The 72,089-nt window shown below is 42.3% G+C and overlaps 1 long non-coding RNA gene across 1 annotated transcript; it reads right to left on the bottom strand.

Annotated features, from left to right (window-relative positions):
* Positions 1 to 5,585: 5,585 nt before the first annotated feature.
* On the bottom strand, positions 5,586 to 58,840 carry LOC117356707. Its single transcript, XR_004538700.1, has 3 exons — positions 58,763 to 58,840; positions 22,219 to 22,312; positions 5,586 to 5,938 (listed from the first exon to the last, which is right to left on the bottom strand). It is a non-coding gene; the product is annotated as an uncharacterized LOC117356707 (long non-coding RNA).
* Positions 58,841 to 72,089: the final 13,249 nt, after the last annotated feature.

The raw sequence follows: 72,089 nt of genomic DNA on the forward strand, positions 1-72,089 counted from the left end.
CACTGTTCAAAAAGAAATGCATTTGTTTCTTTTTCTCTGGGGTTGTTCTGCATGCAGAGTCTTGCATCTTAGGGTTTGTTTGTATATATTAGTACTTTTAGTTTTTGGTCCCGTATTTGCATAGGGGTTATCTGTGTTCTGGTAAGAATGAATGTTGAGAAGCATACAATGTGCTTTGTGTAGTTTAATTTTGTGGTTAACCATAATGTGTTGTTAATAAGATTATAGTGTGTGTGTATACGAAAATTGAATGGAAGTTTCAAGTTTATTAATTTTAATATACCGACCATCGACGGACACCTGGCCGATTTACAATGCTAAAAATAAAAGGTTAAAATTAAATTATTATAAGGGGAGGGGAAGTGTGAACATTAAATAGACAAATTACAAGTATGAACGTGAGCTTGAGGGTAAAGGGGGAAAAGAGAGTTAATAATTACATCATTAAAAAAAACCAACAATAAATTAAAAGGAGAGGAAGAGAGGGGGAGGATATAACATCAGGAAAGAGAGTCGCTTCATAAAAGCAGTTCATGTTTAGTTTGCTAGCTCTTGGAGAAGAAACATTTAAATGCTATGATATGCGTCTTTGAATAAAAATGTTTTTAGTTTAATCCTGAATTTGTCAAGTGAATTTTCAAGGTGGAGTTGAAGTGGCATGGTGTTCCATAAAGTAGGGGCTACAACAGAGAAATTAGTTTTCCTAGTGTAATAGAATTCTTTGATGGAAGGTATGGTCAGTAGATTCTGATCAGCCGATCTAAGAGTCCAGGAAGGGTAAGAAGGAATGAGTTTATCGAGAAAAAAGATGGGAAACACGAAAGTTTGATTTTGTAGACCAGCCTTAAAGTTTTATAAGTAATGCGGTGGGTAATGGGTAACCAGTGGGCTTCTTGCAGAAGAGGAGTGGCATGATCATATTTTCCAATCTTATAGATAAATTTAATTGCCGTGTTTTGAATGAGCTGCAGATGACGTAGTTCTTTTTGGGTGATTCCATTATATAGAGAGTTACAGTAATCTAAATGAGAAATGGCCAGTGAGTGAATGAGGGTTGTAATTGCATCAGTTTCAAGAATTGAGTTTAGGGAACGAATGAGCCAAAGTTTGTGAAAACAGGCTTTTACAACAGAGCTTATTTGGTCATGAAAGGTTAAATCTTTGTCTAGAATAACTCCGATCAATTTTATTTTATTTTATTTTTTTTTTATAAATTTATTAATTGTTACAACATAACAAAATCAAGCAATTTACAAAGCATACAAAAAAATACTTCAAATCAAGATATATATTCAAGTCCACATTATTAAGGGCTGGCTGGCTAATCTTATTGCTGACTTTAAATTCAAAAACATAAGAAAGAACTAAAGCATCAGTTATCTAATAACTCTACAGTCAGACAAATAATTTCATTTCATTTCATTCCTTCTCAGCTTCTGCACTAGTAACAGGCAATAAATCCAACTTAGGTTTATCTAAAAGAAAATTTTCTAAATGAACTGGATCCAAAAATATATATCTAGTATTCTGATAAGTCACCAAACATTTATAGGGAAATTTAAGAAAAAAAGAAGCACCCACAGCTAAGGTTCTCCCCTTGAGCTGTAGGAATTGCTTCCTCCTGTATTGAGTTTGTCTTGAGACATCTGGAAAAATATTTATCTGTTGACCACAAAACAAGGCATTTTTGTTCAGAAAATAGAGTTTAAGAATATCTTGTTTTTCTAATTCAGTCATAAAAGTGACTAATAATGTTGCTCTCTTAGCTATATAATCTTTTGATGATTCTAAATATTGGGAAATATTTAAACTATCAGGTGACACTATTTGATCTTCCCCCCCCCCCCCCCCCCTTCTTCTGATACTTTTTTGGAACTATTTGGTAAATAATAAAGATTATCTGGAGAAAACTTTTCTAAGCCAGTATAAGAAAGTACCTCTTTAAAATACATTTTTAAAAGTTCCAAAGGAGAAAGAAAATGAGATATAGGAAAATTCAGAAATCTGAGGTTCCTAGATCTCATAGCGTTTTCCATTTTTTCCAACTGGAGATGTAGTAGAGTATTATCCTTAACATGAGATACAGCAGCAGATTGCATTGCAGATACAGATATTTCTACTTTCTCCAATTTCTTTCCCATAACTGCTAATTGAGAATCATGCTCAGCCACTTTATTAGTTATTTCTGATGAAAATTGACAAAGTTGAACTACTGTGCCTTGTAATGAGTTCTCAATTCTATTTACAACAGTCCAGACATCTTGTATCAATTTTATTTTTGATTCTATTTTTATTGGACAAGATTTAATGAAGATTTGGCTGTTTATCATTTCATTGTTTCTGATTGGGAAGGGTATACCACAGGATTTATTGATGTTAAGGGAAAGTCTGTTTATGTGAAGCCAGTCACTAATTTTATCTAGTTTGGTGTTAATTTCTTGTTGTTAATTTGTATAGTGTTACAATTAGTACTATTATGGGGTGGGGTCTGGAGCAGAGATTGGGTGGAGATGGGCAGGGTCTGGCCCATGACTTAGCCCAGTGTTCTTCAACCGCTGGTCTACAGACTGGTGCCGATTCACAAAATAATTATTTTATTTCTGCCAGTCCATAAGTGTCAAAAGGTTGAAGAACACAGCTTTAGTGCATCCCGTGTTAGGCCTTTTTTTTAGCAATCCAATATTTTTTACTAAATGAACTGAACAAAGGCATTAATTGATATAATCTAAACACTTTCAAACTGTAGCACTCTGCTGAGCCAGGGTATTTGCTGTCATAGTCAAGAAGAAAATCTTGCTTTTTTAAATGTTAGAATGTAAGGATTAGATAGCAATGACAGGTAATAATACAGCTTGTATGGGAGCTCTGTGTGTGTGTTTGGGGTGTGTGTGTGGGGGGGGGTTACAGCAGTAGTGAAAACAAAGAGTGTTAATTAGTGAAAAAGCAGTATGTAAAATGTGATACTGTGACTTATAATAGAGACCTTTCTGGAAACGTCAATCGCTCCTCCTAAACTTACTTGCTCCACTTCATCACTGACGCTGAAACCGTGGATTGAAGACAAAGTTTTATTTTATTTTTCTTTCCAGCTTATGATTTATCTTTAATCTTATCTATTGTTTTGCCTTTTGTCTTTGTTTTGTTCTATTTCTATCATTTAAATTTCTCCAGAATTCTACTGTTCAACGGCTCCCCCTTCTGCTTCTATTCCTTTCTCTCCTCTTTTCTACCTTCCAAAGTATTTAGATCATTGCTGTCTTGTTAAAATGTTTATTTTATTTTTCCTCTAACTCTACTTTTCACTTCTCTATTACCCTCCAGGTACTTTAGTTAGATTGTGAGCCTTCGGGACAGTAAGGGAATTTTTCAAGTACCTTTCTTATTTCTAATCTTAATGTATATTTTCTGTAAACCGCTTAGAACCTAACGGATGTAGCGGTATATAAGAAATAAATTACATTACATTACATTACCTTGGGATCTGGACTTTTGACTAAATCTTCAAACTAAGGAACTTATGAAGTCAAGTTAACAGTTCAAATATTTTTATTAATTTTATAAGATAAATAAACAAAGTATACAAATATTAACTAAACCATAAAACAATCCAACTGTTCAAATCATGAATAATATTTTTTTTTAAATCATTAATAATGTATGAAATAATACAACCAGAAATCTCATGTCAGATGTATATGGCAAGGCCAGTACACACATTATCGGTGGAGGATATACATGCGAGCTTGTAAGAGAACTCCCAACGAGCATCACACATTAAATTAAGAGGAGGTAATCAATATATACCTTATGCAATATACTCTGAAATACTATTTGTCAACGGTCTAAATCACAATAAGACTGAACAGGGCTCCAGATTATAAGAAATGAGCTAGTGGAATGATGTTTTTCTGCAATTACACTTTCGAATTTGGTAGCAATACATACTGTGTTCCACCATACCATGAATTCTACTTTGGATAAGTTATTCCAGCCGTTAGTTAGGCCACTGCTTGCCCTGTATTAGTAGCATGGAATATTGCTACACCTTGGGTTTTGGCCAGGTACTAGTGATCTGCATTGGCCACCGTGAGAATGGGCTACTGGGCTTGATGGACCATTGGTCTAACCCAGTAAGGATATTCTTATGTTCATTTTTTAATGTATTACATATGCATTAGTATTTATTGCAGTTTAGTAAAAGGATACCAAAATAATTATTCCCACCCACCCCTTTTACAAAACCATAGCACAGTTTTAGCACCAGCCACGGTGGTAACAGCTCCAGTGCTTATAGTGAGCATCAAAGATGTTACCGCCACAACCGGCGCTAAAAACCACGTTATGATTTTGTAAAAAGGGGAAGGGGGGTATATTTGTAATTATATTATATTTTGTTAATTTTTTCCTGGAACTCAGCTTGGGCTACCACACATAGACATATTGATAACAGTGACCAAATAGAGTAAGGGCTCCTTTTATTAAGCTGCGGTAGCATTTTTAGCACACGCTGAAGATTAGCGCGCACTAACCCCCTTGCTATGCGGAAAAAATAATTCCAGCTCTATGGAAGCATTAGCGTCTAGCGTGTGTGGCATTGTACTGCACGCTAAGCGCACGCTAAAACCACTAGCGCAGCTTAGCAAAAGGAGCCCTAAATGTTTGGAATGGGTAAGCCTGAGGGCAGTTTCCACATTTCAAACTACATCCTTAAAATAATTTCTTTCATTGTCCTGAAATTGCCTTGTGTTTTACAGCTCTGCCTCTCCTAGGTTCTTTGCCTGCCTTATTGCAAACAGTCTAGAATTTTATTCCCTTCACCAAAACATTACTGATTGTCCCAAGGTATTTAATTGACTTCTCTTGTGTTTTGAGTCCTTGCCTGGATTTTTTATTATTATTATGTCTTCCAGACTGCTTGTCTCTAATATGAACCTGTTCAGTTCAGTACTCAATTACTTCACCCAGTATTTCTATGCGCTCCCTTTATTTCGAAGCTCTTCTATAAAATTCTGGAGCTCCCTCTAGTGTCAATCCTGTGTATTATCATTTGATACATTGACCAACATATCACAGCCACCTTTTAATCCTAGGATGCTGTAGATGAATTTACCCCCTCCCCTTTGACAAAACTACAAAAGCGTGTTTTTTAGCGCCAGCTGGTGCGATAAATACTCTGCTCCTGATGCTCAGATGTACTCCAGATGTGGACGGAGCTTGTCGGGGCTTTCTAAAACCCAGACAAACTGCTGGGTTTTGGAAGGACATGTCTTGGGTTTTCCCAGATGACTGGTAACCCTAAACCTGGGGAACTGGGTTCAATTCACATTGAGGCTCCTTGTGACCCTGGGCAATTCACTTAACTCTCTATTGCCCCAGGTACAAAAACTTAGATGGTGAGCCCTCTAAGGACAAAATACCTGCATAAACTGCAATAAATGTGAACCACTTTGGTTGTAACACGGAAAAGCAGTATATCAAATCCATGACCCTATACCCTTTATAAAAAAAAATCTATCTGTAACTCATTAATATCTTTGGCTGAGACTAGGATTTATTGAGAAAGTATTTTGAATCACTAGTGCCTAGATCATGATGACTTACAATCAGTCTATGCCGGATCATTTTTCAATTCATAGCAGTTTATCACCTTATAAGATGTACATTGCAGCTAGAATCTTAAGTACTCATCAGGAAATTTAAGCGCCTATTATCCATCAACTCCATTACAACATATACTCACAAGCCCACCAGCTTATGTTACTTTCAGTTCTTTTATTCAGTTTATTTATAATTGCCTCTTCTGTTCCTCTGCCAAAAAGCAATTACACTGCATGGATATGAATGCCCAGGAAGATTGAAGACCGCTGTAATAGGAATAAGTCAATCTACACGATCTCTCTCTCTTGTGCTTGCCCGCACATCATCAATGCTGCCTTTCCTATGGAATATGAAATAAAGAGGAGGTTATATGGATTTTTCACTGCTAAATCAAATAAATCAGTTATTCACAACTACCAGAGGAATATATATAAAAGAAGAGGTCTGACACTTTGCGACAAAGCAACATAAAAAAACTGTTACTGGATTATTAAACTGATTGAAGCAGTTTTGGAGACTAGGTAACATTAGAAACATAGAAGCATGATAGCAGATAAAGTCCAAATGGCCCATCTAGTCTGCCCATCCGCAGTAACCATTATCTCTTTGCTCCAATCTTCAGAAAGAAACTACACACATGCATTTTACTTTGAAAATTTACTTGAGTGGAAATGTACAAGGGGTGTTCAATAATTTATCTACCTTAGTAGAAAAGAAAAGAATTTTCAAAAAAAATTTGTTTTATAGTTCAATGTAGTCCAGAGCATCACATCTTCCGTGATATCTTCGATACTTGCAAACCATTGTCCACGGAGAGATTTCTTCAAAACTCAGAACAGGAGATAATCCGAGGGAGCCTGGTCAGGACTGTAGGGTGGATGATTCAGCTGCTGTAAGTTTCAAGTTTATTAGGTTTTTTATATACCGCCTATCAAGGATAAAAGGCTTTATATGACTATCACAAGAAAAATAAATATGTATCACTGAGGTGAAGAGGAGGGGATTCCATCTGGCGGAGCTCATGCCTTTAAGAGGTCGCTGGCCCAAATAGTGAAAGTCTCTTCACTGGAGGAAATGGGTAAATGAAAAAAAAGTGTCTTCTCAAAGGAAACAGGCCAGGGGTTATTTTCCAGAACATACTTCTAGGCGTTAGGCATTGCATTTTACAAAATGGTTATGCTGGGGCAAGAGTGAGTGAGCCCTGCTCCTACTCACCTTACAGGGGAGTCTCACTGGGGGGAGATGTAGGTCTTTTTGGTGAATTCAAGTTAGTTTCAAGTTTAATAATTGTTTTGATTAATCGCTTAATCGTATTTCAAAGCGATGAACAAATTAAAATTACAATTTCTGGGTAGTAATACAAAACAGAACAATACATATTAACTTACAATATTAAAAAAAATTACGATTACAAACTTAAAAACACAAGGAAAGGGGGGAGATGAAATACAAATCATTATAGGAGAGTAGAACAAAAAAGGAAAAATACAAAATGAATAACATTATGGTGAGATTTTTGAAAGGGTGTGGCTTGCCGAAAGAGCATTATTGATTTCACCTTTTTTAGCTGTTGAGTTGTTGCTAAACTGGTGAGACTGGACTCATTTGGAACACTGGTCTTGACCTAGGGGCCGCTGCATGAGCGGACAGCTGGGCAGAATGGACCATTGGTCTTACCTAGCAGCGGTAATTCTTATGTTCTTATGACATGTACGCTGATGTAGTCATGAAGAAGCAGCACACCTGCTGTGAGTATTCCTCATCTTTTCTCCTTGATTGACTTCCATAAAACGATCATTGTGTTGGCGTAACTCTTCCCGGTTATAGTTTTCATGTGTGGCATGAACTCCAGAAGCAAAAGTCCATCATCCTAGAAGACAGTTACTATGACTTTGCCTGCAGATTTTTCTGTCATGAACTTTTTTTGGGGTGGGTGACGACTTGTATTTCTACTGCATTGACTCCATTTTGGACTCAGGATCACTGTGATAGACCCAAGTCTCATCTCCAGTCACCAAACAATGAAACAAATTCATTGGTCTTCACAGAGCATCTCCAAGTTCTCCTGACAGCACTGGAGCCTCGTGACCTTCTGACATGGTGTCAGCATTCTTGGAACTTATCTTGCACTAACCTTGGCCATACCCTACTTTTCATGAATTATTTTCCAAACTGTACCTGCCGAGATGCACATTTCTTCAGCTATTCGGGAAACCTTAATTCATCTGTCTGACAAAATTAAATCCTCAATTTTCTTGCACATTTCTATGGAAGTTGCTTACACAGGCCATCCAGTGTGAGGGTCATCTTCAATGGATTCTCTACTCCACTTAAACTGCTTGTTCCAAAATTTTACTTTGTAGGATAATGGGGCAGACTCACCATAAACTGCTGTCATACATTCAAGGATCTCCTTTGGCTTTTTCCCTTCTATCATAAGAAATTTTATCACTAGATAGTACTCCAAATCTAGCAGTTTCTTACTTGAGTCTCATGAGGACTCTCTTCACATCCTGTCTCTTGGAATGTTAGACTTGCACTGAGCAGCAACTGTGCATGAGTAACCTTGAGACATGTCACAGCATGCACAAACTGAAGAACATAAGAATAGCCTTATTAGATCAGACCAACGGTCCATTCAGCCCAGCAGCCCATTCTCTCAGTGGCCAATTCAGGTCACTAAAGAGTAGCAACATTCTATGCTACTTTAATTATTGAATGCTCCTCATACCTTAAAGTGTAATATAGCATTACATAGCTATAATTTGGGTTACGAGGGGCCATTGAAAAGTTCTCAGCCCACCCAAGAAGAGAATGATGTAGAGCTATGTGACTTCTTGGTTGGTTTGAGAACTTTTCAATGGCTCCTCATATAAATCTGTTTTATAGTTTACATATCAAACTACTTAGTAGTTATCTATTCCACTAAGAAAGACATCACACTACAAACTATTTCATAAACTACTAAAACTTACTAAACTAAACTACTAAAAACTTACCTATTCAGCAAACACAACCCTTAATATTCCGTTCACCCCACATAACACTTACCCCACCCCTGCCCCCTTCCTCCTTCACCAGACCCTCCCTTCCACACTCTCTACTTCCCTTATCTAATTCGACCAAACCTGCAATTTCTGTTACACTGATGTAAATCTTCCCCTCATTGCAGACAGTTGTAAATCGCTGTAATTTCACTGCTGACTACTGTAAATCATTGTAATTTATCGTAAATCTGCTTGTTGCTGTAAATCTGCTTCTAATTTTGTTGTAAATCTGCTTGTCAATGCAGATCATTTACTAATTAATGTAAACCGCCTAGAACTCACTGGGTATGGCGGTATATAAGAATAAAGAATAATAATAATAATAAACTCTTTAAAGCAGGGGTGTCCAACCTTTTGGCTTCCCTGGGCCGCATTGGCCAAAAAAAATTTTCAGGGGCCGCGCAAACGCTGCAGCAAAACAGAGGAGGGAGCCGGCAAGACAGTAAAAACCCGGAGGCAGCAGAGGAAAACACTGCATCGCTCTCGACCGAGGCCGCACAAAATACTTAATGGGGCCGCAGGTTGGATACCCCCGCTTTAAAGCAATTCTGTTCCAGAAATTTGATCTATTTAAAGAGTAAAAGTAATATGATTTGTTCACATATTGTTAAGGTCCTAGGTATTCCTGGCTCTTCTTTTTGTTACAAAAACAACAACAAAGGAGACCAGATGGTGCGCAATAAACAGTCTCGACACGATCATGTTTCAGCCCAAAAGGGCCTGCCTCAGGAGTCTTGGTATTGAGTGATAAAACCAATGACGTGTCAATCCAAATGTCCAAATATTGCAATAAAAACACTGAAAAAAACCAAACTGATGGCTGACAACAATTGCAGCGAATACCTCATAGGAATAAAACTGAAATGCATAGAAAAAATAAGAACATAAGAATTGCCGCTGCTGGGTCAGACCAGTGGTCCATCGTGCCCAGCAGTCCGCTCATTAGGCGACCTTTGGTCAAAGCCCAGTATTCTAACTGAGACTAGCTTTACCTGCATACATTCTGGTTCAGCAGGAACTTGTCTAACTTTATCTTGAATCCCTGGAGGGTGTTTTCCCCTATAACAACCTCCGGAAGAGCGTTCCAGTTTTCCACCACTCTCTGGGTGAAGAATAACTTCCTTACGTTTGTACGGAATAGATCCCCTTTTAACTTTAGAGAGTGCTCTCTTGTTCTCTCTACCTTGGAGAGGGTGAACAACCTGTCTATTCCCTTCATTATCTTCAATGTTTCTATCATGTCCCCTCTCAGTCTCCTCTTTTCAAGGGAGTTCCTCCAGCCCCTTAACCATTTTAGTCGCTCTTTTCTAGACCCTTTCAAGTAGTACTGTGTCCTTCTTCATGTACGGCGACCAGTTCTGGATGCAGTATTCCAGGTGAGGGCGTACCATGGCCCAGTACAGCGGCATGATAAACTACTCCTATCTGTTCGTGATCCCCTTTTTAATCATTCCTAGCATTCTGTTTGTGATCCCCTTTTTAATCATTCCCAGCATTCTGTTCACCCTTTTCGCCGCACATTTCCAATGGGGCTTATTCTCCACCTTCCTAAAGTATATAAGTTAAAAGTGCATTAAAATTATTTAATTAAATTTAATGTGCATTAAATAACTCATGCTGAATTATTTTCAGTAGGCCCCATTTACTTATAATGTACTTGTACATTATAAAGTATTTTATACTGTTCTTAACTATTGTTTTATCATGTACAAGGTTCATCTCTAGGATGGACTACTGCAATTCCATATTCAATGGAATTGCCACAAGAGACCTAAAGCGCTTCCAGCGGGTACAGAACTCAGCAATCCGCCTCCTGTACAACCTCAACATCCACTATCCCATCACACCAGCACTCCACGCAGCCCACTTTATTCCTTTCCTCCCATTTTTCTTTTTTATATTGCAAACATCTTAGCAGCACCATTGTATGATGAGGTGATATTATCAAGCCTTAGAAAATAAATAAATAACAATCGATCCCAAATTTCTCAGACCTACATCGTACATCTGGGATTTAACATTTTCAGAGATAGAAACTAGCACAGCTTTACAATAAATGAAACAAAAACCACTTTAACAGTGAAAACACAGTAAAATGCAATACAATAGAATGCTGATGAGTTGGATAGACTTTTCTAGAATTAAGAGCTCAGTTTTATAACGAGAAATCTGGCACCATTAATATATCACATGAAAAACATGAATTACAGGCAGCATTTCCAAGAGGGCTGGCATTATTTGGCAGAATGGGAATAATGTTGTAAAGTGGTAGCAAGCCAGGTCATTTTGGAAGCATACAGTGAACCATCATAGAACAGCTGCTGTCTGGCCGAGAGTAAATTAATCGTCAGATGTCATTGCTCTTCTCTGAGTAAATACATTTCATAGTTATATTAAACAAAGGCTTTATCTTAATAGCCCTACAATACAGTAATTAAATTGGACATTGACCCAATCAAAAAACGCCCTTCCCAGTTCAATGTCCCTTAATAATGCAACTGTTCTGTGGATAATAAAACTAAGAAGACAATAGCCAGTAAATTATGCATCCTCTGCAACTCTATCTCAACAGTTAAGAACCACAGTATCATGCACTAAATTTTAATTATACAGGAAGAATGTGCATACATTGGTTATAACGTTTGAACTCTGTTCCTTTTTATTCCCCCTTTTTTTTTAACTTTAAATTTGCTTGCTGATCTAGAGCCTGACTTTGTGGTTGCCTGTCAATGTCTCAGGATTAACCCCCAAATTCTATGGGCTAGATTCACTAAGCAAACCGATCATGTACCGATCGGTTTGCGAGCCCTTTGTGACCAAATTTCCCTCCTGCACTATTCACTAAGGCCTTTAGCAATCCGATCCCAATCCTCCCATGCAAATTAGTAAAACCCCATGCAAAATAGCCAAGCGATTGATTCACTAATAATTGTTTGGCTATTTTGAGTCGGGTTTTCTCCAGACTGGACTATTGCAATTCCATCTTCATATGCCTAACGAAGAAAAACCTCCACAGACTCCAGCGGATCCAAAATGCCGCGGCCAAGCTTATCTTCGCAAAAAGTAAATTTGATTACGTCTCACCACTCCTTTCCAAGCTTCACTGGCTTCCGATAATTTCCAGAGTCCACTTCAAATGCATCTGCCTAACTTTCAAGATCCTCCATGGCATCCTTCCTCCATTAATCCCACTGTCCTGGAATTCCTCGAATCTTAGTACCACCAGACCTACCCAAAAATCAAAATTATCCTTCCCCTCATTAAAAGGCATTTCCCACCCAGGAAAACTGGGGACTTCCCTCCTCTTCAGATTCACCAAGCTCTGGAATAACCTTACCTCCCCTCTTCGGAACCTGAGTGCTCTCCAACCCTTCCGCAAACATCTTAAAACCTGGCTTTTCTCAAAAACTTAATCACTCCCTCCTCATCTGACATCCCAGCTCTTTAACATTCCTCTTTCCTCCGATCTTCATCTAACCCCCTTCCTTGTAGTTCCTTTCTCTTCACAATCCCCGTAAACCGTGCCGAGCTCTATGACCATGGAGATGGCGCGGTATACAAACCTAAGATTTAGTTTAGTTTTACTACTAACAAACCTGACTGCTGCAGACCTGCCTGTCTTTTTTATTCATTTTTTTCCATGACACAGGAAAAGTCCTCCTGCTCCTGCTTTCCGGCCAGCTGCCGCCCAATACGGCCTTAGGCCCCGCCCTGGCGCATCATCTGATGCACGGGGAGAGGCCTATGGCACTGATTCGCTAAGGCGCCTCGGGATCCTCCCTTTGGAGGGGCCTGGGGTACTTCAACCAATCAGGGACTTCATTAGGGGGAGTGAATGCCATGCTGCATACATGCAGCATTTTTTTTTTTAACACTGATGGCAGGAAGAAGTTGGCATCCCTCCTGCTTTTTTCTCGGGGGGGGGAGCGCGGCAGAGCAGGGCAGGCAGGTGAGATCGGGGCTTGGGGGGTGTCGGGCAGGGCTGGTGTGTCGGGGCGGTGCCTGATCTCTCTTCCCTGCTCGCCGGACTCTCCTGCTCTCTGCCACCGTTCTCCGCAGTGCAGGCCCGCTTTAAAACCATGGGCTTGCACTGCAGGGAACGGCGGCAGAGAGCAGGAGACCGGGAGCAGGCAAGAGAGATCTGGGCTGAGCCCTGACAGCAGTGACAGGAGGCTGCTTCTCCTATCACTACTGTCAGGGTGTGCGCATGAGCGGGGATCGCTCTGGCCATGGGTAGGGAGTGTGTTAATGATCATCCCCATTTGCATGCCGGCCTTTACTAAATTTGTCGGCCGGCATGCAAATGATAACGGATCATGCACAGTTTGGAGGTTTAGTGAATCCTGGCCTATAAATGTGCACCCAGTTATGTAATACAATAGTTACGCGAGTAATATAATTAGCTAATTGGTGCTAAATTGACCCTTAATTGGAGATAAGTACTAATTGGTGCTAATTAGCAGATGCCCACTAAACTGAGCACGTATTCTGTAAATCAAGCGCCTAACTTCTCTTGTGCAATTCCAAAGGGGGTGTGGCCAAGGGAACGGCATGGGTGGATCCTGCATATTCCCAGGATTTAGGCACAGTTATAAAATATTTCAATTTCCACACCTGACGGGCAGGTGCAAATGCTCATGCTTAAAGTTAGGTGTAAAAATAAATAAATCTAGTATTCTATAAAGGCAGTTCCTCACAGAGCTGCCATTATAGAGTTCACACTTAGCATGCATCATCTCCGCACCTAACTTTGGGCACCATGTACTAAATCTACCCATTTATGTACAGGTTATGGTAGTTTCCACCAGGATGGCAAACCAGGAAATGTTTGCTGAAGCAAAATGGAAAGTATAGTGGGGGGAGGGGGGGTTTGCAGCCACCATACTTGACATTTGATTTCCCCTAAGCACACACTCACTTGGCAAACATTCAAGTTACACAGCGCTGTATTAATCAACTGGACTTTCACATTAATTAATTAAATTGAAGCTCAGACAAACAATAAAAATAATAATAATAACTTTATTTTTGTATACCGCCATACCCAGAAGAGTTCTAGGCGGTTCACAACAATTAAACAGAGTTACAAGCAGTTCAATACCAAATTGTTCAAAGTTGCGAACTACGAAGTAGAAGTAGGGGAGAGTAGGTTGGGGGGGGTAGTTCGGTTGGGGGGGAAGAGGTTTTGGTAGATAAAGAAGGGGCATTAAGGGTCCTGGTCTTGGAAGAGATGGTTTTGAGTGATTTTCTAAAGCCGAGGTAGTTGGGGGCCTTGAGGACCATTTGGGCTAGCCATGGGTTTAGCTTAGCAGCCTGAAAGGCAAAGGTTTTGTCAAGGAATTTTTTTGAGTGACATAGTTTTAGGGAGGGGAAGGCAAAAAGTTGAATTCTGCAGACGTTCTTGATGGTGTGATTCAGGGTGAAGTGAAGGGTGATATAGCTTGGAGATAAACCAAATACTGTTTTGTAGCAAAAGCAGGCGAATTTGAATAGGATTCTGGATTCGAATGGTAGCCAGTGGAGTTTGTGGTAGAAAGGGGTGATGTGTTCCCATTTATTCAGGCCGAATATAAGGCAGACAGCGGTGTTCTGGATCATTATGAGTCTCCTGATGGTTTTCTTTGTGGAGCTCAAGTAAATGATATTGCAGTAGTCCAGTATGCTGAGGATGGAGGATTGTACTAGCAGGCGGAATGAAGTGTCATCAAAATATTTTTTTATGGTGCGGAGTTTCCAGAGCACCGAGATACTTTTTCTGACTGTGATATCAGTGTGTTTCGCGAGGGATAGATGTTTGTCCAGTGTGACTCCCAATATTTTTAAGGTTTGTTTGAGAGGGAAGATGGATCCTTTTACTTGAATTGTGGTATCATTGATTTTGTCTTTGGGGGTTGCTAGGAAGAATTTTGTTTTGTCCGGGTTTAGTTTTATTCTGTAGGATAGCATCCAGTGTTCTATCTGATTGAGTATGCTTGCAAAGGAAGTGAGGAGCTCTGGCGTGAAACTGGTTAGTGGGATGACTATAGTGATGTCATGTGCGTAAATAAAGAATTTGAGCTTGAGGCTTTGCAGGAGGTTTCCTAGGGAGGTGAGGTAGACATTGAACAGGGTGGGGGGACAGGGGGAGCCCTGTGGCACACCACAGGAGTTTTCCCAGTTGTATGAGAAAGTGTCGCTCTTAAATACCCTGTATGATCTGTTCCGTAGGAACCCATGGAACCAGTTGAGGACCTGGCCGGAGATGCTGATGTAGGCAAGGCAGTCTAGGAGAATTTTATGGACGACTAGGTCGAAAGCACTACTCAGGTCAAGTTGTAAAATCAGGGCACTTGAGCCCTGGCTAAAGAGTGTGTGTAGGTGATCTAGGAGAGAGGCTATGATGGTTTCGGTGCTGTGGTCGGAGTGAAAGCCTGATTGATTGTCATTTAGGATATTGAATTTTTCTAGATATGTGGTAAGTTCGGCGTTTACCACCCCTTCTGCTATTTTGGTGAATAGCGGGATGCTTGCGATCGGTCTGTAATTAGACGGGGCGTTGGGTGGTTCTTTCGTGTTTTTTATGATTGGAGTTATCGAAATGTGGCCCTGTTCTGCTGGGAAATTACCAGTGGATAGTAGGAGGTTTACCCATGCCAACATATTGGCTTTAAAGTGGATTGGAGCCGTTTTCATAATGTTAGGGGAGCAGGTATCCAGTCTACAGAAGGAGTTAGAGTATTTGTTGAAGTCGATAGTTGTGAATTGGTTCCAGCTTAGGTCTGTTCTGGACCCTGGGTCTGGTTTGTACTTGTCTATGTTTTGAAGAATTGGAAAGTCCCCGTGGGGATTGGCTGGGGCTATTATCAATGATCTTAGTTTCTGTATCTTGGAGTTAAAGAAGTCTGCTAGGGTGTTAGCGGTTAATGTGGGTTCTTCATCACGGTTGTCAGTGAGTGTCTCGAGGTTGTAGAGGACGTTGACCAGTTTAAAGAGGTTACTACTGTTAGTTGTAACATTTCCAATTTTGTGGGCATAGAAATTTTTTCTTTTGTCCTTGGTGAGGTTTTTGTAGTTTTTTAGTTTGAGTCTCCATGTTGCTCTGTGTTCCTGGGCTCCAGATTTAATCCATTGTCTTTCTGATTTTCTAAGGTCCCTCTTTGCCTGTAGTAGCTCCTGGTTTGGAGATCTAATTCTGCGGGTTTTTAAGGGGGCTATTTCGTTTAGAATATTTGTGCTGTCTTTGATCCAGGAGATACAGTATCACCTAGAGAGGTTCTAAAGTATCTTGACCCACAGACCTCAGAAATGCCTAGGAGTATGTTCAATTATCTTTAGAGAACATACAGACCAAAAACGGCACCCATAGTCGTCATAGGTCACTATAATATTATTTAAGTTTTTAAGTTTTTTTATTTGGTAACTTATATAGATATTTTAGATATCAAAAGTATTCATCTTTAGCTTTCATCTACGCGGGTGGGGGTAGGCACTCCGACATAGACTATGTTTCGCCCCAACGGGCTGTATCAAGGAATCCCCCTGCAATAATAACGTTAGAGTAAAATTATTTAGCGTTATAATAGTTCTAAAACAATAGATATAAGAAACATTCTACAATACCTTATATCCAGCGACTCATGCTTCCCGCTATAGAATTTTAGATCAGGAAAACATGGCCGCGGCATTTGAAGCTATAAATAGCTATGTTCGTTTTTAACGTGGTGACGTACATCTAGCGTCAGACACACCTCCTGTCCAATTTGCCCACTATATCTCAATCAAGTTGAAAAAAACTCATTCAAATTAGAGAAAACCACTCAAGTTCAGCATTAAGTCCCAAAGGAATAACAGTATTTAATCTGTAGATCCACTTCTGTTCTTTAAAATTTAATTTTTCTTTGATGTTTCCACCCTCCCACCCTTTGATCACCTGATCTATGACCCGCCATTTCATATCTGTAATTTTATGTTTTTTATCCCTCCAATGCTGGACAAGGGGAGCCTCTAAATTCCCTGTATTTATTCTAGATTTATGCTCAGTTAAACGGATATTAATTTTCCTGCTTGTCCGTCCAATATAGAGCCAATTTGATCCAGGAGGTCATGAGTTGGTCCATTTCTTCGTTTTGTTTTGAGATAGATTCATAGTGGGACCAGAATTCGACCGGGTCAATCTTACCTCTAGTGGTATGAGTTTTGGTGTTTCTAGTTTTTCTGTTTTTGGTGTTTTTTTGTTGGCAGTGGATGGAGAAGCTGCATAGTTTGTGGTCGGACCATAGGGAGTCTGTTTCCAGTAGAATTTGGGGGTGGTTGGTTCTTTGGTGGAGAATGTCAACAGGTCTAACTGGTGTCCTCCTTGGTGGGTTACAATGGGCGGGGGTTTGAAGTAGCCTAGTTGCGAGATTAGTAACCAGAAGTCAGATATATCTGGAAGGTCTGTTTGCTCTAGGTGGATGTTGATGTCTCCGCATAAAAGGTTGTATGGACTTGCTAAAGAGTTGGATAGTAAAAATTCTGCAAAGTCCTCCTTGGCTAAGGCCCATTTTTGGGGGGGATGTAGAACAGCGTGATTGTTAGGGAGGAGGCTAAGGACTTTGAAGTTAGTGAGGTGGCTAATATTTCTAGGTTGGGGGAAGATTTGGTGTTAAGTGTGGTGTAGTTTAGATGGTCTTTGAAGATTATTGCTAGGCCTCCTCCCCTTCCCCAGGTTCTGGCTAGGGACAGAATCTTGAAGCCTGGGGGAGACAGTCTTTGATAATAATATCTGTGTCTGATAGCAGCCAGGTTTCAGCAAGTAGAACAAAGTCAGGATTGGTTTCAGTCAGCCAGTCTTTAATCAGAATGGATTTGTTTCTCATCGATCTTATGTTTAGGTAGAAACCTTGAAGGTTCTGGTAGTTAGTGAGGTCAATTGGGGAGTAGTGGGAGTAGGCTAGTTTTTTCAGTGATCTTTGTTTTTTCATGCGAAACTTGGTCCAAGCTGAATAATAAAACCCACACAGGCTTAAAGTCTGATATAATCAAAGACTCCTCTTACATTCGGGGGAGCACAGTAAAAAACTCAACAACAACTTTGAGGAAAAACCTATACTCAAAACCCGAAGGTGAACTGAACATAGTTTGTAGAATAAAAAACAAGTACTTAGCTTTGAGCATAAAGTCTCTCTCTCTGTCGGTTGAAGCTGAAAATACACGCTGCCAATTTAGGAGCACTTAAACAGCACTCGCTGAAATTGCCAGGAAGCAGTAGAAATCCAGTCAGTAAATAAGTCCAGTAGCATTAAACAAAATCACCCTTTTAATGATTGTTTATTGCTGCGGTAGAGGTTTCTATCGTGGGCCAGCGAGGTAAATGCTCCAATGTTCATAGAAATTCTGTGAGCTTCAGAGAATTTACCTCACCAGAATGATTAAGGGCATGGAAAACCTTCCATATGCTGAGAGGCTGGAGAAGCTGGGGCTCTTCTCCCTGGAAAAGCGGAGACTTAGAGGGGATATTCTATTAAATCTATTCCACTACAAATGGAAACTAAAATAAAACTACTAGGTGTCATCTTTGATAGAGATCTTGCTTTCCATGACCATATTAGTTCGGTCGTAAAAATCTGCTTCTTTAAACTTCGCATCATTCGATCACTAATTTCTATCCTAGATACCGACTCAATTAATATTCTGATTCATTCCTTAGTTATTTCCCATTTAGATTATTGTTATTCTCTTCTCAACGGTCTCCCCCAAAAAGAATTACGACATCTACAATTAATACAAAATACTGCAATAAAACTTATTTACAAAATAGGTAAATTCGAGCAGGTCACTCCTCTTCTAAAAGAGGCTCATTGGCTCCCTATCACCCACCGCATCACCTATAAAATCATCTTACTCTCCTTTAAAATCAAACTCTCTCACCAACCCTCATTTCTTGATAAACTCCTCATACCACAATGTTCCCCTCGCACTCTAAGATCAACTGACCAAAAACTTCTCTTCATTCCTTCCCTAAAAGACTTTTATTACACCCGGAAAACAAACTTTGCAGTAACTGCTCCTACATTATGGAACTCTCTGCCACAACAGCTCCGCGACGAACAACAATTAGTCAAATTCAAGACTAGCCTAAAGACTTTCTTATTTTGGGACGCATTCGACGGTACTTAGAATCTCCATTTTTTTTTTCTCTCTTTTTCTTTTATTACTTCCTTTTTTCTTTAAGCAAGTATTTGCTTTAACAAAGCGCCCTTACCCTTTACGTTTTATCCCCACCCCACTTTCTCCTTCTCTTCTAAATTATGTAACTTTTCCCCTTCCTTCCCTTTTACCCTCACCTTCTAGTTTGTCTAGTCTTTGTCATCTATGTTCACTCTATTTTTTTTATTATCAAACAACATAATAAACTAAATTTCCAGAAAAAATATACCACAATCACAATTCAATTTGAAAATAAAGATAAATAATTGAAGTAATAATAATCTAGTTGATCACACACTAGTCCTCCATGTATTGGATCCAAGATTTAAAGAGTAGAACAAATATAAATCAAATAAATTAAAAGGAAATGCATATCTTACTACAGTGCGGGGGGCTAACCTTCCATGGGCGCTGTTATTCCTTTCTCAAGACGTTTCGCTGAGAGAAAACTAATCAGTTGAGACGGCTCTATAAAAATATACTTCAAAGATAAGTATCTAACCACACATTTACATGGATATCTCAGAAAGAAAATACCCCCTATTTGAGTCACTTCAGGTTTTAGAAGTAGAAATTCTTTTCTTCTCTTTTGAGTCTCTCTAGAGACATCAGGAAAAATCTGAATATAATGTCCCAGGAAGTCTTTGGACCTATTTTTAAAGAAAAGTTTCAGTATCCAATCCTTGTCTGGAGCCAAAGCCACAGACATCAAGAGAGTGGCTGGAACAGCCAATTCTCTATCCGATTGTTCCAGAATTGCGGAAATGTCCAATGATCTATCCCGGGATTCCTCAATCTTTCCTTCTTCTTTGGATTGGGGTTTGGCAGGAAGATAGTACACTCTTGTAAGAGGAGGTAAGGAGCTTTCAGGAATTTCCAATATTTCCAAAAAATACCTTTTCACCATTTCTCTGGGAGAAATTGACAAGATCTTTGGAAAATTTATAAATCTCAAATTGTTAATTCGACCATTATTCTCCTGAGCTTCCAGCTTTCTCCTGAGTATTATATTATCTTTAACCAGCAAATCTTGATTTTGTTTTAAAGTTATTAGCTCCTTACTTGAATTTTGTGACTCTGTTTTTAATTGAGATATATCCTGTTTTAACATTTTTATTTCTTCTTTTTGTTCTTTTAATTCCTTGTCCAAATTTTTTATTTGAGGGTTTAAAGAAGAATTCCCCAAATTCACTACCAAGTCCCATAATGCCTCAAGTGTAACTTTAGGAGGTTTTGTAGGTGAAAAAAGTTGTAAAGGTGTAGTATCTAACTGTTCTGAGATTAGCTTTACCTCAGTGAAGTCTTGTATTCCCCCAACCTCTGTTGTCCCGGTCGCAGGTCCTTGCAGAGAGAACATGTCACTCTGCATTGTTGTATTCGGCAAGCCCTCCATGCTAGTCTCTGGAAACAGAGAAGCTACCTCCTCGGGTGCATTCTGGTCCCGTGGAGAGCTGGCTGCTTGCGGCGTCGGTTGAAGGGGTGGCGTCCTGAGGTCGGGGCTAAGTGTAACATCGAGCCCAGGGGATCTCACCACCGCACTACTCTCCGGCGGCGTCCCTAACGAGCTGGCACCCGACTCTTCCTGCTCCCGCTGTAGGCGTCAGAGAAAATCATCTATGGTAACCGCTGGGGTTAAGGGTCGCCGGGAGGCTCCTCCGACGTTCCTTCCCCGTCTTTTCGGCATAATTAAAGGTAACTCTCGACGGCGTCCTCACTGCAGTAGAGATGCAGCGGCCATCTTGGATCCTAGATCTCTCTATGTTCACTCTATTTATTTTTATACACCTACTACTATTTTTAATCTACCTTTTTAAATTTTATTGTTAACCGGCCAGACATTTGTTTGATGGTCGGTATATTAAAAACTAATAAACTTGGAAACTTGGATATGATAGAAACTTACAAGATCATGAAGGGTATAGAGAAGGTAGAGAGGGACAGATTCTTCAGACTGGCGGGGGAAACAAAAACAAGAGGGCACTCAAAAAAATTAGAGGGAGACAGATTCAGAACAAATGCTAGGAAGTTCTTCTTCACTCAGAGGGTGGTGGATACCTGGAATGCGCTTCCTAAGGAGGTGGTAGAGAAAAGTACGATTGTGGGTTTCAAAACGGGACTGGACGAGTTCCTGAAGGCAAAGGGGATTGAAGGGTATAATTAGAGGGATACCATACAGGCAAAATGTTTTAAGTAAGAGATAACTTACAGGTAATTGACCTGGGAGGGCCACCGCGGGAGCGGACTGCTGGGCGCGATTATGGTCTGACTCGGCAGAGGCGATGCTTATGTTCTTATGTAGCCCATGGTAGAAACCTCTACAACAGCTTTGTAAAAACCAGCAAAAATTATTTACTATGGACTTCGTTGCATTTACCACAGCAGCATTGCTACCACGGCTTTGTAAAAGGGGCTCTAAGTTTTTTAAGGTGTTTGAAAATTTTGTGATATCAGTTTACACTTCCTTATTGTAACCTCTGTGGGGTTAAAAACATTTTTCTGAGACTGTAAGGGCTCTGGTCTCATGAGGAAAATAATGGCTGCAGAATTATGAGACACATAGCACAAGCATACACTTGCCTGCTGGTTGCCCTGGTAACCAGGGTAAACATTCTGGTTGCTGCTGTTGCCTGATATTGGCAGTTGGGACTGGTCTCTGAAAGAAAGTAGCTGTTGCTGTGTAAGTGGGTATGAAAGAGAGCTGTTTTGGGTTAATTTGAGATAGAAAAAGGTTCAATTTAAGAAGTTATAGGAGATTGATAAGAGAAAAGTGAATGTGGATAAAGGGAACATATTTAATTTTATTTTCCTCAGGGTTTTCCCTTAAGGACCTGAGAAGGATTATTTGAGTAAGTTTGTGACTGTAGACTAATAGTGGAAGATGGAATCTCTTGTTTTAAAATATTTTAGTGAACTTATTTTGGTTGGTTTTTCAAAGAGATTAGAAACAATGAATTAGAGTTTTGGTAATAAAAGAAAATATTTCTGCATGAGGCTTAAATTGAGTTTGAAAGTGAACTGACAGAAATTATTCTGAAAGGATTTCTACATTTTTTTTCTTCCGTTTTATTAAGGTTGACTGTAGCGCTGAACAGTTATAGAAAACAGTTACTGAGCTATAAAACTGGCAGAGTGATAGATTTTTTTTTAACAATATGAGCTTTGTTAAGGCTGTTCCAAGCTGTGCTGAATTCTGTGTAAAAAAAAAATGTGTTGCCAGAATGGGGAAAGGCACTAGATAGGGCAACTTTTAAATTTAAATTTTATTTTCCGGGATAAAATTATTTAATGTTACTAAAGTTCCTGCTGGAGGAGGTAACTGAGCTCTCACAACACCAAGGGAGAAAGGATTTTATTACTTTTACTTGATTAAGATAGGTAGCAGGTGGAGACAATAACTAATACTTACTTAGAGGAGAAACTGTTCCTGGTTCTTGGAATTTGGTCCTGGTCCGGTATTCTTGTCATTGGATCTCAGCAGATGCAGCGCTTGTATAGTGGGCCTGAAGAAAGAAGAGAGGGTTGGGTTGTTTTTAAAACTACTATTCATTATTTTAGGCCCTCTTTTACAAAGGGTGCGCTAAGCGTTTTAGCGTGCGCTGAATTAACACGTGCGCTAACCGCTAATGCGTCCATAGAATAACATGCACGCATTAGTGTTTAGCACGGAATAATATTTAGTACATGCTAAAAGTATAGTGTGCCTTTATAAAAGAGGAGGTTACTGTACACACTTACATTTTTATTTTAAACTAGTCTTTTAGCCCGTTACATTAACGGGTGCTAGAATATATGTCTGTCTGTCTTTCTTTCTTTCTGTCTCTCTCTCTCTGTATTTCTCTCTCCCTGGCCCCCTTTCATTGTCTGTCTTTCTGTGTCTTTCCCTGTCCCCTGTGCAGCAGCAGCAGCAGCATTTCCCCCCACCGCCCCCCCTTCTCTTCCCACGGTCTGGCCTTCTTCCTTTTTATTCACCCCCCCTATCCATCAGCACCTCTTTCATGCTCCCCCTGACCAGCAGTAGGCCTACCTTCCTTTTTCTTCCCCCCCCCCTCCTTCTTATCCCTATGATACACTTACCTTTCTCTGCCCCTGATCAGAGGTTCCCTCCGCCGACAGCTGCCTCAAGGCCCACCCAGTTGCACCCATTGGGAAAGTTCCCTCTGCCGCATTCCGTACAGTAAAGTGCGTAACTTTTCATCCAAGCTTTTTATTGTGTCATCAGCAAACTCAACTCGGGGAAGGTCTTTCCCCGTCAAATTCAACCACATTACTTTCTTCATAGCCATCACTTAGGTCTTTTGCTGAAGCAGAATCTGCAGCAAAGTAACTATCACAGCTCTGCATTTGTGTCTGCTGGTTTTCTTGTACTGTAGATTCCTATGGGGGAGCTACTTGAGTTTGTGCCTGCACAGGCACAGTGACATGGAGAGGTTGCAGTGGGGTAGCTATCACCTGTGGAAGCTGGGCTTGGTATGGTGTGGATGGATAGGTGGTGGGTTGTGAAGGCAAAAATTGCTGGCTTGCCGGATTTTGTTGCAGAAGATGTTGCTGAAGCAGATGATCACTATCCTCCTTGCTCTCCGGGTCCCTTAGTCCCTTGCCGCCTCCCACTTCCCGCGGTCCTGACAAACCTCTCGCCTCTAGCAGCAGCCGCAGCACTCTAAAGACGCTGCTTCGTGGCCTTCTACTGCCCTGATTTGCTCTGTCGCGTGTCTGATGATGCTATCTCCTCCTTTCCCTAAGAGATCCCGAGTGCCTCTCCCATGCATTCTTGAATTCACAGTCTTTTTCTCACCACCTCTACTGGGAGACTAGTCCACACATCTACCAACCTTTCTATAAAAAAGTATTTCCTTTGATTACTCCTGAGCCTATCGCCTCTTAACTTCATCCTATGCCATCTCACTCTGGGATGAAAAACTTTTGTTCACAAAAGAGGAGCGGGACTTGGGTGTGATTGCGTGTGATGATGTTAAGGTAGTCAAGTAGGTTGAAAAGGTGATAGCAAAAGCTAGAAGAATGCTAGGGTGCATAGAGAGAGGAATGGCCAGTAGGGAAAGGGAGGTATTGATGCCCCTGTATAAGACTCCGGCGAGACCTCATTTAGAATATTATTCACAATTCTGGAGATGGCACTTTCAAAAAGATATAAACAGGATGGAGTTGGTCCAGAGGAAGGCTACTAAAGTGGCCAGTGGTCTACATCATAAGGTGTACAGGGACAAATTCAAAGATCTCAATGTGTATACTTTGGAGGAAAAGCAGGAGAGGGGAGATACGATAGAGACGTTTAAATACCTGCAAGGCTTAAATATGCATGAGGCCAGTCTCTTTCAATTGAAAGGAAACTCCAGATTGAGAGAGCATGGGATGAAGTTTAGAGGTGATAGGCTCAGGAGTAATCTGAGGAAATACTTTTTTTTTACAGAAAGGGTGTTAGATGTGTAGAATAGGCACCTAGCAGAAGTGGGAAAGTGTGGGACAGGCACATGGGATCTCTGAGGGAGAGGAGGTAGTGTAAGAGCAGGACCACACATTCTGTGCTTGTACCTTTTACTCATGTAGGCCCCCTTTTATCAAAGCACTTTAGGGTGCTTTTTTTATCACTACCCGCTGCAGTAAAAACTCCAACATTCATAGAATAAGAGTGTCGGAGCTTTTACTGCAGCAGCCATCAATAAAAAACCCTAACATAACAGTTCAGTGGTCGGTTATAGCGGCAGTAAGCTTGAGAAAGGGATATGAGCCTTGATAAAACCCCTTCGGGTGAAACATGTTGGCAGGAAAAATCCCTGAAAGCATGACCACAATTTTAAGCTAAGTATTTAAACTTATTTATACACTAAAGGTGGAAAAATTATTTACAAACTTATAGTATGATCCGGTGAGGAAGTAGTACATAAAGCCTGACACAATGAATATGTTTGAGCGCTAGGTGGTACTTCTGAGGATCTATAAACGTTAACATTCACTGTGAAGAGTGTTAGGAGGGGTCTGAAACATTGTACACCTTCTGGTTTGAAGTTTGAGTCAAATCTTTCACAGAGATTGTGCTGTTTGGTGAATTGATAAAAAGGGGCCATAGACAAGTGACATTTCTGTGTACAAGCAGGCTTTACATAAAAATCCTTTATAAAATTATCCTTATGTGCTTTAAACTTGTATTCATTTTTTAATCCATCTTGGTGTTTAATTTTGAAAAACAATCAACCAAACTAATGTAATCTCCTATAACCACCTCATTAGCACTGCACCCAGTATTCAGAGTGACGTATTTAATTTGAATGTGCTGCTTTTTCTAATTTTACAAAGTTCACTTTGACCACTAGATGGAACCATAAACCAAATGAAAGGGCACAATAGTTTCTTAGAGGAAAATTTTACCAAGATTGAAATAAGCTTGCTAATGATTCCTTTATTAGTATTTTTTTATTATTACATGTAAGGACTGGTAGTTTTGAATTCTCCAAGATAAAAAGGTCTATGTCCATATATAATCAAATGAGTCAGTTGAATTATAATAATAGATGTGTTAATCTTAAAGAAATATATCCATTCATAGATTATAGATTTATCCATGAATCAAAATATTTTAAAGTATTCCAGTTGTTTAAAATAGATTGGAACTCAGTGGTGTACTACAAATTCTGAGGATTTTCACAGATGTGAATCTGGTGGAAAATTACTCTGTTTTCTCTCATGTCTTACAAAGACCTCTCCCCTTCTGTCTTTCATCATCTTCATTGCCTCTTAACCTCACCCATCTCCTCCAGATGTTTCCCACTGTATCTTCATCCTTATGAACTCTTTCTCACATCCCTACTCATATATGTCACTCATCATTGTCATCTTAATCCCTGAATTTCTGCTCACTTTTTTCATTCCCACTCTCCTACTTTACCCAGCTCATGAGATCCAATTTATACTACCACCCAAGCTCTGAGACTCCAAGACTCCCCAATACTTAGCCCAGCCAATCCCCAAGTTTACGCTGTTCTGTTCTTCCATCCAATCTCTGAGTTCTTGGGTAAGTTTGAGTCCCTGCTCTTCCCCCATCACCACAACCCAACCATCAGCCTTCATGTCTTCTTTTCCCTCTTCCCCAGCATCCATTCTTCTCCTTGCCTTCTTCCTTGCCATTTATTTCCCTTACCTCTCTCATTTCCAGAGAACTATTCCTGCCCCCCCCCCTTCCCTCGATCCCTGCCTTTCCCTCCTAACTCTTTCTCCCCTTACATCCTCTGTTCTCCCCAGGACCTTTACAAAGGGAGCACTTCTTGGCTAATTTTACTGACAACCCAGCTAACTTAACAGATAATGTGATGATACTGCACGGTACTCCCTGCTCCCACCAAGCTACCCCTTCATGATACCAAGTTTCTGTAGAGAATAAGAACATAAGAACATAAGCAATGCCTCTGCTGGGTCAGACCTGAGGTCCATCGTGCCCAGCAGTCCGCTCTCGCGGCGGCCCAACAGGTCCAGGACCTGTGCAGTAATCCTCTATCTATACCCCTCTATCCCCTTTTCCAGTAGGTAATTATCCAATTGGAAAAGTAGAATGCTCTTCATCAGCATCCATCTTTCCTAGTATCCATTCACCTTGCCTCTCCTCCTCCTTCTTCTCTTTGTTCTTGTTCCCTTACTTCTCCCTCCACACCCACCTCAGGCGACACTGACCCCACTTTCCTTCCCTGTTCCCAGCATCTGCCAGTTTTCAGACCTCCTTGTTCCAATGATACGAGTAACAACCTGTTTCTTTGGCTTCCTAAGATTCCCCCTTCTTCACCAACATTCCAGTACTGCAAACACATTTGAAACTGCTATCCCTTCTCGCTCAAAAGATCCTATGAACCAAGCCAGTGGTCTCCAATCTTTTTCATGTAAAGGGTTGCGATGTGAATACAAGAAAGCTCTGAGGGCCACCAAAAGATTTCAAGCTTATACATACCACTAATTTTGTAAACCGCCTTGATCTGCTTGAGTAGGTATTAAACATTAATTATTAACACTAATATTGATTCTACAGCACTTCAAAGATATATTTTTAAAACACACTTTATTTTGGATTGTCAGTAGTAGCAAATTCCATAAATGAGACACCTCAGTAACACATTTGCGGTTACTATATCAAGTAGGAAAATCTGAAATTAAAGCATTTACTGAATTTGAAGAGCTTTTCAGTCAACTATTTGAGGGCCACAATGGAGGACTTTAGGGGTCCTGGGGTCATGCATTGCTGACCACGGTCCCAAATTTTCTTGATGTCAGATACAGTTTTCATCTCTACCACCCCCACTGGGAGGCTATTCCATGAATTCACTACCCTTTCAGTAAAGACATATTTCCTCAGGTTATTCCAGAATCTGACCTCTTTCAATTTCCTTCTATGCCCCCTCATTCCAGAACTTCCTTTCAATTGAAATAAAATCACCTCCTGTACATTTATGCTACAGAGATATTCACACTCTTCAAGGCACAGTATGTTACTACTTCACATATCACCACATTCACTAGCAATCTGTGATTCTGGCGTGCAATTTACTTCTTCACCTCGAGGGACCTCAGAACTCCACCCAAATCAGCATGATTGGCGTGGCAGCACTCCTCACAGGTTCCCTTCTTTTCCTGGTGTATAATTTCTTTATAAAAAAAAAATTATGTATATATTTTAAAACATTGCATATCTACTACTTCTATTTGAAGGGTTTTTTTCTTTATACTAAGTTAAATAGAGAACTTAGCTCTTAACGTTGCTGCACCAGTCCCCACCGACACATTTCATTCTTCCTCAGAGTTGGGGATGCTGGACGTGCAGAATTTATCAAGCTTTCAGCTTACTCCTTTCTTATAGCCACTACAGAACACAGAAAACACCTTGGCCTAGTATGGAATATGTAATCACAAACTAACCCCTCACCCTTTTACAAAACTGTAGTGCTGATTTTAGTCAGGTTGTAACAACTCAAACGCTCATAGAATTCTCAGCATCAGAGCTGTTACCATCACAGCCAGTGCTAAAAAATGCTCTACAGTTTTATAAAAGGGGGGATAAAATAGAAATACGTAGATAATGGTTAAACTGAATCGTCATGACTGTGGTGTTACATACAATGCAACACCACAGAAATAGTGACACGTTCCCTAAAGCAAAAAAAAAAAATAATAATTTTTTTTTTCTACCTTGGTCTTCTCTGGTTTTTGCTTTCCTCATCTTCTTGTCATTCTCTTCCTTTCATCCGCTGTCTGCCCCTACTATATGACATCTTCTCTCCTTCTACTTAGTAACATAGTAGATGACGGCATATAAAGACCCGAAAGGTCCATCCAGTCTACCCATCCTGATTCAATTTAAATTTTTTAAATTTTTTCTTCTTAGCTATTTCTTGGCAAGAATCCAAAGCTCTACCCGGTACTGTGCTTGGGTTCCAACTACCGAAATCTCCATTAAAACCTACTCCAGTCCATCTAAACCCCCCCAGCCATTGAAGCCCTCTCCAGCCCATCCTCCCCCAAACGGCCATATACAGACACAGACTGCAAGTCTGCCCAGTACTGGCCTTAGTTCAATATTTAATATTATTTTCTGATTCTAGATCCTCTGTGTTCATCCCACGCTTCTTTTAACTCAGTCACCATTTTCCTCTTCACCACCTCTCTCGGGATCACATTCCAGGCATTCACCACCCTCTCCGTAAAATAGAACTTCCTAACATTGCTCTTGAATCTACCACCCCTCAACCTCAAATTATGTCCTCTGGTTTTACCATTTTCCTTTCTCTGGAAAAGATTTTGTTCTACGTTAGTACCCTTCAAGTATTTGAACGTCTGAATCATATCTCCCCTGTCCCTCCTTTCCTCTAGGGTATACATATTCAGGGCTTCCAGTCTCTCCTCATACGTCTCCTGGCGCAAGCCTCCTATCATTTTCGTCGCCTTCCTCTGATTTTCGTTGCCCTCCTCTGGACCGCTTCAAGTCTTATTACGTCCTTTGCCAGATACGGTCTCCAAAACTGAACACAATACTCCCAAGTGGGGCTTACCAATGACCTGTACAGTGGCATCAACACCTTCTTCCTTCTATTGGCTATGCCTCTCTTTATACAGCCCAGCATCCTTCTGGCAGCAGCCACCGCCTTGTCACACTGTTTTTTCACTTTAGATCTTCGGACACTATCACCCCAAGATCCCTCTCCCTGTATATCAGCTTCTCACCTCCCAGCATATACGGTTCCTTCCGATTTTTAATCCCCAAATGCATTACTCTGCATTTCTTTGCATTGAATTTTAGTTGCCAGGCATTAAACCATTCCTCTAACTTTTGCAGATCTTTTTTCATATTTTCCACTCCCTCTTCGGTGTCTACTCTGTTACAAATCTTGGTATCACTTACTTCCATGCCACTTCCAGAAACTGTATGCCTTCCCCTTCCATCTCTCCCTTCACCCCTATTGGTCTGGCATCCATCTTCTTCCCTTCCTTTCTCCAATGGTCTGGAATCCCTCTCCTCTCCTTCCCTTTCCTACACCCCCATAGTCTGGCATTTCACTTTCTCCTCTCCCTTCCCCCCACTTCCATCAGCATCTGGCCCCTTTCTTTCCCTCCAACACAATTCCATCCAGTATCCTTCCCCCTTATGTCTCTCTCCCCTTTCACTGCACACCAATTCCATCAGCATCTGCCTCCTATCTCTCCCTCCACCATCATTCCATACCACTTGCCCCCTTTCTCCCCTTCCACCATCCTGCCGTGCTCCTTTCTCTCTCCCTCCAAACCAATGCTATGCAAGGTCGCTTGATGACTACATCTGCCGGCTCTGCTGGAAAGAAGTAAATGACGTCGGAGGAGTGGACCAGCAGACACAGTCATCGGGGGACCTTGCAGCAACTCCCCGCATCTACCAGTCCACCCCCTCCAATGTCACTTCTTTCCAGCAGAGCCGGCAGATGTAGTCATCGTGGGACCTTCCTGCACCTCAATGTGGCTGCCGGTCCACCCCCTTCTGATGTCACTTGTTCTGGAGCAGAGCCAGGAGATGCAATCATTGTGGGACCGTGCTGCACTGGAACAAGTATGTTAGAGGAAGTGGACCGGCAGCCGCACTGAGGTGCAGGTCCCATTGTAGTAGGGCAGGAAGATCCTGACCTGGCCGGCTGTGCAGTCCCCTAGGGCATTCACCTGGGGCGGTCTACCCCCCTCCCACCCGCCCTGCCCTTGGTACGCCACTGTCTATCTGTTTGGCCACCATAAGATCTTCATATACAGCCACCGAAGACCCGCTCCTCTTTTGTGCATAAAAGTTCTTTACCCCTAAACTGTACTGCTTCCTCAGGTTTTTGCAGCTCAAATGCATGACCCTGCATTTCATAGTATTAAGTCTGCCAAATTCCAGACCATTCTTCAAGCTTCATTAGGTCCTTCCTCATGTTATTCACACCATCAGGGGTATCTACCCTATTGCAAATTTTGGTATCATCCACAAATTGGCAAAACTTACCAAACAGCCCCTTAAGCAATATCACTTGCCCAAAACCTAAATCTTACATCACATTATTGGTAAAATCCCTTTCCTCAGAGTGAACTCAATTTATCACTACCCTCTCATGTTTCGCTCAACCACTTGACAAAATCAGCACAGACCACAAACTATTGCCTCAGTGCCACATCTTTCCCCTAAAACACAGTGTCACTCTAGATGGCTGCCTAATCTTGCTAATGCTTGGGCTGACTCTGATTTTAAGTGGTGGTTTACCATACATTTTAAATGTGTGCCAATTCATAAGTTAAAACTCTATTAGTACAAGTTCTCTTGCATAGACCTCTAAATATCTATTTGATAGTGGATTCTGCGGATGGGAAGACTGGATGGGCCATTTGGCCTTTATCTGCTGTCATGTTTCTATGACAATGAAGATGATAAAACTAATGTGTTTCATCTTTAGTCCATATTTTTGAAAAGACCATTCATGCAAATGTTGGAATGGCCTGACCTTGTCATTATATTGTTGTCTCCTTCTACTCCCACAGGAAAAAAAAAAAAAAAAGAGAGAGAGACTCGCTGTTGAAGTTTTCATATCATTTCTCCTAGCTTCGGTTTTCACTGTTCACGCCATCATTCCTCAATGCCTCCCACATTTCATCTGCTGGTTCTTAAATCTGCCCCCTCATTTCTCATACTGTTAGCTCACTCCATTTTATTTCTGCATTTTTTTTTACTTCAGTTTTTTCAGTATATGAGACTACAGTATTTCATTTTGTTTTGTTTTCTGGAGTTCACACCTTCCTACCATGGTTGACTATTTTCCCATTATTTCTGTGAAACACTTTACCTCTTTGCCATTTCCACCCGTCTTCTTCTACAAAATCACACTTCCTTAAGCCACCAGATGGCTATTTTTCATCTTCCAAGGGCGCTTTTGAATGGTAGGTGCCAAACATCTTCTCCTTGCAGCACAGGATCTTCAGGGAAGACTTTCCACAGGTGCGAAAAAGTGCTTTAGAGTTCTCAGCCCAACCAACATCCTAAATTCTGACTGCTATTTTGTCACTGTAGCTGAAAAGAGTTATCTTATTTCGTTATGTGCCAATTTGCAGAAACCAAATTCTATGTTTTGACATTGTTTCAGATCGTTGATTGAACCATATCCATGTCATTCTCTTCTTGGTTGGGTTGAGAACTTTTCAGCCTCTCCCCCCCCCACCCCCTCATACAATGAATTGTAATTTTTAATGATATTGGTAAAAATTATGACTTTTTAGACACCATTTATCACATTTAAGTGTAAATCATCTTTATTGCTGAACATCACTCAGCAGCAGAAATACACAGCAAGCAAGAGCAAACAAAAACGGTTCAACAAGTAAAACATTTTCACTTTTCATCCCCCCATGACCCCTCTCCCCAAAACTCCAGAAGGCTCCCCCCACCCCCCCCCCCCCTCAAACACCATACAAGTCAGAGCGAACAGCAGAAGGCTGTTTCTTATACCTTCCAGATAGACTTCAAAAAACCAAAAACTGTAAATACCAATACTGTGAAAACTTATGCTATAAAAAATTGGTAAAATTCTCCCTTTAAACCCAATACAAGGATGACAATTGCACTAAAATTTCCAAGATTAGGTGAAGGTGTTTCAATATGGGCTCAATTATCACTACGAGTGATGTACTGAGCAGTGTTTGTTTAGATCCTCGGGTCTGGTTCTAGTCACCTATGAATACTTGCCTGGGGCTTTTGGTCACTCGTAGGGATAATTGAGCCCGTACTGAAATCCCTTCACCTAATCTTGGAAATTTTAGTGCAATTATCATCCTTGTATTGGGTTTAAAGGGAGAGTTTTACCAATTTTTTATAGTTTATACCTTCCAACCATCCAGACCACAACACCCACCATCCCCCCCAGAATCCAAAACATCCCTCCCCTACCGTAACCTGTACCATACCCCCCACAGAATCCATTCATACCAACAGCCATACACCCAATCATACCCATCCATTCCCCTTCAATGTTCGAGCATATCCGGACAGCATATCCGGCCGAGCATATCCGGACAGCTAGGAAAAGAAAAGGAAAAAGCAGGTTAGAAAGAGTTCAGCACTAAACTCTGAGCTCTAGGTGACAAGGATTGAATATCCTTTTATCACATTTTTTTCTAAAATGATGGATTGTATGCTGTTACTTTAATTTACAATCTGTGGTTTCTGAAAATAATTTATTTTATTTTATTGTTGACATTCTGTACATTCTGGGCTCCTTTTACTAAGCGGTGATAGCGGTTTTAGCACACGCCTAGCGCGTGTTGAATTGCCGCTCGCACTAGACCTTAATGCCAGCATTGAGTTGGCATAAGTTCTAGCCATGTAGTGCGAGTTTAGCATGCACTAAAATCCTGCGTGTGCTAAAACGCTATCGCAGCTTAGTAAAAGGAGCCCTTTATTTTTTGTTTATGTTCACTTTGGGGTCCTTTTACTAAGGCGCGATAGCCGTTTTAGCACACGTTAAACGTTAACATATCCATAGACTATAGTGGACACGTTAGCATTTAGCACGCGCTAATATTTATTATATGATTATATAATATTATATAATTTTTATTATATGATTTGATTGTAATATTTTATTCATTATTGTTTTTAATTTTTGGTCTCCATACCTAAAGAAGGCTATAAAACTGCTAGAGAGGGTGCAGAGACGAGCAATGAAGCTAGTGAAAGGTATGGAGAACCTGGACTACAAGGAACGACTTAGGAGACTGGGGTTGTTCTCCCTTGAGAAGAGGAGACTGCGAGGGGATCTGATTGAGACTTTCCAATTGCAGAATCCACCGTTCTAGGATTTAAGGGTAAACTAGATGCACATCTCCTTAAGAGTGGCATAGAGTGATACGGGTAAGGGTAAATTAAATGCACATCTCCCTTGAGAAGCATACGTGATATGCGAACTAAAACTATGCCAGGGTACACCTGGCGGGGTCTTCGCGTGTGCGGATCACCAGACTTGATGGACCCAGGGTCTGATTCGGAGATGGCAATTCTTATGTTATGTTATGTTATTTATTATGTACTGTATATGTTATGTTAATGTCTTTGTTTTAGATTTTGTTCAGTTTTACTCTGTGTATGTTTTTTGTAAACTGCTTAGTTTTTAGGCAGTCTATAAATTTTTTTTAAATAAATACATAAATAGTTATTTTGTTTGTGTTTATAGATATCTGATGCAGGCCATTGGCCAAAACATGTTTGTGTGGAATCTTTTGAGATAATAAACATCTATAGCACCTTGGGTCATCTTTGTTGTGTTTTTTGCTGCTATATATTTTTATTGAAATATCTGCAAGAAGTGTTGTGGGTTAGATCAGTGGTTCCCAACCCTGTCCTGGAGGACCACCGAGCCAGTCGGGTTTTCAGGATAGCCCTAATGAATATGCATGGAGCAGATTTGCATGCCTGGCACCTCCATTATATGCTAATATCTCTCATGCATATTCATTAGGGCTATCTTGAAAACCCGACTGGCCTGGTGGTCCTCCAGGACAGGGTTGGGAACCACTGGGTTAGATAATATGTGTGAGAGTTCTGAGACATGTAGGGCTCCTTTTACGAAGGTGCGCTAGCGTTTTTAGCACGCACTATAATGCCACGCGCGCTAACCCCGCACTACATGGAAAATACTAACACCAGCTCTATGGAGGCGTTAGCGTCTATCGCGCACGCTAAAACCTTCGTAAAAGCAACCCTTAGTTCTGGGAGCTCCTTGGGAGTTGTTCAGCTCTCCCATGTGGCAGGAGAATATGTCTGTGATAAGAGGAAGAGAAACCAAAAGATTGTAATGGTGCTAAAGCTTAAGGTTTGAGACTATGATGGGAAAATCAATCAGATGTGCTGTGCTGCACTGCACTGATTACTTGATGAATTGTTTGCACTGGGGTTAATGCTCCTTCTAGAGCAGGGGTACCCAATACATCAATCGCAATCAACCGGTAGATCAGGAAGACAACGCAAGTCGATCGCGGAGCCCATCCCTGGCTCTGTGATAGACTCGTGTTGCCATCCACATCTACCGGGCTGATCAGCCTTCCTCTCCCCAATGTCCCCCACCGCCACCCCAAGCTCTCTCTGCAGAAGCATTGGACCAACCAGCGTTCTGCTCCCCGACGTCAATTCTGACATCGGAGAGGAAGTTCAGCCAATTGCTGCCTGGCTGGCCCAGAACTTCCTCTCCGACGTCAGAATTGACGTCGGGGAGCGGAATGCTGGTCAGTGCAACGCTTCTACAGGGCGGCGGTGGCTTGGGGGCCTGTTCCCCGATGGCAGCGGTGGCAAACCTAGTGGCTTGGGGGAGGGCAGGGAGAAAGAAAGAAAGGGGGGCATCTTTCATAGTTTTCCTAACTTCAAAATTCTCATTATTTTCTTGTTTTTCTAATATTCAATATTTCTCCATTAATGCAATTTATCGTTGCAGCTTTCTTAACCATTTTAAACAGAATAACTTATCTTTCAATTAAGCCATTGTAAGGATTCCCCTTTCTGACATGACCATGCTTCACATTATCTATCTTCAGGGTAGACTTGCCTACTCTTTGGTGCACTGATGCAGTTTTGTGCTAGTATTCTATAATACGTTAAGTGTCTCATTAAACTGTCATATAATTGGTGCTTAGAATGCCCTTTTGAGGTGCCGGTTTATAGAATTGTCTTTTATGTTTTATGTGATTCTGGCCTCCGTTTACAAATGCTTAGTGCGCAAAGGGGTCCTGTGTTGCTTTTACCATTTGTGGTAGCAGCTTCCGATAAACCTATGGAAATGTATTACAACAAGCTCATTAGTATTAAAATGAGCACTCCCTTGTAGAGAATGACATGGGGACAAATTTTTCCATGTCCCCGCAGGAACTCATTTTCCCGTTCCGGTGAGTTATTTTCCTGTCCCTGCCCCATTCCTGCAAGCACTGTCCTCATCTGCACAAGCGTCAAACACTTTGAAAACATAAGTATTTGAGGCTTGTGTGGTTAAGGCAGAGCTTATAGAAATGGGGCATAATGACAAAATTCATGGGGATAATGACAAAACTCATGGGGATGGGGAAAAACTTGTCCCGGTGCCATTCTCTACCCTTGTAATGCACAGAGGGGAGTGCCTACCTTTAGCATTCAAAAGTTTCCAGCAGGTATGGAGCAATAGTTGCACGAGGGTGACTTCTAGTGGAGCAGCCTGCTTGCATTATTTTTAATCTGCACATGTCGGATATGTACCATGTGCGTGTATTATATATGTGTGTTCCACGTGTAACATTAATGTGAAAAGTTGTCGTGGAACAAAACAAAAACCTTCTAAACTACTGTTATACCAAGAGGCTTCAGCTGCAACTCTGTGCAGAAATTTTTGGCCCTTTTGACCTTGTCCAGTGCTCCGAAGACCATAGCCGTACATCCTACTGGACGTGTGCACAAGCGCTGTGCTTACCACTTAGCTCTTGTGAGCATGTGCCAGGCATGTTCCTTCCCCCTTTTACTACCAATTCTCAACACTAACAGCATGCATATAATTTGCATGCTGTTAATGTTGAGCATCGGTCGGTAATTTATAATAATAATAATAGCTTATATACCGCAGAACTATGAAGTTCTATGTGGTTTACAAAAGATTAAGCAAAGGTACAAATTAATTAACTTCAAGAGGGGTAGAAGAAAGAGAATTAATAGGACAGGAAATTCATGGTTGAGGAAAAAGTGATCAATAGGACAAGTTAATCGCTATTGGGGGGAGAGAGATGATCAGAGGTCCAGCTGGAATTTTCCAACACAGCGCCGGAGTTCTGTGCATCTCCCCTTCAGTGAGTCAACTGGGGCAACCCGCATCATCAAGTTTTAACTTAGAGAAGTGTCATAAGCAGAAAGAGACTACAGCTCCCTAATGCGAGGGGAGGGGGGCATCCTGAGAGTAAGTATGTGGCATTTCTGGTTTACATAGTAACATAGAAATGACGGTCCATCCAGTCTGCCCATTAGTGATACTCATTTAAAAAATACATGATTTGATTAACTTGTCTCTTCTTTGATACTTCTGGGCCATAGACTGTAAAGTCTGGTATTGTCCTAGGTTCCAAATGCTGAAGTTGCCATCCAAGCTCACTTCAGCCTAACCAACCATCCTATTGTTTGCAGGATATCTACCGTAAAGTCTGGCCAGTAACATCCTCATGTTCCATATTAGTGGAGTTCACATCGATGCCCACCCCTGTGATATTATAAGCTACTCTGAGATAGTCTGATAGTATTTATTTGCTTTCGTTTACGTGTCATCCTATGGTTCCAGTGAAATGCAACCAAAAAAATGGATGGGAAAATTTATTATTATTATTTTATTTCTTATATACCGCCAAAGTCGTAGAAGTTTGAGGTGGTTCACAACAAAGAAGGGCTGGACAATCAGCGAATAGTTACAATCAGTGAATATAGATACAACAAAGAATCAGCGAATACGGTTTACAACAAAGAGGGCTGGACAATCAGCGAATAGTTACAATCAGCGAGTACAGGTACAATAAATATGCGTGTGCAGGGAACAGGTTAAATAAGGGGATAAATGTAAGGTGGGCAGGGCGAAGAGGTAAGGCAAAAGAGAACTTGGGGAGCAGGGGTAGGGAGAGAGGACTTAGGTTTAGTGCCGCTGTTAAGGATTTCAGGCCAATGCATGAAAACCCGTTCCGCATTTTGGTCCAGATTCTCTATACCAGGGGTGTCAAAGTCCCTCCTCGAGGGCCGCAATCCAGTCGGGTTTTCAGTATTTCCCCAATGAATATGCATGAGATCTATTAGCATACAATGAAAGCAGTGCATGCAAATGGATCGCATGCATGTTCATTGGGGAAATCCTGAAAACCCGACTGGATTGCGGCCCTCGAGGAGGGACTTTGACACCCCTGCTCTATACGGTGCCGATTGTGTGTCAATCACGTGATGGTGCTTTATAGAGAGTCACGCCTCTGGGAGGGATAGGCACAGGGTTTCCCAGGCCTACATTTCCTGCGCCTGTCTTGGTCGCGAATCATGCCTATGTAGGTGCTTTACGGTGCCTAATGCCACTTCCAGCATTAGCCATAGTGGCGTTAAGCGCTGTAAAGCACCTACATAGGCACGATTCCGGCACAGGTAGGCGCTTTAACTTTAATGTTTTTTGCTATTTTAAACAGTGTTTCTCAACTAACTTAGGTGCCGGTAAGTTTAGACGCCATTTATAGAATTTCCCCTTTTGTGTCTTTAAGGAAAATGCTTAGTGCATATAGCCCTAAATTATTAAATTATCCTCTTTCATGTTTCATTTCTTGAATTCTTCAAAACAAATTTCAAAGCAGCACTCCTAAGTAAAAATGAATACATATATATCACTTCACTTTCCTTTAAAATTTGCCGAGATCAAACCTAAACAATGCTCGGATATATGAAGGAAGGGCAGTTTTTTTTAAAGATACAAGCAAGAGAGGAGAATACATATGTCCCTTTTCCTATCTATAGGAGTGCTAGGCACTGAGAGTGAAGGACTGGCAAACAGAAAACGCCTCTTTGTAAGAAAGGACAAACTAAACAGCTGGGATTTTCTTTTATTTTTGCTGTTTCTCAAAATCCACAGCATGGAACTTCTGACAATAGAACTTGTCAGCGAAAATAGGAACCTTGTTTGCACAAGCTCTACAGGAGATTTGTGGGAATATTTTACAGAAAAAAAAAAAGAGGAAAAAGCTGAGCAAGGCAGACAAACAGCACAGCATGAAGAAATAGAATTTGTAGACAATGGTTGATGCATCACAAAACAAAAGTGAAACTCATTGGACGCAGCCCCTATTTCATCAATCAGCTGTCTCTACATGTCCATATTCAACTATGTTTCTTGGCAGATATGTTAACACAAAAACATAGATTTCATAATGTGTGCCTCGTTCTTGTCCTCATTAATATCTTTTTGCTCACATTAGGCTTCCTGATTAAAAAATTGGGTGTGGTGAGCAAATGATGTACAAGGGTAAATCTAAAATGTAAAGGCATAATATAGTTAACGGTTTTAAAGGATGTAACTGTGAGCAATTGAACATATCGCTTTTCCACATAGTCCCCATGCAAGACGACGCATTTGTTGTATCAACTGCTTCTGCATTCCCACAGAGAAGTTTCTTAGCTGTTCTCGAAGCTAGATGAATACTGCTTCCTTTACTTCATCATCAGAGGTGAATCTACGACCTTGCAGTATCTCCTTCAGTGGACTAAAGACATGATAATCGCAAGGCGTCGGATCCGAGCAGTATGAGGACGTGCGTTGTCATGGTGCATCAAGACTGTTTTGGACAACATTCCTCTTCTTTTGCTCCAAATTGAAGGTTCAAATTCATTTCACAGCAATACATAGTAATTTTCGCTGTTCACTGTTTGCCCATGCGCTTGGAAATGCACCAGAATAGGCCCCTCTGTGTCCCAAAAGAAGGCTATCATGGTTTTCTTGGAGGAGGGCTGATGTTTGAATTTCTTCTTCGCTGGATAAGACGGATGTTTCCACTCCATGCTTTGTCTTTTATTCTCTGGGTCATAGTGATGAACTCATGTCTTGTCGCCTGTGACAGTTCTCTGTAGAATACTCAGATCTTCTTCATACTGTCTCAGGAACTGGGTTGCAACCTCCACACAGTGTTACTTGTGCAGATCAGTAAGCTGTTTGGGAACCCATCGTGTGCAGACTTTCCTGTATCCCAAGTCATCATGCTTTATGGCAAATGCAGATCCATAGCTGATATCCAAATTTGCAACCAATTTGAAACATAGAAACTTGACAGCAGATAAAGGCTAAATGGCCCATCCAGTCTGCCCATCTGCAGTAACCGTTATCTCTTCCTCTCTCTAAGTGATCCCATGTACCTATCCCGAGCTTTCTTGAATTCAGACCGTCTCTGTCTCCACCACCTCTACTGGGAGATTGTTCCACGAATCTACCACCCTTTCTGTAAGAAAGTATTTTCTTAGATTACTCCTGAACCTACCTCTCACTTTCATCCTATGCCCTCTCATTCCAGAGCTTCCTTTCAAATTAAAGAGACTCGACTCATACATCTTTATAACACATAGGTATTTAAACGTCTCTATCATATTTCCCCTCTCCTGTCTTTCCTCCAAAGTATACAGATTGAGATCGTTAAATCTGTCCCCATACGCCTTAAGACGAAGACTACACACCATTTAAGTAGCCTTCCTCTGGACTGACTCCATCCATCCTTGTTATATCATTTTGAAGGTGTGGCCTCCAAAACTGTACACAATATTCTAAATGAGGTCTCACCAGCCTTATACAGGGGCATCAATGCCTCCTTTTTCCTACTGGCCATACTTCTCCCTATGCAACCTAGCATCACCTTTTCAACCTGTTTGGCCACCTTAAGATCATCACATACAGTTACACCCATATCCCACTCTTCTGTCGTGCACATAAGTTCTTCACCCCTTAAACTGAACCATTCTCTCAGGTTTTTGCAGTCCAAATGAATGACCTCGCATTTCTTAGCATAAAATTTTAACTGCCAAATTTCAGACCATTCTTCAAGTTTGCCAGATCTTTCTTTATACTATTCACACCATCCTGGGTATCTACTCTATTGCAGATTTTGGTATTATCCACAAAGAGGTAAATATTACCTGACAGCAATATCGTTTATAAAAATGTTAAAAAGAACAGGCCTAAGAACAGAACCTTGAGGCACACCACTGGTAACAACCCTTTCCTCAGAGCAATCTCCATTGATCACTACCCTCTGTCGCCTTCCACTCAACCAGTTCCTGATCTCGACCATCACTTTGGAACCCATCCCAAGGGCACTCTGTTTGTTTATTAGATGTCAGTGTGGAACTCTGTCAATGGCTTTGCTATAATCTAAATACACCACATCTAGCGCACATCCTCTATCCAATTCTCTGGTCACCCAGTCAAAGAAATTGATCAGATTTGTCTGACAAGACCTACCTCTAGTGAATCCATGGTGCTTCCGGTTCTGAAATCCACCGGATTCCAGAAACTTCACCATTCTCTGTTTTAAAAAAATGTTTCCATTAATTTTCTTAACACCCCCATCCGCTCCTTCCCAGCGCCCTGCTGCGGCGCATGCACACCCCTTCCCTTCCGCCAGTACCTCTTTAATGTTCACAGTGCGAGCAGCAACCCCAACCTGCTTCTTGCACCAGCATCGACTCTTCCTCTGACATCACTTCCTAGACCTTTGCTTAGGAAGTGTCATCAGAGGAAGACCTGACGCTAGCGCGAGCAACCATTTGAGATTGCTGCTCCTGCCATGAATGTTAGAGTTACAGGGGAAGAGAAGTGATGTAAGTAGGCAGAGGAGGCAGGGTGGGGAAGAAGCGGATGGGGTGGGGCAGAGAAGAGGGCAGGGAGGGGCATCACCACCATGGGTGCCTCTCATCCTTGCTATGCCACTGCCCCTAACTGAGCATTATATTTAAGCAGTGACGGACAACATGTTTTTAAACACTGACCATTGCTGGGTAAGTTAGACCCAGACATTCAATATTGGGCTCAATTTTGGTGGAGGGGGTGGGTTGATCTCAGCAGGAGCAATCTTAGGAGGCAAGTTGCCAGAGGATGTGGCAAGAGCGGATAGCGTAGCTGGTTTTAAGAAAGGTTTGGGCAAGTTCCTGGAGGAAAAGTCCATAGTCTGTTATTGAGAAAGACATGGGAGAAGCCACTGCTTGCCCTGGATCAGTAGCATGGAATGTTGCTACACCTTGGGTCTTGGCCAGGTACTAATGACCTGGATTGGCCATCGTAAGAACGGGCTACTGGGCTTGATGGACCATTGGCCTGACCCAATAAGGTTATTCTTATGTTCTTATGGCATGAGTGTTATGATCATAGTAGGAGGGGAATGGGCAGCAGGGGGGCCATATGCAACATATTTGCCACCATCCAGAAGCTATGTGGGTGCCAGCTGTTATTCAGTGCCAGCACCTGCATGGCTAAAAAAAAAATTAGCAACTTAGTCATTTTTAGAACAAAGCATATATGTGATCAGCGTTTTGCATTTGGATGATTTGATTTTCAAAAATGGCCAAGAAAGATAGATGTCCTAAGGACCAGAATGTCTAGATAGTGGATGCTGCGGATGGGCAGACTGGATGGGCTATTTGGTTTTTATCTGCTGTCGTGTTTGTACGTTTCGATTTTCGAAGAAAAAGAAAAAAAAAAAAAAGATAGACATCTTGCAGTTTTGAAAATGGTCATTTTACCAACCTGACTTCTGGACATTATTTCAGAAATGGCCAAATTCAGACTTAGATGTCCTATCAAAAATGCCCCCCTCCACGTTACTATGTATAAACATTAGGTACAATAAAAACAGGTTATGCTAGTATTCAATAGAGGAATCTGGGCACTAAATGGAGGCACACACGTAAAAATGCAAATAGGAGCTGGTTCTATAAGTGCGAAACAGACTGCAATATTTTCATTCTAAGTTGTCCTCTTGTAAAAATTCACACTTATGTAATTGCATTGCAAAATTGTGCAGATGTTAATAACTTAACACATTATAAAACATTACATGAAAGCAGCTTCTCCAAAAAATTTCACATCTCAGTAAGGCGTAGTTAAAGATTTTGCAAAATTTCCTGTTGAAAAACTATTCATGCTCTCTTTCTACCAGGCTCATTTGCATAGAGGCTTCCGGTGGAGAAAACAGGATGGGTTATTTTGTAGTGAGAATGAAATGCTTCTTTTCAAGTGTTGGCACTTGAGTGATTGAAATGCAAGCCATAGTAGTATGATCCAGTTATTGTCAGGATGTGACATGCTGTGGGGGCATGTAGGGCTATCATGAAAAGGGGAAGGAGAGTAAAGAACAAAGTCGGAGAGAGAGGGAGAGCACAGAAAAAAAGTGAGAGACAGGGAAGAAAGTAGGAAGAAGGGAAAAAAGTGCAGGATATAGTGAGAAGGAAAAGGAGATAGCAGAAAGAAGGGAAGGAGTGTGACAAGGAGACAGAGGGAAAGAAGAGGAGATAGACAGATGCACTAAAGGAAGAAGAAAACAAACTGAAATAGAAAAATAAAAAAGGATGTAAAACAGAGAGAGAGAAACTAATAAGTCCCATACATTTAAGAGGGAATTCTATAAATGCATTTAAAAAAATTGTTGCTGGAAAAATAATCTGCACCAAGCGCGATTCTTACACCTAACTTTGGGTGCCAGACTTACACTAGCTGAAATCTGATGTAAATGCATGCACTCAAGTTAGGTACACTGAGGTAATATTCTGTACGAATGTGTGCAACTTTCTGGAATGTTCCTGATGTACCCAGGCCCCTCCCATGGCCACACCCCCTTTTGAATTCAACACTATTAGGGTTAGGCGCCATCCCTTATAGAATAGTGCGCAGCTGGATATGCACACTAAACTAAACTAAACCTTGGGTTTATATACCACACCATCTCCATGAATGCGGAGCTCGGCACGGTTTACAGGAAGAAAGATGAGAGAGGAACTACAGTGGAGAGATTAAAGAGTTAGGTGTAAAGGGGGAAGGTGAGAGGCCTAAGAGGGGGGAAGTGTTACAGTTTTGAGAATAGCCAGGTTTTTAGGTGTTTGCGGAAGAGTTGGAGGGAGCTTGAGGTTCGGAGAGGGGAGGTGAGGTTATTCCAGATCTCAGTGATTCTAAAGGGGAGGGATGACCCAAGTTTGCCTACATGGGAAATACCTTTTATGGAAGGGAAGGATAGTTTAAAAATTTGGGAGGATCTGGAGGAAGTAGGGGTTGGGGAGTTCCAGGATAGAGGGATAACGGCAGGAAGGATGCCATGTAGGATCTTGTAGGCCAGACACGCACATTTGAAGTGGATCCTGGGGATTACTGGGAGCCAATGGAGCTTAGACAGGAGTGGTGAGATGTGATCAAATTTGCTTTTCGCGAAAACAAGCTTAGCTGCGGCGTTCTGAATCCGCTGAAGTCTGTGGAGGCTTTTCTTGGTTAGGCTGAGGTAGATAGAATTGCAATAATCCAATCTGGAGAGGATGATGGATTTTACTAGGACTGCGAAGTGTTTTTGGTGAAAATAGGGTCTGACTTTCCTTAGCATGTGAAGGCTGAAGAAGCATTTCTTCACCAGAGATTGGAGATGTTCGTTGAAGGATAGAGAAATTTTAATAGGTGCCAATTAATTTCAGTAATTGTTTTTTGACTTTCATTGGCCAATTAATTAGCGCACCCAAAATTTGGCACGCAAATCTAGGCACCGTACATAGGAACTGGGGGGAAATGCTTGTATGCCCACACTGTTGGAGCTAACTATGAAGAATAGCAAAGGGTAGATGCCTTAATCAACTGTGAAACAGAACACAGGACCCATGGCACTATGGAGAGGAATATTATCGTAGAAAGCAGGGGTGCAGAGCTGCAAACACATTACAGTCTAAATATGTGGGACTCAGAGAGAGGATTTATGTTCTGTAAAATGCTGAATTTGATGGGCTGGGGCTGGGAATTTTCTAGTATTTATTTATCTTTTTCACTGAATATTTTTAGAGTCAACACATTACCGGTACTATGCTGTGAAATTTGTTTCCAGAGGATATGGTCAATGTTAATGGTACAATTAGATGTCATATATGATTTTGACAAATTTATTTGAAGACAGGTTCTTTTAAGCTCCATAGGACTTGTATTTTGAGATTTTTAACCTTGTGTTGACCCCCCCCCCCCCCCCACCGCCCGCTACCTTCCTGATTTTTTTTAGTTCACCCCTCGTTTCCCTCTCTGCCTAGTTTGTCAATTTAATATACTACTGGTTTCCAGACTATACTCTTCCTAGATGGCTTGGCTGATGGGTGGGATAATACATTTCAAATAAATTTAATATTTCATAAATATTAACAAATATATAAGATGAGACAAAAAAAAAAAAAAAGCAACCAAGAAGTTATTTGGTTCTTTTTTGCTATTTTCTCAGCAACTACCGGTACTTGAAATTTCAAAGTTAAATTTTATATCTTTATTTGTTGTTAATCGTATTCCACTTGGCAAATAAATATACTGTAGTATTTTGAAGCATGAAGAATTGTGGCATGCATGCTGAAAAATCTTAGCTCAAAGAAGTTTTTGATACTGTGATTATCCCAAGAATGGAGAATGACCATCGTGGTTAGGAGACCAAATTGACTCAATGGATTTGGTGTTGTTGATTCATCTTTAGCAATACTATCCCTGATGAAGCCATTACAGTACTCCTCTGAAATTCACAGGGGTTCCTTTCTAGGAACCCCCATGAAGTTTGAAAATCCGTAAATGCGATTTTTCGCCTGTCAAAAGGCAGGGGAGGCAGGAGAGGGCAGCTGGAGCACCGGAGGGTGAAGAAAATCATTTGCGGTCTGATCCGAGCACCTCTTCCTGATTGGTGCAGCCCTACTTTACTACAGGAAGAGGTGGTCGGAGCAGACCACAAATGAGTGAGTCCGCGATTCGCGAACTGCGAATTTGCGGGAGAACACTGTATAGTGAACTCTTTTGGCTGCTGTTGGATACAAGATGTGTATCCTTTTCTTCTGTTTCTGCACACAATTTTGCCATTGTTTTGAAGAAATTTTCATGATATTTAAGAATTTTGAAAAATATTCAGTAAAATTTGACAATGTTTTTTTTTTTTGAGACTGATGATAATAATAGGTGTCCCAGTAAAGACTTTAGTTTGGTTCAGGTCTGGATGTTTGAGGTCTTTTTCCCTTGTGTGTTACATACCACTGAAATTATTTTTCATGTATATACACTTGGGCCTGGATTCTATAAAAGGCGCTGGTAGACACCCATGCTCAGTACAAAAACACCATTTAAACAACATTTTAACTGAGTGTCCAGGTGCCTACTGGCACTTAAAAATTCAACACCGGAATTATGCCTTCATAGATGATTTAGGCCTCTTAACGCAACTGTAGGCTTCATTAATGCTGGAAGTGGTATTAGGCAACCTAAAACGCCTGTGGAGCCCAAAGGTAAGCATCAGAAATTTAGGCTTCGAAAACCCTGGACTACATTTCCGGCATCTACCTTTGCCAGAAGTTGAATCATGTAACTGGAACCGTCATGTGATTGACATGCAATCGGTGGCCACTTTTAAGGTGGTTACCAGTGACACCAGTTAGAGAATCCGGCCCTTAGAAACATAGAAACATAGAAATAGACGGCAGATAAGGGCCACGGCCCATCAAGTCTGCCCACTCTAATGACCCACCCTATTTATCTTTGCGGATAGATCCCACATGTCTATCCCATCTGGCCTTAAAATCTGGCACGCTGCTGTTCTCAATAACCTGGAGTGGAAGACTATTCCAGCGATCAACCACCCTTTCAGTGAAGAAGAACTTCCTAGTGTCACCGTGCAGTTTCCCGCCCCTGATTTTCCACGGATGCCCCCTTGTTGCCGCGGGATCCTTGAAAAAGAAGATATCTTCCTCCACCTCGATGCGGCCCGTGAGATACTTGAATGTCTCGATCATATCTCCCCTCTCTCTACGTTCCTCAAGTGAGTAGAGCTGCAACTTCCCTAACCGCTCCTCGTATGGGAGCTCCTTGAGTCCCGAGACCATCCTAGTGGCCATTCTCTGGACCGATTCCAGTCTCAGCACATCCTTGCGGTAATGCGGCCTCCAGAATTGCACACAGCAAGCCCTTGGCTTATGAGTTTGTATTGTTTGTGTTAAGCACAAGTATTTCTCCGTTTTTTTGCTTATATTGCATTGTAAAGCTACCACTATTTGAAAAAAAACAGGGAACTAGCTTACTGTTAATGATGTCACAGTGATATAGACCTTTATAAACAATTTGAATAATTTTTATTTGATATGATAATTTATAGCAATTTTTTTTTATAAGCATTTCAGATCACAAAGGCAATCATGGGCAAGGTGTTGGCAATTGAAGGCTTGTGTTAAAGTTGGGGGGGGGGGGCGGATGATACTTTGACCATTCACATTACTTTGAGAATGCAAAATTCTGTGCATGGAGGGGCAATTTTGAAAAGGATGTCTAACTCTGAGTTGGACATTTAATGATAAATGTCCAAAGTCAGAAGCACAGAAATGTCTATTTTCAAATACGACGTCTACTTTATTTTTTTTTAATTGCTTATTTGGACATCTTAGCAACCACAATGTCTAGGCATCAGGTTGTCTAATTTATTCATCATTTTTGACACAAAAACATTAAAGTTAGAAACTTCCACATCAATACTATTTAGATGTGGGAGGGGACACTATTCTAATGGACTGGCCACAAGCCAACAGAGCAGTGGGGCATTTTAGAGGGCACTGCTATGAACTTCATATGTATCTAATATTTATAACACTGGCCAACACTCATCTTGGTGCCTCAAATGTTAGACCTGTTTCTGAGTACAGTGGTGCCTCGCATAACGGACGCCTCGCACAGCGAACGCTGCGCACAACGAACTTTTTGTCGTGCTCCCCACAACGAACTTCGTTTCACACAACGAAGTCGCCCGAGGGGCCCGGGGGGGGGGGCGGAACTACTCTCGCCGAAGCCGGGAACAGCAGCACCCATGCAGAGAAGGAGAAGACGGCGTGTAGGGGACTCCAGTAAATGCAGAGCAGCAGCTGTGGCAATCAAAAAAAGAGGAGGTCTGCTGTTAAGGTGGACCAGGGTCCTGGAAAATTCGTGAAATCCTGCAATATTACCAGGATCTCAATACAAGTCCATGAGGATCCTGGAGATCCTGCAAATCCTGGTTTTACCCAGACCCGATTCTCTGGTCCTATCTTACGAGACCTGACCCATTTACAGCAAGTTAAGCCATGTTTAAGCTAACGAAAAAAAATCCAGAAAATATCAAAAGATTATTTCCTTTTTAACAAATAGTAATACTGTACCATGAAATACTGTTCCATCATCTCCCTCCACCTTACCCTGGATGCCGAGTTCTCCGGCCCTCTTTCTCGGCCAGCCGCACGCTTTCAGGGAGCAGCGCACGCGCGCATGCTCTGTTGCTCAATCTTCTCCTCTGACGCAACCGGAAACCGGAAGTTGCAGGAGAGTAGAACATTGACCAACTCCAGCAGCTGCGCGTGCACAGCTTTCTGGAAGCGTGCGGCTGGGTGAGGGAGAGGGCCGGCAGACTCCGCATACAAGGTGAGGTGGAGGGAGGGAAATGTAGGGCTGCAGAACGAATTATTGTGTTTTAAATGTATTCTTATGGGAAAACGCGTTTCACACAACGAACGTTTCACATAACAAACTTGCTCCTGGAACGGATTAAGTTCGTTGTGTGAGGCACCACTGTATATTTGACTTGCTGATTACAAAAATGGCACCAGTTTTCTCCTATTAGCTCTAGTTTTTGAGATGCAGAACATACCATTCTTCACTCTCCTCGCCCATTAAAAAAAATCAGAATATTTTAATGTAGTGCTTAAATTAGTTTCTTTTAAGCATGAAGGAAACATATCAAAAATTAAAAGAAAAGTGTGCAACATGAAAATATACTTATTTCATACCAAAAGCACAAGTTTATGATACGAACTTCCCAGTCATCCAACACACAAGAAGCTTCTTTTGTAAGACTTCTGAGGGTGAGATCTGCTGGGACAATCCCGCATAAGATTATAACAATAGTCTGCCATCATGTGTGCATCTCATCTTCCTTGGTATCTGTCTTCCATTGTTTTTATGTCTTGGTGAAATCTTTCACCTTGCTCTTCACTTAAGACACCAAGGTTCTCTGGAAAGCAATCTAAGAGACTGTGCAGATAATTGACTTTAACACTCATGTTACATAGTAACATAGTAGATGACGGCAGATGAAGACCCGAATGGTCCGTCCAGTCTTCCCAACCTGATTCAATTTAAATTTTTTTTTTTTTTTTTTTTCTTCTTAGCCAAGCCTGTTGAAATGAAAGAGCATATCCTCTACTAATTGTGTGTGGTTGTCTGCCTTTTTGTTGCCAAGAAAATTTTTCACAACAAGAACAAATGAAGACCAGGCACATGATTCGATTTCATTCATTGATGGTATGACATGTGGGTCATTTATAAGTTGTCTGATCTGTGGTCCAATGAAAATTCCTGCCTTAAATGGGGCTTATAATAAAAAATAAAAAAAGCATTCAAAAAGTGGCCTACATCGGTACTTGGACAATCAAAAAGCCAAAATCGTCTAAGTACCGATAATCAAAGCTAGTTTTAGATGTATCTAAAACCAGCTTTGGCCTTTCCCCTGCCTGTAAACACCTAGAGCAGTTTTAGAGGAGGGGAAAGGGCGAGAGGTGGGTGGGAGGTAGGCCGACCTAGACTTAAGTTGTACAGCAAGTATAACCAACAGTCTATGGAGATAGCTCATTCGGAACTTATACATTTTGACTTAGACCAAGTCAAAATAGATAAAAGTTCCGAATAGGGGCCGCAGAGCTGATCGCGGCTGCCGCAATCAGCTCAGCAGCCTCGGCAACCTGCCCACCCCCCACCACAACAATCACGGCAGGAGAGATGCCTAATTTCTCCTGCTGTGATCGCAATTCCCCCCGAATTGCCGTGAACCGTGGTAGGAGAGATGTCTAATCTCTCCTGCTGTGGTTCATGGCAGTTCAGGGAGGGGATCGCAATTGCGGCAAGAGAGGTGCCCAATCTCTCCTGCCATGATTGCGATCCACCCCCCCCCCCGAATCCTGCCATGATCGTGATCCACCCCCCTCCCGAACCCCGACAATACCGGCAGGAGGGAGCCCAATCCCTCCTGCTGGAAGGCGACCCCCCACCACCACTCAAATATGGGCAAGAGAAATCCCAGGCCCTTCTGCCCACAGCACACCTCCTCAAACCCCCGATCGCCCCTGAACTCCTGAATAGCCCCAAGCCCACCATCCTCTGAATGGTGGGCCTGCTGGCCGGCCGGGCTTGGAACCCGGTCAGCCAACTTAACATAAGTTGAGGGGGGGGGGGTCGGGGGTTGGGGGTGTCAGGGGGCCTCTGAATGGTGAGCTTGCCGGCTGGTTGGGCATGATACCCATCCGTCCGAAAAGGGGATAGAAGGGTATAAATAGAGGATTACTGCACAGGTCCTGGACCTGTTGTGCCGCCGCGTGAGCGGACTTCTGGGCATGATGGACCTCAGGTCTGACCCAGGAGAGGCATTGCTTATGTTCTTATGTTCTCTCTGTTAAATCCTAGCTCACGTTTGCGGTCTAACACCAGCTCTAGCAGGAAACGCGTTTCAAATCTGACATATTGTAATCACAAAACAGAAAATAAAATTAATTTTTCTACCTTTTGTTGTCTGATCATTATTCAAATCTTGTTGGTCCCAGGCTCTGGTTATCTTCCAAAAACTTGCTTGCCAGGGTCTCCTTCTTTCTCCGTGCTAACCATCCATCTGTTATCTCCGTCCTCCCCTTCTGTTTCCCTTCCCTCTCCCGGAGGTCTGGCATCTTTCTTTTTTTTCATCTCCATCCACAGATCCACCTTTTCTTAACTACCCTTTCATTCAACATCTCTCCCTCCTTCCCCACCACCCCAGGGTCCACCATCTCTCCCTTTCTTTTCCTAACTACCCTCCTATCCAGTATCTCTATCCCCCCTCCACACCATCCCTTGTGTCCAGCTTCTCTCCCTTTCTGTTCCTTCCTTCCCTAAATCCCATTGTCCATCATCTCTCTCCCTCTCCTCTATTTTTAGACCCATTATTTTTTCCCCCCCCCAAGTCCAGCATATTGTCACCAACCGGCTCAGGACAATGGGCCCTGAGCGGCTGGGACAAGGGAGTTGTGCTCTTGTGAGCCGCGGTGGGCTGCACAAGGAAAATTAGTGGAAGAAAAATACTGGCACACCAGGTAAATGTAGTTGCTTAAATCAAACTCAGGATTTATTCTTTCATTGGTATTAAACATAAAGCTTTGTCAGGATGTTTCTGCGATTAGCAAATAGTCCCAAAACAGTAAAAAGAAAAAAAAACACAAAACAGCAAACTGTCCAAAAAGTGGAAATGTCCCAGTTCAAGTCTTTTTCTAAGTGTCAGGCTATTGGTTTCAGCCCCTACTCATTTCCCAGCAATGAAAAACAAAATATTCAAAATATAAACAGTCTTTGAATTGACTACCACTGCACTAGTCAGAGCTACGGCTGTGACTTACCCAGCTGCTAGAATACTGGGCAGGTAGTGCGCTTCATGTGGTGATAAACTGCCAAACAGGCCCACAATCCCACCACAAAAATACGTGAGGCGAACCCCCACTACCTGGGCTGGTAACAGTCCTTTCTCATGGAAGAGAAACACAAAAAAAAAACTTTCACAAAAGTCTTTTCAATCTTCTGGAGCTCTTGGTTTCTAAAGCTCCTACAAGGCATACATACCCTTGGAAGTCCTTCATACAATAAGGTCACAGCTACTCACTTTTATTCCCCGAGCGGCTTGCCTTCCATGAAGCAAACTTCCATTGGCAGAATCTCACTCACTGGAGCAGCAGATGAATCCGGGTCAATTTCCATGACCTGAGGTTCTTCATTCTCCTTCAAAGCAGATTCTTCTCCAGCTTCCATCAGCTCCATAGATTCCAGTGGAGAACTGCCTTCAATATCTCCCAGCCCTGAGCTCTCCTGCTTGTCCTGTGCCTCTCCTCCTTTTAACTGACTTCCCAGGAGCTTTCCTCTCTGGGCAACTAGTTTGCAGCCCCGCCCCCAACCCTCAGGTGGGAAGAATTTCCTATCAGCAACCCTGGGCCTGAGAGGGGGATGGGCGCTCTGCACTCGTGCTCTCTGACTCCCTCTAGAGAGCAAGGGAGAAATAGCATCAGGAGAATCAAGAAAAGGTTTATCAGTAACACTGGGAGAAGGGTTGGCCTTTAAACAGGGCTCTGTACTAGGGACACACCTAGCAGGCATAGGCTGCGTACCACAATATGCACATCTCTTTGAAGCTCCCCCTTCCCCTCCCTCCCTCCATGTACTTCTACACCAGGGCCCCCCTCCCCTGAAGGTCTATCCCCCCGAAGGCCTGCACCCCACCCCTGAAGGCCTGTCCCCACCCTTGAAGGCTTGTCCCCCATTAAAGGCTTGTCCCCCCCTTAAAGGCTTGTCCCCCCTGAAGGCCTATGCCATCATCCCTGGCCTGCCCCCCCTTTGAAGGCCTATGCCCCCCTTGAAGGCCTGTCCCCCCCCATTGAAGGCTTGTCCCCCCCTTGAAGGCTTGTCCCCCCCCCCCTTGAAGGCCTATGCCACCATTCCTGGCCTGTCCCCCCTTTGAAGGCCTGTCCCCTCCTTGAAGGCCTGTCTCATCCCGAAGGACTGTGCACCCCCCCGGGAAGGCCTCCGTGTTCCCCTTGGCCTCCCCGCACTATTTACCTTATAGGTGATGCCTGAAGAGCAGATCGCGGTACTAGCATCTTTGCAAACTGCTTGGAGGCTGTTTCCTCCGCTGCGATCCTGCCTCAGACGTCAGAGGAGGGGCGGGACCGCAGCAGAGGAAACAGCTCAAAGCAGTTTGCAAAGACGCTAGTACTGCGATCTGCTCTGCAGGCTTCACCTAAACTAAACTTGGGTTTATATACCGCACCATCTCCACGGATGCAGAGCTCGGCACGGTTTACAGGAAGTAGGATGAGAGAAGAACTACAGTGGAGAGATTAAGAGTTAGGTGTAAAAGGGTGGGGGAAGGGAAGAGGCCTAAGAGGGGGGAAGTGTTACAATTTTGAGAATAGCCAGGTTTTTAGGTGTTTACGGAAAAGTTGGAGGGAGCTTGAGGTTCGGAGCGGGGAAGTGAGGTTATTCCAGATCTCAGTGATTCTAAAGGGGAGGGATGACCCAAGTTTGCCTGCATGGGAAATACCTTTTGTGGAAGGGAAGGATAGTTTAAGAGTTTGGGAGGATCTGGAGGAGGTAGGGGTTGGGGAGTTCCAGGATAGAGGGATAATGGCAGGAAGGATGCCATGTAGGATCTTGTAGGCTAGGCACGCACATTTGAAGTGGATCCTGGGGATTACTGGGAGCCAATGGAGCTTAGACAGGAGTGGCGAGATGTGATCAAATTTGCTTTTCGCGAAAATAAGCTTAGCCGCGGCGTTCTGAATCCGCTGAAGTCTGTGGAGGCTTTTCTTGGTTAGGCTGAGGTAGATAGAATTGCAATAATCCAATCACCTATAAGGTAAACGGTGCGGGGAGGCCAGGGGGGAAGCCGGACGCCAGGATGGGAAATCAGATGCCAGGGGGGGAAGCCGGATAGCAGCACAGCAGCACTTCCCGACTGAGCCTCCCTCCTCGCCCTCTAAAGCAGGTGCGGCACCGGCCGGCAAGAGCAGCGCTGCCACTCCTGCTTTAGGGGGGCGAAGGGGGAAGGTCCGAATCGGGAAGCCGATTTTTTGGTGTTTATCAATTCGAATTGATTCACCCGAAGTGAATCGGTGAACCGATTCGAATCGTGAATCGGGCAGCACTAATATACGGTATGTCAATCTGTCCTTTTTCTGGAGCCATATGGTAACCCTACCCAAATAGGGTTTCAAGAATGTTCTGTAAACTTAAGATTAGCAATGCAGTGACTATAAGTTTCAAGTATGGATGTGGGGAGGGGAGGTTAGCAAGCTGAATGATAAGTGATATTTTTTCATCATAATGAAAAATAAAATATAATTCCAGTCCTCTCATTTTCTAACATCTCATATTCCAATGTAAGACAAAAATGACACTGAATTTGCATTTTATAGTGGCATGAAACTTGATTGTCCATATCCAGAAAAGGCGTGTTCAATGTTTCTCAGTTTGTGTTTTGATTTGGAAGATATATCATCCATTTCTATGGTTTCAGTCATCTCAGTATTCTACACAAATGTAATGTTGCTAGGAGACACGGTTAACAATGCTAGGATCACATGGTCATATATACAGCATAGGAATCCCATGAGGCTGTGCGGCTTCTTGGGCTGTGAAGCGCAAAGCAAATTACACGCCAAGCGAGCTCGAAAGAAAGGGGGAAGGATGGCTGTAGTTTACATTGCTGGCCCTAAAAGGAAGGATTTTTGTGACCAACCCAGTGAATTTTTTGGTTGTAGCCATACGTTTTTATATCGAACAGAACACGCTTGTTTTATAATTCTGTCCAATGCGCATAGCGAGCCCGGGGTTTTAACACGCGGTTTTCACCCGGGCTCGCAATGTGCATTGGAAAAAATATAAAACAAGAATGAATTCTTATGCTTATGTAAAGTTATTTTACAGTTTTATATAGGGTTGTAACCTCGTTATGGGTATTTGTAGGCAGGAGATTCGGCAAGGATAGTAAAGCGACTGGTCCCCAGCAGTCACTTCTTTTTTTGATCAGCCAGTCAAGTCGGTGTTCCTGAAATTGTTAGTGAATCACTGCCTTCCTACATTTGCATGCCATGTGCAGATCAGATTGGGTGCAGATCGGAGCGGGAGAAAAGTTAGTGAATTGGGTCAGGATCATAAAGTGGACACAGAGTGGTCGGAACACGATCGGAAAGCTTAGTGAATCTAGCGGTATGTATCTAATGTTTTCTCTTCATGTCCATCAGCCAACTACCCTTCCTTCAGCCTAAACAATATGGTTTTGCTGCAGGAGTTAAGGACTGTGGAAAACTGAGACCACTTCTGGCCCCATTTCACTGCTTTTTAAATTCTCCAAAAACCTGTATTAAACAAAGAATTGGAAAATTAAAGATATGCCTGAGAGTTCTAAAGGAAACAATACAGGTTCATAGTTTATGCTTTGTAGTCTGAGTTAATTCCTTATTAACACTTATTAATTGCTTCCTGTTGATGAATCTCTTGAAATTCCGCAGGAAATCCTCAATTTACTGTTGTCCCCCCTTCCCCCCACCTTGGGTGGTCAGTAAAATTGGTTTTTTTCTAGTTCATCACTAATCAGATTTCCGAGTGATTTGCTTAAGCAGCTTACAGTAGTTTCAAAATTCTTGAAGCATTCACTTAAGCTCCTGAAAATGCTTTGCAACCTGAGATTAGCAAATGCAGTAACAAAATGCCGTTTCCTATCACATTGAAAACCATAATTTATTTCCAGCCTAGTGATTTCATTATAAGAATTTAACCAGAATGGGGGAAAGGGCTGTATTGCAGTTCTAGTTTAGCATATTCTTTATGGATTAACTACAAAAATACTACAAATTGAGTCAATGCTGATTAATAATAATAATAATAATAACTTTATTCTTGTATACCGCCATACCCAGTGAGTTCTAGGCGGTTCACATTAGTTAAACATGGATTACATGCAGTTAAGAGTTGGTTGAACAAATTTACATTAATTAAATATAGTTACATTCATCGTTACATGCGGTTCACATTGATTAAACATAGTTACATGCAGTTAAGTAATAATTGGACAGAGTTGCGTGGAGTTAGGTGTTGAAATGAGCAGGGATGCAGGCAGCGGAGAAGATAAGATTGGGGAGAAGGAAAAGGTGGGTAGGGGGGAGGAGGGGGGTGAGATAGAAGGGGGGGAGGGGGGATCTATGAGGAGGGGGGCCATTAAGTGTCTTGGCGTTGGAAGAGGTGTGTTTTGAGTAGTTTTCTAAAGCTGAGGTAGGTTGGAGCCCTGAGGATTAATTGGGCTATCCATGGGTTTAGCTTGGCGGCCTGGAAGGCGAGGGTTTTGTCGAAGAATTTATTGGAGTGACAGAGTTTTAGGGAGGGGAAAACAAATAACTGGATGCTGCGGGAGTTCTTGTTTCTGTTATTCAGGATGAAGTGTGGGTTGATGTAGTTTGGGGCTAGGCCGAATACTGTTTTGTAGCAGAAACAAGCGAATTTAAATAGGACTCTGGATTCCAATGGCAGCCAATGAAGTTTGTGGTAGAAAGGGGTAACATGGTCCCATTTTTTCAAGCCGAATATAAGGCGGACAGCGGTGTTTTGGATCATTCTGAGTCTTCTGGTGTTTTTCTTCATGGAGCTCAGGTAAATGATATTACAATAGTCTAGTATGCTAAGAACGGAGGCTTGGACTAGAAGGCGGAATCACGTGTCGTCGAAATATTTTTTTTTTTTTTATGGTGCGTAATTTCCAGAGCACCGAGATGCTTTTCCTAACTGTATTGTCGGTGTGCTTCTCCAGGGTTAGGTGTTTGTCCAGTGTGACTCCTAGTATTTTTAGGGTTTGTTCGAGGGGAAAGGTCGATCCTTTTACTTGGTGTCTAAGATTTTGTCTTTGGGGCTAGCAAGGAAAAATTTTGTTTTGTCGGGGTTTAGTTTCAGTCTGTAGGATTGCATCCAGAGTTCTATCTGGTTGAGTGTATTTGAGAGGGAGGTGAGGAATTCTGGTGTGAAGCTGGATAGCGGGATGACTATTGTGATGTCATCTGCGTAGATGAAGAATTTGAGTTTGTGGCTCTGCAGAAGATTACCCATGGAGGCAAGGTAGACATTGAACAGGGTGGGGGACAGGGGGGAGCCCTGCGGAACACCACAGGAGTTGTCCCAGCTGTATGAAAAGGAGTCATTTTTAAATACTCGGTATGATCTGTTTCTTAGGAATCCCTGGAACCAGTTGAGGACCTGGCCGGAGATGCCGATGAGTGCAAGGCAGTCTAAAAGAATGTTGTGGTCGACTAAGTCGAAAGCACTGCTCAGGTCGAGTTGCACGATCAATGCGCTGGAGCCCTGGCTAAAGAGTGTGTGTAAATTGTCTAGTAGAAAGGCTATGATGGTTTCGGTACTGTGGTCAGAGCGGAAACCTGATTGATTTTCATTTAGGATGTTGAATTTTTCCAGATATGTGGTTAGCTCGGTATTTACCACCCCTTCAGTTATTTTGGTGAATAGTGGGATACTTGCAATTGGTCTGTAATTAGACGGTGAATTGGGTGGTTCTTTTGTGTTTTTTATGATTGGGGTTATCAAAATGTGGCCCTGTTCTGCTGGAAAGCTTCCTGTGGATAGAAGGTGGTTTGTCCAAGCCAGCATATTGGCTTTGAAGTGGATCGGTGCAGTTTTCAGGATGTGTGGGGGGCAGGTATCCAGTCTGCAGAAGGAGTTGGTGTATTTGTTAAAGTATTTGTTGAAGGTATGCCAGTTGATGGTAGTGAATGGATTCCAGCTTAGGTCCGTTCTGGACCCTGGGTCTCGTGTAGTCCTGTCTGTGTCCGGCAGGATAGGGAAGTCCCCGTGAGGGTTTGGGGGGGAAGTTAACGATGATCTTAGTTTCTGTGTCTTAGAGTTGAAGAAGTCTGCTAGGGTGTTAGCGGTTAATGAAGATTCGTCATCGTGGTTTTCGGTGAGTGTCTCTAGGTTGTAGAGGTCGTTGACCAGTTTAAAGAAGTTGCTACTGTTGTTTGTGACATTTCCGATTTTGTGGGCGTAGAAATTTTTTCGTTTTTCCGTGATGAGGTGTTTTGTAGTTTTTTAGTTTGAGTCTCCAAGCTACTCTGTGCTCCTGGGTTCCAGATTTAATCCAAATTCTTTCTAATTTTCTAAGGTCCTTTTTTAACAATAGTAGCTCTGAATCAAACCATCCCTCTTGATTTGGGGTTCTGATTCTACGTGTTTTTATGGGGGCTATTTTGTCTAGAATGTTTGTGCTGTCTTTGGTCCAGGAGATCATAAGTTGATCTAGTTCTTCATTTTGTTTAACAGTGGTTTCATAGTGGGACCAGAATTCGACCGGGTCGATCTTACCTCTGGAGGTGTGAGTTTTGGTGTTTCTTTTTTTGCTGTTTTTGGTGGATTTTTGTTGGCCCTGAATGGTAAAGCTGCATAGTTTATGGTCGGACCATAGGGAGTCAGACCAGTTGTCTTGGTTCCAGAGGAATTTGGGATTGATTTGTTCATTGGTGGCGAATGTCACCAGGTCTAGTTGGTGGCCTCTTTCGTGGGTTTTGGTGGGCGGGGGTTTGAAGTATCCTAGTTGGGAGATTAGTGACCAGAAGTCTGATATATCTGGCTGGTCTGTCTGCTCCAGGTGAATGTTGATGTCTCCGCATAATAGGTTGTATGGACTTGCTAATGAGTTAGTTAGTAGGCATTCTGCGAAGTCCTCCTTGGCTAAAGTCCATTTATTGGGTGGGATGTAGAACAGTGTGACTGTTAGGGAGGAGGCCAATGACTTTGAGGTTAGTGAGATGGCTAGTGTTTCAGTGTTGGGGGAGGATTTGGAGTTGAGAGTGGTGCAGTTTAGGTGGTCTCTGTAGATTATTGCTAGTCCTCCTCCCCTTCCCCAAGTTCTGGCTAGGGATAAGATCTTGAATCCTTGGGGAAGACAATCTCTGATAATAATGTCTTTATCTGATAGCAGCCAGGTTTCCGTGACTAGGACTAGGTCGGGGTTGGTTTCGGTTAGCCAGTCTTTGATAAGAATGGATTTGTTTCTCATCGATCTTATGTTTAAGTAGAATCCTTATGTTTAGGTAGAATTACAGTGATGTATGCCAGTCTGTATCCAAGCATAATCACTAATCAACTCTTGAGTGCTTAGAAAGTGTTTCTATGTCAAAAGAACATATAGAGTCAGACCAATGTCCATCTAGCTCAGTATCCTGTTTCCAACAGTGGCCAATCTATGTCACAAGTGCCTGGCAGAATCTTTAAAAGCAAACGAAAGGAAGTTCTTCTTCACCCAGAGAGTGGTGGAAAACTGGAACACTCTTCCAGAGGCTGTAATAGGGGAAAACACCCTCCAGGGATTTAAGACAAAGTTGGATGGGTTCCTGTTGAACCGGAACTTAAGCAGGTAGGGCTGGTCTCAGGGCACTGGTCTTTGACCTGGGGGGCCACAGCGGGAGCGGACTGCTGGGCACAATGGACCACTGGTCTGACCCAGCAGCGGCAAATTCTTATGTTCTTATGTTCTTAACACTAAAGATGATGTTTGAGACCGGTAAAATCACTCTTTTGCATACAGTGCGCACATTCTCATGTGTCTTTATTAAATGTTAGAGAAGTAAATGGGAGCTTACAAATTTGAGGGTCTATGCATTATCACAGTTTCCCAGTGGTAATTCTAATAAACATTCATATAGCACATATATAGTTGCCTCCTTGTAGACCCCTCAGGCTGAAAACACCTATACTATACTGGCAACTAGACCCCTTGTGGTAACATGAGTGAGGGTGGGCCATGGAACCAGGTAAGACAAACCACACACACTCAGCAAATTGTGGTGGAAGCCTATTTATTAAAGGTATCTTATAAGGGCTCTTGTTCACAGGAAGGAAGGACAAAATACTCAAAGCTAATTTTGTAAATATAACAATGCCCTTGGGTGGCCTGCTCCTGCAGGTTCACAACATATTTGAATGTCTCTCAGCTGAGCAGCAACTCTTACTGGTCTTTAGCCTAGTACCTGGACCCAGCGTTATAAGCACAGACCCTAGCAGGTACACCAGGCTGGCCTACCACACCAGGTCAAAACCAAAACTTTTTGAGGTTCCGAGTTGAACTTGACCTACCTGAACACAATGGTTGTAATTTCTCAGCTTTGGGGTGGTAGCATTCGCAGTAGGCATTGCTGCTTTCCTCTGGGCTTCCTTAACCTAACTCTGGCCCAACCTTTTATACTTCCTGGGCCATGCCTTCCTAGCTCCACCCCTCCTATGTCACTTCTCCCTTGGGCGGGACTAGGGATTTTAAGATGACCTGACAGTAAAGGAGTATTCTTAAGGGGAAGTGGCAACATCCTATAGATTCCAGCAGACCCCCCCCCCCCCCCATGTTCTATTATAGAGTACTAACAATCCAGCATTGGCCCATCTCACATTAGGCGCCCATAATTACACCAGCCTTAGAGCTGATGTAGCTGAGAAGGCCAAAATGCATCAAGAGCATGCTTAACTTATAGTATTTGATAAATTCTGAATGTAACTTGGAGACATGTCTATGTCTTGCTCAACCTCTGCTCACTTGTGCATCTCCTTACAATTACGTACTATAGCACTTATAGGTGCCCTTTTTGAATGGTATTAGGGCACTTACATGTATAATTCAAAAAAGCGTGGGGTAAACACATAGGAACCCTAATTAGAATATGAATGGGCAAACTTTCACGGTCTGAATCCCACAAAGAAGATGGTTTGGATAGGCTGGAGTGAGCTTCGATGGCAACTCCAGTAGCTGAAACCTAAGGACGGTACCGGGTGGACTTTTAAGGTCTATGGCTCAGAAATAACAAAGTTAAAAAAAAAGGACATTTTAATTTAGTCGTGAAATTGTAATGCATGTGATTACAGGGCTGCCTGGATGGACCATTCAGGTCTTTATTTGCTGTCATCTACTTTGTTGCTATTTGGAAAATATACTTGTGCAAAGGGGCACTGAACCTCCAGTGGCTAATTATGTAATTGTTCTGCATGTGTTTAGCACCTCAGTGTTAGCTAATAGCTATTATTACATAGACAACTTGTGGCTGAAAGTGAAAAGCAATTTCCATTGCCCAATGCTACAGTCAAAGTGATGAGTGGAGAAGTATCCTAATGATAAAGGGTATGAAACTCCTCTCGTATGAGGAAAGACTAAAGAGGTTAGGGCTCTTTATCTTGGAAAAGAGACGCCTGAGGGGAGATATGATTGAAGTCTACAAAATACTGAATGGTGTAGAACGGGTACAAGTAAATTGATTTTTTACTGCATCAAGATTTAAGGGACACTCAAAGTTACAGAGTAATAGTTTTAAAACCAATAGGAGGAAATATTTTTATCACTCAGAGACTAGTTAGGCTCTGAAATGCTTTGTTAGAGGATGTGGTGAGAGTGGTTAATGTAGCTAGGTTTGGGGTTTTTTAGGTTTGAACAAGTTCCTGGAGGAAAAGTTCATATTCTGCTGTTGAGACAGACATGAGGGAAGGCACTTCTTGCCCTGGATCGGTGGCATGGAATGCTGCTACTATTTGGGTTTTGCCAGATACTTGTGACTTGGATTGACCTCCATGAAGATGGCATACTGGGCTAGATGGACCTCTGGTCTGATCCAGTCAGGTTATTCTTATGTTAGGGCAGTGAGTTGAGAACCAGGGGAGGCCCGTTCAGATCCCAACACAGCAACTTGTGATCTTGGGCAAGTTATTTAGCCTTTCATTGCCTCAATTACAAGCTCAGATTGTGAGCCATCCAGCCACAGAAAAATGCCCACTATAGCTGAATGTACACCACTGTAGGTTTTGGATTTGCAGATGGTATGTAAAGTACATAAATAATAAATGTTTGTGCATATATAAATTATTATGTTTTGCTACAGAATCTCTCTGGATTTCATTGTCTTCTAAGGCTGCTAATGGGCTCCATGTTTTTAAGATAGATTGATCCAGTTCTGGTTTTTACCCCCTATAAAAGAAAGCCCACAAGTGAATGCATGCCTAGGGTAAATCCAGGACTGGAACAGCCCCTTCTGAAAAATCAGTTATTAAACTGAAACTCACTGTGCGATCCTTTGGCTAAATGACCGGTTGTTGGGTTGTTTTTTTTTCTGAGAGACAACAAAATAACTTGTGCTATCTCCCTTCATGTCAGCGAAAAACCTTGAATATCACAATGGTTTCCTCAAGCAATACCATACATGAGAAAAATGCGATCTAGCTGTCCAAGCCAAGGCAGAGGCATCATGTGGTGATTTGTTTGAAAATGAAAATGAAAAGCACAAAGGATTTGTTTCAAGCAACATGAAGACCTACCTCCCCAATTATTTTTGGTATTTATTTAATCTCCCCACTTACTCATGTGTAGTATTTCCAAAAGAATAGCAACAATCCCCACTACTCTTATCTCACCAGCTTCAAACCAAGTCACCACAAGTGTCCTATTACTAAGACGCGCTAACCCAGACATGGGCAAACTACGGCCTGCGGGCCAAATCGGGCCCATTTAGGTTTTTTTTTAATCCGGCCAGCGACGTCTGCCTTACCCTTTTTTTTACCATCATCGTGTGTTGTGTGCGGTGGCTGCTGCAAAGCGCCAGGCGGCCCCATTCTGCGGTGGCCATGAGATGCTGCTCTTGCGGGCCGGGGCAGCAAAGAAGATGCATCAGCTGACATTCTCATGGCAGCGACCGGCCATCCTCCACGCCAGATAAGTTCCCCCTTTCCTGGCCTTCGGAGAGACGTTCCATGAATACGCGGCAGCAGGGATGAAAGGTTAAGCATGTTTGCTTGATAAACAGAGACCTTTATTTTTCCGTTCTTATAGTAGTTTATTTGTCCAGGGAATTTATCAGCATTTATTCCAAGATACACAAATCTATGTTCTATGTTCTGGAGGCCGCATTATCAAAAGGATGTGCGGAGAGTTGAGTCGGTTCAGCGAATGGCCACCAGAATGGTTTCAGGACTCAAGGATCTCCCGTATGAGGAACGGCTGGATAAGTTGAAGCTATACTCACTCGAAGAACGCAGAGAGAGGGGAGGCATGATCGAGACGTTCAAATATGTCACGGGCCATATCGAGGGGGAAGAAGATCTTTTTTTTCTTAAAGGACCCTCGTCGACAAGGGGGCATCCGTGGAAAATCAAGGGTGGGAAATTTCATGGCGATACCAGAAAAATTTTTCTTCACTGAAAGGGTGGTTGACCGTTGGAATAATCTTCCACAGCAGGTAATTGAGGCCAGCAGCGTGCCAGATTTTAAGAAAAGATGGGATTGGCATGTCGGATCTCTTCATGGAGGTAGATAGGGGATGGGTCTTTGGTGTGGGGAGACTGGATGGGCCTTGGCCCTTTTCTGCCGTCATTTTTCTATGTTTCTATGTAATGTTTCCAGTTATGTATTGAAGTTTATTTTTTGACTCACTGTTTACTCTGTACTGTAACACCCTGCACAGACCTGTATTGGCAGAAACCACCTCAGTGGGTCTTCTGCTATGTGAAGCAGCAAGTCACCACTGAGGTGGTTTCTGACAATACAGGTCTTGTAGTGTGAAACACTGGCCATTGTCAGTGTGGCAGACTTTTCCTAACGCTAGCCATAATCACCAAACTCAGTGACCCCCCCCCCCCTGAAAAATTCCATATCACTGCTTTTGTTGGCAGAGGTATTTTTCAGGGGAAGGGGGGTCACACACAAATGTTAGAGGCCTAATTTCTAATTTGCACACGTCGGGCCATCTCATTCGCAATAACGGCACCTACGATATGGAATTCCTTACCTCTTTACATAAATTTAAGAGAATTCTAAAGAGTTACCTTTTCAAAGATGCATTTGACTGTTAAACAGACTTGGTTACAGCCAGAGAGGTTTAATAATTCTTATTCCCTATTTTCCCTATTGTGAGTTACCTTTTATGTATTCAGTACTCATATTTTGTAGATCTCCCAATTTTTCCCTTTGTTTTATGTTGGTCAAGTATTTTCTTCCCTTTTTTTAATATGAATTGTAAAATGCTTAGAAGCTTTGATTTGCGTTTTATCAAAATTTTGAATAAACTTGAAACTTGATTTATTCCCCTGGTGCTGTTTAACTTTGAATTTTAATATGCATTAAATGGAAAACCTTTCTGGTATCAATTGGAGTGTTCCCAGTACTCTAGGGAAGGTAGATGTGGTGCTAACAGAGAGAAGAGAGACAAAGAGGGAACCAAAGTACAAGCCACACAGCGAGCAAAAAAAAACCAAACACAAAGGGCCTTCAAGTTCTGGGTGATCAAACTTAGTTTTATTAGACCTGACACAGGCTGTGTTTCTGCTGGGATAAGGAGGGATCGAGTCAGGGAATCGGCATTCAGAGGCATAGTGGCCCAGGTCGTTGCAGGTCCAGCACTGGAGTTGAGACCGATTTCTAGAATGGGGGCTTACTCTAGCAATACTTCTCATGCCTCGGGGTCCCAGAGTGGGACCACGGCCATTGTGAGGCCAAGGGGCAGTGTTGTGGGCCCATTGAATTTGTGCCAGCTGCATAGCTTCCGGTTGGGCTGAGTGTGCAGCACGTTTCATAGTAGGAAGTTGGTCTGTTGATGTAAGAAGGGGGGGGATTGGTGTAACCTTGTATTTGAACAACTAGGGCTTTTTTCTGCATTTGAAGCAGCTGTTTGTGTTCCTCAGATTCAGCATTGTCTAAGAGCTGGGAATAATGTATGATGCGAGACACAATCTCAGACCATGGCTTGCCAGCCATGCCCACAACTGCGTCAAGTTTGTTATGGATGTCTTTAGGCATAGTATGTTTGAGGGTCTGGAAAGTGAGACCTTTAATCCCCTCCTTAGAGCAAGGGTCTCCAATTTGCATTTCCCAATTTTCCTCAAAATCACGGATGAAAGAGTATATGTCAGAGCCAACCTTATATTTTAAGGAGATGAACCTAGACATATCTTTCTCATCGGGGTATCTGGCAAGGAGGGCTTTCCAAACGGAGGACTGATAATTATTAAAACGGTCCCCATCAAAATTTTTAACATCGATGGTATAATTGGCAATGCCTGCATCAGCAAAAATGTCGGTTGTAACTTTACCGACACATTCAACCAGCAGGGAGCGCACATCACCAAGGGCTAATTCCCATTGGGAGGTGATCTGTTCAAATTTGGCGATCCAAGGGGATGCTCCAGCCAAAAGTGGGGGGAGCTGAGCTTTGACAGAAAGTTTATCAGCAAAGCTCCACGGGACATAATCAGTTTTAATGGCAACAGAATTAGTCTGCTTAATGAGCAGGGGAGCTTGGAGGGTTGGGACCAGGGGTGGAGGCAGAGGGGTGGTTTCTTTCATCAGGTTTGTTGAGGCCAATTCGGTGGGCTGGCCATAAAATTTGTGCTCATATTTTTCCCAAAGCTTAAGGCCTGATTTCATATATTCCAAATTCCACCCGGGATCGTGGAGCCCCTGTCGAATACATAACCGGGCTGTGTTCATGTGCTTGGTTTCAAAGGAGCCATCTCGAGGAAAGGGCAAAATATGTGGGGCTTGGGCTTCGGTCCATCCGGCAAGGTTGTCAAGCCAGGGATGGACATGATAAACAGAATATTCTTCTTGTGTTACGATCTGACAAAGAGTCAGACTGGACTGGAAGTAGATGCGGGCCTTATTCAAAAAGGTAGTAGGAGAAAGAGGGATGGTAGGGTCAGACGTACAGGTCGGAGGCCTGATAGGGAGAGTTGGGAGGGGTAAAAGACAGCAAGGGGATTTTGTCCAGAGCAATCATGGAGGTTCTTAGAAAGGAGACTATCAGGCTGTCTGACAAATTTCGATGGGGAGGAAAAAGGGGGCATTTCCCTGCAGATGTACAATTACGGGGATCAGGGCAAGATGGTAAGTTGCTACAAACCCGACAGTTAACGAGGCGGCAATTTGCATCAGAGTGAGCCTGGGCGAAGCTGATGTGCCCAGTCATATCAAGACACATGATGCCGCAAACACAGTCTTGCGGGTTAGGGCACCCGGAGGACTTAAGGAGTGAACCTGAGGGGTTAGTCTGGGAGCTGTCCTCGCAAGCGAAGGGAGTAGGAGGGGAAGGACGCTCCGGAGGGGGGTCATAGAGCCATGGGCGAGTAGGTATAGGTTTGGGGAGAGTAGTAAGGGCAGGAGGGGCATTGTCAGAGGGCGACTGGGCTCTGGCTGCTGTCGCCATTACTAAAGTTGCTATACGGACACATTCCTGCTCTAGATGATCTTTCTTTTGAGAGGAGGGGGCACGCGGAATCGAGCAAGGTATATCAGATGCAGGGCCAGGGACTGGGGCAGTAGCCATCAAGTTATTGGAAGTGGCATTCGGAGTGCAGTGGCTATGGTCAAGAGGAGGCGGATGTAACGGAGTAGGCCCATTATGGTAATTAAGAGTGTTATCAGCTTGTCACTGCACTCTTCTAGCAGCAATGGGCATAGGATCAGGTATAAGGACAGGTGTGGTACCCTCAGGAGTGAATTCCTTAGTCGAATGCGGGGGAACAGGAGGGGGAGCAGAAGAGACAGTGCCACATGAAGTAGCGGGATTAATCTGGGGGAATAGGTCATTATTTGCTATGGGGGCCAAATCAACAAATCCATTGATTTGATAAGTGGGTGATTCATGTAATTGGTGAGAAGCGGTGAGGTTAGGGGGGAGAAAGGGATTAGTTGGGGCTAAGGAGGGTTAAGAAGGCTTTGTGTCTGGAGGGGCGTATGCAGGAGAAGGCTTTGTGTCTGGCGGGATGTATGGGGCTTGCTTATATCCCCCGGCAGGCGGCTGCAAAGATGGATACAAGCCCGAGGGCTGGGGAGCCAGCTCAGAAGGCAAAGTTGAGTGTGAATAAGGGGGTGGGTTCAGGGTATCTGTATCGCCTCCTTTGGGCGACACAAGGGTGGGCGCGGGAGAAGATGGAGGTGAAGGGACAGGCGGATCCACACATTGGGTCCGCCAGAGTTTCCAAGCCTGCAAATGTTCAGTTTGAGATTTACCTATTTTGTCATTTAGTATAGTGGTATGGAGGGAAACAAGATCATTCCAAAAGAGTGACCCCTCTTTAGGCCATGTCCAATCGGCAGATTGGTTGATACGGCGTTTGGAGGTGTGTTTAACCCATTTGTCATGGAAGTCATGACAAATTTGTCACAAATGAGTTTGTGTAAGCTAGGATGGGATGCTTGTAGGAGTATGGTCAAAGGCAACATAGTGTGATAACCTAGATATCAAAGGTGGACCTTATCGTGAGTTATACCTACGAGATCAAGTAGATATATACAGTATAATATATACAAAAAGAAAAGAGTACTTACAAATGATAAACGGTGAGCCTCGCAAAATAGGTACCCTATTAGCACTGTATCAGCGACGCAATAATTCTGAATAAAAACGGTGGTTAATTAACAACATAAGATCAGACATACCTATTGAAAGTAGTAAAATATGTGAATTGTTGTACTCTGAGTTCCCTAATTATCAATATACCAATATCCTGAGGACAGAAAAAATGATAGTCAGACTGTTAGATACAACAAGGCATGATTCCTACAATAAGGCCTGATTCCTGTGGATTCAGGGGTGTCCTATTGAAACAACCAAAATGCCTCGTCCCTTGGACGGCAAGCCTCCCGCTTTGGCCACTGCAGGTCAGCAAGTCTGACCTGGTGCATACGGCCGATATCCCCAATCGTTGGTAACATTTTTAACAACGTGTCAGGAATAGCCTGACTCCAGTCCGCCTGTGCCTTCTGGAGCGCACGCCACTAAGCAGAGCCTCCTGGCCTCTGAGCCACCTGGGTTAAGCAAAGGGATAACCCGAACCCCAAAGATCAGCCAGGTTGTTCAGGAGGTGCACCTTTTTATCTCTCTTTATCTGGGCCTTCCTGAGCCACTTACAGTAGACCTGGGCTCCATGGCCCCACAGGAGGTCACAGAGTCCGCTTACGGTAAACTTGGGCTCGACCCTCACATCAATACCATCACAACTTTTTGCAATACCAAGAAAAAAACCTGCCTGCGCTCCTACATCTAAACTATGCTAATAAATCCCACAGACACCCCCACTGCAACTGGAACCCACCACTGCAACTAGACCCCACCGCTACACTAGAGAAATCAGCCCCACAGCAGATCCCACCTCTGAAAAGGAAATTCCTCTAAACACCACCTCTGCAAAGGAAAAGTCTCTAAACCCCCACCTCTGCAAAGGAAACACCCCCAAGGTTAAATTATGAAGAAAAAGGAAAAAAAAACAAGTTAGACATACAGTTGGTTTAAATATATTAGTGTATAAATACCATAGGCGAAATACCTGTGGGGAGGCAGGAGCCTACAACCTCTGCATCACACAGAGCTTTTTCAAACAGTGGAGGTTTTTTATGCCAGTGAGGTTATCACCCCGCACACCTTGAACCACACTTGGGTGAGATGGAAAGGGATAGGTTCTAAGGCTTTTTCCTCCTCTTGAGTTTTTTGTTCAAGCTGAAGACCCTAGGCCTTCACAGATAGACCACTCAACTTTCTATAAACTGATACAAATAATATGAGTTTAATAATCAAATAGTAATAGCTTACAGGAACAAATCACACAGCATACAGAGCAATAGAGCATACACCAGGCTGTCCAGACTGATGGAGAACTTCCGATGAGTTCTGATTCCTTGTTCAAGGAGCTTTCTTTTATATGATTCTGACAGCTCTGGCCCACGTTGGTGCATGTTACATTTCACACTTTCATTGGTTAATCATATTCTTTATCTCATTTATTAATCTATGGATTGGTTAACATAATTGAGTGATACTGTGTGTCACACCTTTTTTCATCTAATTCTATCCTATTTCCCAGTAAATGTCCTTTTAATATATCAAGAACCTCCCTTGAGCACCTGGGCCTAACGGCTTTTCAGTTCTGTGGTTAGCTTTCTTGCACTCTCATATCCCTGGTTCGTCTTTCTTCTTGTGAAACTTCCATAAGCTTATCAAACCACTATAGAGCTAAGATCTCTTTTTCACTAGAATTGTTTTTCTCTCCAGCTGTGCCTTCTGTTTGACCTTGCTTTCAAGAAAGCAGAAGTGTCTTTCAGAGCTGACAGTTTCTAGTCAGAGTGTCCATTTTGCTTTTTCAGCAACCATTTTAGGTCTTAACTGTATTGGCCTGTTCCTGCTATATTGGGGAAATTATCAGGGGTCTTCACCTGGGCTTACAGGACTTCTCCTCCCTTCCTCAGTATCCGCCTGCATCAGGAGTCAATCAATGGTGAATCAAATCAAAAGGCAAAATCGCATACAGTTATAAATGATAAGCAGATGAGAACACTATTACGGCATAATCAAAAACTAAAACATCCATACAAACTGCCTAAGTCGGCACTTGGACTTCCTAATCGCTGGGATGTCTTAAGTGTCTGTAATTGAAACCATTTTCCTGGACATCTAGTGAGACATTTCATCCACTGTATGTTGAGAGTTCAAGTGGTCATGTCTCTAGAAAGCAGCACTTGGTACGGGAAAGCCTAGTAGAGTATCACACAGGTGTCAAGTCACCTGGTTGAATGGACTAGTGAACCATAGAGAGGAGGAGCTAGACCATGGGTGGGCAACTCCGGTCTTAGAGGACCAGAATCAAGTCGGGTTTTCAAGATTTCCCCAATGAATATGCATGAGATCTATTTGCATGCACTGCTTTCAATGCATATTCATTGGGGAAATCCTGAAAACCTGACTGGATTCTGGCCCTCGATGACTGGAACTGCCCACCCCTGAGCTAGACCCATAAGGTATTGTACTCTAACCACAACATCTATGGTATTAAGAGCCCATCAAACCCACCAAAACCCTACTATACTGCCATGTAGGTACCACCTACAGCCATAAGGACTATTGGGGTGGTAGACAGGTAGGTGTAGTATTTATTTATTTTAAAAAGTTATATACCGCCTAAATCTAAGTGGTTTCCAAAGCAAACATGCATAATATAAAATCCGAACAACATATACTACATAAACATTTTTCAAATCATTCCCTACCAGAGCATTCTGGAATACCATACCGAATAAAACTTGATGGAAAGGCGATATCAAGGACTAATAAACAAGTCGAGTTGGCTCCTTCGCTGTGCAAAAATAAAAGCGAAAGGATATACGATTGCACATAACATAACAAAGAAACCTAAATGAGTTACAATATAACATTCAGAGTAAAAATAACACATACCTTTAAAACAAACAGATAAAACACAATAAAACAAAATAATCATCCAATACAAACCATCATAATACCTCCTTCAAATAAAATATCTGCAATCATTTCCTAACTAAAAAGGTAGCAAACCACCCTCATTCCAGAACAACATCAATCACGTACCTTCTCAAATAAAAATGCTTTCAATTGTTTCCTAAATTGAAGGAGAGAGGATGATTGTCCTACTGTCATCTATTGCTCATATTGTCCTGAGGAAGAAAGTCATAAATGGGCACCTAAAAATATTGGTGCTACATGCGGTTTGAACCACTCAATTGAGTGGAAAGCTTTCTTGTAGGTGGGACTTTGAAGATGACATCTTCGGATGGAGACTTGATAAGATGCCGGTGCCATGTTTGAGGATGCTGTAGTTGTGTTGTTTTTTTCCCCCCCTGATGATGCCGCTGGCAAAATGGGGTCTCCCATTGGGATTTTTCATGTTGGAGTGAGTTGCTGCTAAATGTTTTGAGACCTCAAGCAAGTTGAAAGGATAAGTACTCTGTTTGTTTAATTCCAGCACTGTGGTTATTTACGGTTTGAGAGTGATATTTATTACCTGACAGTGGGTTCCATAATGAACTATTCCTGTTGTGGGTTAAGCAGTATCAGGCTCTCTTTTGATATGTGTGGAGTTTTTCCCAAGACCTATGATGATAATGAGCTTGAGGCCGGTTGCAATGCCCTTCGATTCGGGTGCAATGACCTTCGATTAATGTGGGGGGGGTCTCTTTTTTTTCTCCACTTTTGATGTGTGAGAGCCGAACACACTTTTCCCCAACAGATGAGAGTAGACGCTTTGTGCATTTTGTGCTATTTGCAATTCCTAGGCCTAACTTTGGACATCAGACTTCTGCCTGGTTCAATAACTATTTGCACTTTTCAAAACACCCCTGACACACCATTGGCCACGTTCTATTTTGAATTACACGTTAGAAGAATTAGGTGCCATGCCTTATACAATAGTGTGCAGCCAGATGCACACGCAAATCCTAATTTGTACCAATTAACTTCAATAAGTGGTTATTGGCGCCCAATTATTGGTATTTAAGGGCTTGTTACTCAAGTTGTGCACAGATCCGCGTGCCATATATCTACATTTCCCCCTGGATTTTAATGCCAGTTTTGTATCTTCTTTTTTGTTTTGCTTCTAATTATTACTTTTGTTGTGAACTTACAGTACACGGTCTCTGGAAAAACCAGGACCTTTTATATCATTTCAAAATGTTTTGCAATTGTTCAAACATTTAGACTCCCCTTTCACTAAGCTGCGGTAGAGGTTTCTACTGTGGCCCAGAGCGCTAAAAGCGCCAACACTTCTCCGATGCTGAGAATTCCTTGATAGAAAACTGCAGACCAGAGTACAAGATGCAGGCTGGGTTTATTTTAACAAGTATATATTGCGGTTAATGTCACTATCTTTATACCAGGGGTAGGGAACTGCGGTCCTCGAGAGCCGTATTCCAGGCGTATTTTTAGGATTTCCCCAATGAATATGCATTGAAAGCAGTGCATGCAAATAGATCTCATGCATATTCATTGGGGAAACCCAACTGGAATTCGGCTCTCAAGGACCGGAGTTCCCTACCCCTGCTTTATACAAACCAGAGGACCCGACACCTTTACAAATTAGGGATCCCTGATGAAGGCGTGTTAACCAAAACACAGACTGTGTCGGGTCCCCTGGTTTGAATAAAGGTGATGACATCAGATTCATTAATTGAGAGCTCCATCCTGTTGAAAAAGAAAGTACTCAGAAATGTCTTTGAATTTCAGGCAGAAGTTTCTGCTTCAGTGGGATGTTTGCGGTCTCATAAAAACATAAGAATTGCCGCTGCTGGGTCAGACCAGTGGTCCATCGTGCCCAGCAGTCTGCTCGCACGGTGGCCCTTAGGTCAAAGACCAGTGCCCTAACTGACACTAGCCTTACTTAGTTCTGGTTCAGCAGGAACTTGATATCATATGATAGAGACTTACAAGATCATGAAGGGCATAGAGAGAGTGGGGAGGGACAGATTCTTCAAACTTTCAAATAATAAAAGAACAAGAGGGCATTCGGAAAAGTTGAAAGGGGACAGATTCAAAACGAATGCTAGGAAGTTCTTCTTTACCCAACGTGTGGTGGACACCTGGAATGCGCTTCCAGAGGACGTAATAGGGCAGAGTACGGTACTGGGGTTTAAGAAAGGATTGGACAAATTCCTGCTGGAAAAGGGGATAGAGGGGTATAGATAGAGGATTACTGCACAGGTCCTGGACCTGTTGGGCCGCTGCGTGAGGTCTAACCCAGCAAAGGCATTACTTATGTTCTTATGTTTGTCTTGAATCCCTGGAGGGTGTTATAACAGCCTCCGGAAGAGCATTCCAGTTTTCTACCACTCTCTGGGTGAAGAAGAACTTCCTTACGTTTGTACGGAATCTCCCCTTTTAACTTTAGAGAGTGCCCTCTCATTCTGTCTACCTTTGAGAGGGTGAACAACCTGTCTTTACCTACTAAGTCTATTCCCTTCATTATTTTGAATGTTTCGATTATGTGTTTCGATTATGTCCCCTCTCAGTCTCATCTTTTCAAGGGAGAAGAAGCCCAGTTTCTCTAACCTCTCACAGTACGGCAACTTCTACAGCCCCTTAACCATTTTACTGCACAAAACAACCATACTATTTTAGCCAGTATAGGATAGATAACTCATACCCTGAGTGATTAGGCTGTGAATGATCATAATCTCAAAGTAATATTTGTCATTAACCACACAGGAGCTTACACAGCACTTTTTCATAGAGGCCAAATCAAATGTACTCAACGCCTACATCAGCGGGGAATTAATTTCCATGTTTTTCTTTTTGTATTTTTTTCATTTTCTTTTACATGCTTATGCTTTCTTATTGTTAGCTGTACTGTTAAATATCAAATATAGAAAAAGAACCCACGTTAATGATAAAGGACTCTGTTTTTGTAAAACCCAACATGAACTTATGCTCAGAAAAGCTTCAGTCGTAGTCAATTTATTGCTGCAAAACTGTTTGTCTTGTGGCTTGGTGGCATATCTCTTGCCTTCCAGTGTGTTGAGTCCTAGTGTTCCCTTCAATGGATGACTAAAAATATTTGGACTCGATGTTTGGAAATACTGCCAAAAGAGCCAGTATATCTTCGGAAAGCTGAATAAACCCTTTTCATGTGGGTTTTTAGA

The sequence above is a fragment of the Geotrypetes seraphini genome, chromosome 3, assembly GCF_902459505.1.
Source record: "Geotrypetes seraphini chromosome 3, aGeoSer1.1, whole genome shotgun sequence".
NCBI classification, from domain to species: domain Eukaryota; kingdom Metazoa; phylum Chordata; class Amphibia; order Gymnophiona; family Dermophiidae; genus Geotrypetes; species Geotrypetes seraphini.